The sequence below is a fragment of the Carassius auratus genome, unplaced genomic scaffold, assembly GCF_003368295.1.
Source record: "Carassius auratus strain Wakin unplaced genomic scaffold, ASM336829v1 scaf_tig00216633, whole genome shotgun sequence".
NCBI classification, from domain to species: domain Eukaryota; kingdom Metazoa; phylum Chordata; class Actinopteri; order Cypriniformes; family Cyprinidae; genus Carassius; species Carassius auratus.
The window spans coordinates 39,682-102,035 of NW_020528670.1; the positions used below are offsets into that span (position 1 = coordinate 39,682).

The 62,354-nt window shown below is 38.1% G+C and overlaps 6 protein-coding genes and 1 long non-coding RNA gene across 12 annotated transcripts; 6 read left to right on the forward strand and 1 right to left on the reverse strand.

Moving 5' to 3' along the window:
* Positions 1–2,237: 2,237 nt before the first annotated feature.
* LOC113098745 (zinc-alpha-2-glycoprotein-like) lies at positions 2,238–6,307 on the forward strand. Of its 2 annotated transcripts, none has more exons than XM_026263777.1 (8): positions 2,238–2,403; positions 2,780–3,052; positions 3,154–3,429; positions 3,503–3,778; positions 3,883–4,005; positions 5,109–5,282; positions 5,367–5,434; positions 6,131–6,307. In XM_026263777.1, exons 1-8 carry the CDS (start codon positions 2,325–2,327, stop codon positions 6,290–6,292), a joined length of 1,431 nt encoding a protein of 476 aa, XP_026119562.1. In that variant the 5' UTR covers positions 2,238–2,324; the 3' UTR covers positions 6,293–6,307. The 2 variants fall into 2 exon arrangements, with proteins under 2 accessions (XP_026119562.1, XP_026119563.1); XM_026263778.1 differs by having other exon boundaries at positions 5,109–5,216.
* A 1,261-nt stretch (positions 6,308–7,568) lies between these two features.
* Positions 7,569–16,897, forward strand: LOC113098738 (H-2 class I histocompatibility antigen, Q10 alpha chain-like). The gene is made up of 6 exons (XM_026263767.1): positions 7,569–7,732; positions 15,232–15,504; positions 15,603–15,890; positions 15,964–16,242; positions 16,336–16,398; positions 16,473–16,897. Exons 1-6 carry the CDS (start codon positions 7,651–7,653, stop codon positions 16,562–16,564), a joined length of 1,077 nt encoding a protein of 358 aa, XP_026119552.1. The 5' UTR covers positions 7,569–7,650; the 3' UTR covers positions 16,565–16,897.
* Positions 10,838–14,588, forward strand: LOC113098739 (uncharacterized). Its single transcript, XR_003289193.1, has 4 exons — positions 10,838–11,252; positions 12,349–12,389; positions 12,482–12,596; positions 13,946–14,588. It is a non-coding gene; the product is annotated as an uncharacterized LOC113098739 (long non-coding RNA).
* Positions 16,898–21,086: 4,189 nt separating the features above from the next.
* On the forward strand, positions 21,087–35,982 carry LOC113098740 (ankyrin repeat and fibronectin type-III domain-containing protein 1-like). Of its 4 annotated transcripts, none has more exons than XM_026263770.1 (18): positions 21,087–21,360; positions 22,176–22,338; positions 23,885–24,083; positions 24,781–24,981; positions 25,054–25,167; positions 25,249–25,346; positions 25,429–25,519; positions 27,081–27,176; positions 27,251–27,338; positions 28,300–28,429; positions 28,525–28,647; positions 28,871–29,092; positions 29,674–29,840; positions 29,925–30,090; positions 30,979–31,138; positions 32,016–32,182; positions 32,270–32,447; positions 35,018–35,982. In XM_026263770.1, exons 2-18 carry the CDS (start codon positions 22,189–22,191, stop codon positions 35,416–35,418), a joined length of 2,751 nt encoding a protein of 916 aa, XP_026119555.1. In that variant the 5' UTR covers positions 21,087–21,360; positions 22,176–22,188; the 3' UTR covers positions 35,419–35,982. The 4 variants fall into 4 exon arrangements, with proteins under 4 accessions (XP_026119555.1, XP_026119553.1, XP_026119554.1 ...); XM_026263768.1 differs by having other exon boundaries at positions 21,088–21,360; positions 35,015–35,982; XM_026263769.1 differs by having other exon boundaries at positions 21,088–21,360; positions 22,179–22,338; positions 35,015–35,982.
* A 924-nt stretch (positions 35,983–36,906) lies between these two features.
* On the forward strand, positions 36,907–40,052 carry LOC113098741 (GTPase IMAP family member 4-like). The gene is made up of 3 exons (XM_026263772.1): positions 36,907–36,962; positions 38,263–38,763; positions 39,376–40,052. The coding sequence occupies exons 1-3, from the start codon at positions 36,935–36,937 to the stop codon at positions 39,786–39,788; spliced, it is 942 nt and encodes a 313-aa protein (XP_026119557.1). The 5' UTR covers positions 36,907–36,934; the 3' UTR covers positions 39,789–40,052.
* A 299-nt stretch (positions 40,053–40,351) lies between these two features.
* LOC113098737 (ER lumen protein-retaining receptor 3-like) lies at positions 40,352–56,678 on the reverse strand. Of its 2 annotated transcripts, XM_026263765.1 has the most exons (7): positions 56,605–56,678; positions 51,865–52,021; positions 51,585–51,620; positions 44,342–44,442; positions 42,858–43,016; positions 41,102–41,354; positions 40,352–40,988 (listed from the first exon to the last, which is right to left on the reverse strand). In XM_026263765.1, exons 2-7 carry the CDS (start codon positions 51,899–51,901, stop codon positions 40,945–40,947), a joined length of 630 nt encoding a protein of 209 aa, XP_026119550.1. In that variant the 5' UTR covers positions 51,902–52,021; positions 56,605–56,678; the 3' UTR covers positions 40,352–40,944. The 2 variants fall into 2 exon arrangements, with proteins under 2 accessions (XP_026119550.1, XP_026119549.1); XM_026263764.1 differs by lacking the exons at positions 51,585–51,620; positions 51,865–52,021; positions 56,605–56,678 and adding an exon at positions 44,814–45,198.
* LOC113098736 (ATP-sensitive inward rectifier potassium channel 12-like) lies at positions 49,367–59,543 on the forward strand. Its single transcript, XM_026263763.1, has 3 exons — positions 49,367–50,109; positions 53,054–53,188; positions 58,012–59,543. The coding sequence occupies exons 2-3, from the start codon at positions 53,166–53,168 to the stop codon at positions 59,495–59,497; spliced, it is 1,509 nt and encodes a 502-aa protein (XP_026119548.1). The 5' UTR covers positions 49,367–50,109; positions 53,054–53,165; the 3' UTR covers positions 59,498–59,543.
* Positions 59,544–62,354: the final 2,811 nt, after the last annotated feature.

Below are 62,354 nucleotides of genomic sequence, written 5' to 3' on the forward strand. Positions count from 1 at the left end.
GACTTCTGTGATGGTGTATTTACTCTGAATGAAGCACATCACGGGCGCGCCACCTACTGAAACGTGCGATGACGTCATGACGCAGGTGTGCCAAGCGACAACAATTCAATAAATGTACATAACATTTTTTTAAGCACAAATAAGAATTTAAACACCATTTAGCAATATTAGAAAAATAACGATGTTATAAAAATGATTCAAGGAAAATGTACTATGTTAACATATTCCATATATCACACTAACACAACTTTTTGCCACATAGTTGTTCTTTGTGGAATAATAAGTGTATCCTTATTAAGGGGAAATCTGTGTTTTTGTTTGTTTTCAGGACAGGATGGACCTATGTCTGGTCCATTGTACACATTATGGATGGGGATGGAAATGTCCTTGGTTATGATGATTTTCTGTGAAAAATACAATATTATTTGTACTCAGGAATTATAGGTGTCTTTGTTGAAAGCTGTTCCTGCTGGTTTGATTCAGCTGATTAAAGGTGCATTGTGTTATTCACTACCAAGATTAGGTAATCTAATCATCTCTGGTATTAATTTTACAGATCAGGGCTATAATAATGTGTTCCTGTAGCTCAATTGGTAGAGCATTGCAATAACAAGCGCAAGGGGGTTCGATTCCCCTTGAACACATGATAGGTAAAAATTGATAGCCTAAATGCACTGTAAGTCGCTTTGGATAAAAGTGTCTGCTAAATACATTAATTTAATTTAATTTAACTTAATAATATGGTTTTAAGAACATTTGTAAATACACACATTTTCCCTTCTGAAGTAAATAAGAGACTACTTGTTTTCAGTTTTCATGAAGATGAAGTGGTTTAAATTATAACAAGATTTCTCTCTTATCCACTTCTACCAAAGGCAAAAGAAGTTACAATATTTATAGTTTGAAGTATGTACCACCTGACCATTTTAAAATGGTAAAATATGTCTTTTTCTCGAAATTGTGATGTTGAATTTTTGATTAAAAACATTCAGATTTTTGCCAATTACTTCATTTATAAATCTAGATTTTTTAATAACTCCCCCACTTTATTACTTTTCCAGCTAGATTTAAAGGTCTTCTTCAACTCCCTGAAGCTCATGTTAGCTGATGGTGCATGATGGCTAGCATATGTGTAACTTGTTTTGGTGGCTTGTGTTAAAATAACGTAGTGAATTTACAAAAAGTCAGTACACAGACATAGTTTTGTTTCAGTTTTGCTGTGCTCATGTCTTCTTTGTGTCCCCAGGCATCAAAACAACAAAGCACAACTGTGGTGGCCCAGGCACCTTCAGCAGCAAGTAAATTGTTTTAACTGTGACTTAATGTGCTGTCATAATTGCTTTTGGATTCTGAACAGGTGTAGTGAATTGGAAAAGATATTCAAAGAGACACTATCAAAAGTAGAGAAAGCCTTACATCATCTCTAGGTGCAGTCGCCTACAGTGCAGCCAGCTTCAGAAAGACTGTGGGGCTGGTCACCAGGAAAATGGACAACAGGGAGTGCTTTGAGGTTTTACTGCTCAGGAATGGGTTGGATTGCTTCACAGACGATGGAGGTCTTGAAGAGTAAAGTGTGTCCGTGCACACACATTGTGTTTTTACTGTAACAATTATGGTTACTTGCCGTTCTTGTGTTTTCAGTGTAGTGTAACGTGTTTTTTTGTATTATTAATATTACTCAAAAACAATTAAAACTTAAATTGTGGAAATTATTCTTCATTATTTTATTCTGGTTTACTTGTAAGTTATTTTGCTTAAAATACAAAATTTAACAAAATTCTACTTGAGGTAATTGTTTGCTCGATTAATGAGGAAAGGTCACCCATTCAACAATAACAATAATTAAAACATATTGCGAGATACAAGAAACTTTTAGAATTTGTTTAAAACATAAATAATGTTGATAGAATAAATGTAATACCAAAAAGTGTACCAGTTTTGCTGACTTCACCTTAAACCAGCTCCTTGTAAACACTTTGAGAAGACTGAACAATTAGTCCACAAAGTTATAGTTCGTTAAGCGTTGAACATATTTTGATTATGTTTTATTATAGATCAGTGAATAAACATTGACTGCCTATAAGTAAACTCTCTCTGTGTTAATTCAGTCATGATTCAACCACTTCTGCCCAGATACAGATGATGTCGTCTATCCATTTTCTTATTGGTTAAACCACTGATATATTAGACTTATCTATAAACACAGAAACACCATCCGCCATTTGCAACTGGTTTTCTGCTGCCTTCAGTTTCTGCATTCAGACGTGAAGAAACGATGTAAACACCAGAAAAATTACCATAAATTCACACATGGCTTTTAAACAATGTGGACATGTGTCGCCAAACTCTTTGCTCTACTTTGTGTTTTTCGTCTTTATAGGACTCTGCCTTCAATTCAAGCAGGTAACGTTGAAGGAAACAATTAGAACAGAAACTGAAAGTAACTTTTGAATTTGAACATTTGGCATATGTATAAGAACATAATTGAAATCTTATTACAAATTTATGCTGTATAGTAAACTTGAAAGATATAACTATAACTTCTATAATCGTTTAACTAAATACGAGATTTGTGGATTATATGTAGGTTTTGGTAGCTATGCTGCTGTCATGTTGATCAAAATTCAGGTTTAGTCTCCCAGAGATCAGGACTAGATCCATATGATACGATTCAGTATCTTTGAGTTGCTTAAACTTGAGACTTCAGTCATATATTTTACAGTTTTCTCCATCAGGAATTCAACATTGTATCACGTGTTTCTTTTGCTCTTCATTGCAGAGAAACACTCGCTGTATTACATTTACACAGGTTTGTCCAAACCTGTCGATCTGCCGGGCATCTATGAATTCACTGCTATGGGTCTCCTAGATGACAGACAGATCGACTATTACAATAGTGAAGAACAGAGAAATATTCCCAAACAGACCTGGATGAAGGAGAAAATGCCGGAGGATTACTGGGAAGAAGACAAAGAGTTTACAAAGAGCAAAGAACAGTGGATTAGGTTGAATATCTTCTCTCTGATGAAATGCATGAAACAAAATGAATCAGGTGAGGAGCATTTACAGTTTAATTTGAACCTAAATAAATTCATTGTACTATACTTTCATTATATTTCTTCTTACCAATATTTTGATCCATCTCCATTTCAGATCTTCATGTTCTTCAGTGGAGACACGGTTGTGAAGTTGAGCAGGGATATGAACCAAAACGCATTAATGAGTACTGCTATGATGGAGAGGACTTTCTGTCTTATGATTATCAGGAGTCTCAATGGGTCGCCCCAGTTGACACTAATTTAATATCCAAGTGGAAATGGGAAAATGTGCCGATCTTAAAACAACACACAGCAGACTACCTGAAAATGGAGTGTGAGGTCTGGCTCAAGAGATTCAGAGAATATGCAGATGAGGAGCTCAGAAAAGCTTGTGAGTAAATGTACAGCATTTATATTTGATGTTCATCTGCAGACGATTGATAAACTGATTCCTGTGTTTTCAGCTCTTCCAGATGTTCACATGTTTGCAAGGAAATCCAGGAATGAAACCCAGCTGAAACTCATCTGTATGGCCTCCAGCTTCTACGCCAAAGACATGATGATGACCATTAGGAAATATCGCACACCTCTGCCTGAGATAACATCCACTGAAATCAGACCGAACCCTGATGGGACCTTCCAGATACAGAAGAGTGTGGAGATTAGTGAGGATGAAGAAGCAGAATATGACTGTTTTGTGACCCACAAGAGTATGGAAGAACCAATTATCAAAAAATGGGGTAATCAAAGCAGTTACACACACAGAAACATTACTTGATGAATTAAAAAGCAATTTAAGTTGTGAAAATTTCCATTTTCCCCTTATTTTTGTGGATTTTTACAGATGGAAAATGCCTGGACTGCCCAACAGACACTTTCATAGTTATTATTGGAGCAACGATCGGAGGTTTCCTTCTGCTGGCAATTGTTTTAGTGTTTTACATCAAACACAAGAAATGCCTTAATGGTGAGTAGTCACTAATTAAAGATGATCCACACATTCTTGTTTTTGGTTTTTAATCATAATGGCTTGAGACATTGGGATAGATTTATCTGACTTTACATAGGACAAGCAGTGTAGAGAATGAACCATTTACCCAAATATTTACCCCTAAAAATCTGCTAAAAACTTCCACTAGGAAAAGAATACAACATACAGGTTTGAAATAACATGACAATATTTACGTTTAACATTTAACATGACACTGGAGCAATTACTAATTACTTATTACCTGCAGCAATGATTAATCAACGACATTTTAAGATTATTTTATTTAAAAATATTGAAAATCATAAATGCAATACAATCAAATACAATCAATTATAATATGGTTTTATGGTTCAGAACTTTTGACCAGTTTTAAATTGAAGTGGTGTTTTCTGTGTGAGGTGACAAAGACATGAAGTTTGGTGTCAGTATGTCAAAGCTTTGCAGAGGTACAGCCTCAGATGCCTTTGGCATCATTCCAGTAGATTTATTAAGGCAATAAATGCGTGTCTATTGACATGAAATCCATAACTTTTTGTCAGCGTGGTCTTAAGATGATCTAATTAAAAATCAAACCACCCGTGTAGGTAGACTTAGAAAAAGTAAAATTTTAAAGGACATGGTGCCAAAAACGTGTACTGAGTTTCACCCGTGAATTCGCAAAAAATACAGTATTAAAGGGTTAGTTCACCCAAAAAAGAAAATCTGTCCATGTTTTACTCACCCTCAAGGCATCCTAGGTGTATATGACTTTCTTCTTTCAGACGAATCCAGTCAGAGTTATATTAAAATTGTCTTGACTATCCCAAGCTTTATTATGGCAGTGGGTGAGTGTTTTATTCAACAGCCCAAAAGAAGTCAAATAAAGCACATCCTTCCGTAATAAAACCTGCCTTTGTAGTTTTAACAAGAATTAATCTATATTTAATTTATACAGTGAAGACTATTCAATGATATTTTAAATTGAATTATTTGGTTTTGGTATCTGGACACCTATAAACTTGAAAAAAACTTTAACATTGTTTAATTTGAATCTTCTTATTCTGTTTATTTGTTTGTGCTATGTACATCATTTTAAACAGGGTCCACGGATACAATCTACACCAGGGCCCCGCAAACCCCAGGTACGACCCTGACCCTCAACGAGCAGACCCCAGGTACGACCCTGACCCTCAACCAGCAGACCCCAGGTACGACCCTGACCCTCAACCAGCAGACCCCAGGTACGACCCTGACCCTCAACCAGCAGACCCCAGGTACGACCCTGACCCTCAACAAGCCCCTGGGTGCAACCTTATCTAATTGGTTAATTTTACAAGGCACTCTACTTCCTCCAACAGATCAAGACACTGGTAGTGAAACCCCAGACAGCAGTGACACAAACTCAGTGGAGCTTATTTCCCCTCAGGTAATTATACATTAGATGGAAGTTCAGTGCTGTTTAGACACATTTCTTTCTTTTATTTCCTTGACACTGCAGTTGTCAACTACTTTGAAGACAGGGACAGCTCTGCTTAAGTCAAGCTGATTCCACCATTATAAGTCGAGGACAACAATATGCTTAGTCTTTTGATGGGGTTTTTGAACTAGTAGATAGGAAACCAGCTATATCTAGTTTTTGACAGGAATGAGAACGAGGCTGTCAGGGCTGAAGTACAGTATGTTCAATGGTTTGCTCGGTTGCTTATGATCGGTGTGTTAACAACAAACTACCGATCGTTCAGTCCAAATCTCAGGTGGATAGTTGTGAGTTATGAAAAGCCTTTAATGCATGCCGTTAAAAAGATTGTAAATGTATCCCTCAAAGCATTGTTTTCATTTTTGTTAAGTTTAATATGGTTACTAACCTGAGATGAACTCGATGAGTTGCAAGTCCCATTAAACTCTGTTGGTAATGACAAAACTTGTGACCTTTTGGAAATGCACCTCTGACCAAAGTCTAGTGCCAGGATATGGGTAGTGATTTTGTTAAGGGTCTCTTAATCTACATTAAGGAACACTAGGAATCCACTGATTTCAACTGGGATATTGTAAAACTCACCTGGAAAAAGCAGGTGACTTGTTTTAATATTTAATGACATGATCACTTTTGTCTGTTTTCCAGGGTGAGGCCTCCAGTGATGACAAATCAATAGTTTTTCCTATTCAGGGCCGCTGCTGGCCAAATGGGTGCCCTAAGCAGGATTGTATTGTTTTGCCCACATTCCACAAACATTATGATGGAATGAAAACATCTAATATAGTGGTGAAAATAGAAACTGTTTAATAAATTATATTATTTACAAATTACAATTGTAGCTCTCGACATTTACCTATAACTTAATTATGACGCTATTTTATTTTATAGTCTCAAGCATTCAGAAATCATGCAAAAGGAAATTAAGCAGTTTTACTATGATAAAACCATGGTTTATTTTTTGTAAGGGTTGTGATATGCACATTTTCTGTAGAAGAAATTATAAAGAATGTTTCATCTATAGCAACAAGGTGGCCAAAAATGAAAGATTAAGTTAATATTTGAATGAAATGTTTGGTCAGTAGCCTATACAAGGATTTGATCGTCCTGTAAGTGTAACAGCAGCAATAACATGGCATTTGGCTCCCTTTTCAGGCATTTAATATAGGAAGGAACTTTAATATATAATAATAATATAATAATATATATAATAATAATAATATAACTATACACGTTTACAGTACATGCATTACATACTTATTTAAGGTAAGTTTACACACGTAACAATGCTACAGAAAAAAAATTGCAATGAGAAACCTTCAGGGCTACTGGAAACAGTGGAACATTAATGGCGTGAAGACAAGAACACTTTGCTCGAGCCATTGATGTTTTTACACCAAGTGCTCAAAGAAGAATATTTTTATATGAAGAGTGCTGAAGCTGGTTCATCACTTACTATTACTCCACCTCTGAAGGGCCAGTCTGGACACACTTACGTACAGCGTTTTTAATATGCTAAATCTAAGTGGGATCTATTTATTCTTAAATGTTATTTCTTTACTGTTTTGTTGTTTTTGTATCCATTCATGATTTCTATTTCTGCAACATCAAGGCTAGAACGACTATGACAATGAGTGATCTTAGCCATACTAAAAGTGATAATGGTTAAATTAGCTCAAATGATTAACTCTAAGTGAATAAACAAGTGTTTACAAGTTGCTGGAATCGTCCCAATGGTTTTGCACTTGATTGCTGAAAATACACATTTTGAGAACAAATAAAATGACCCAACTAACAAAACTTACAACTTGGCAGAAGATTTATTCATTAATTTTAATATTATCATTAATAAAAAAAAATTAAACTATTAATTGAACGTTAATTGTTGGTCATATTGCTGGCAACGTCTAACCTACTAAATTTGTGAAAGAACTGTTTAATGTGTAAATATGTAATTATTATTTGAACACTGAATATAAACACTTAGTGTGATTAATGACTCTCCAGTTCCTCCCAGATATACATGAAATCGTCGTATTGTTTTCTCATTGGTTAAAACATCATCCGTGATTTTTTATGTGGTTAGTTTTCTGTTGCTGAGAGTTTTCGCTTTCTGTGATTGAAAAGCTAGGAATCAGTCAGCTTTACACATCTAAAGGCTTTCAGTCATGGGAACGAGTGTGGCGACGAAGATCTTTGCTCTGCTTTGTGTTTGTCTTATCTATGGCACTCCTCCTATTCTTCAAGCAGGTAACGTTCAAGGATTTAAAGTTTGTGCATTCGACAGAGAATAACGTAACTGAAAGTAACGAGATTTAAAACGTCATTAAAACGAAAGTAATTAAGTTTGAGAATAAATGCATGCAAATATATATATATATATATATATATATATATATATATATATATATATATATATATATATATATATATATATTACGTGTCCATTTAATGTTTGAATCTGATTGGCTGACGAACGTTCTGACGTGTGCAAGTATATTCTGAAAAAACCAACGGCGAACGTAGTTTCATTTATTCTGGATATGCAAATATACTCAGCAACTGTGGAAACATGTTGGCTTGTTTATCTCAAATGTGATCTTAAAAGGTTTCAATTTAAATTCCAAAATTGTTCTTTTTGGTTTTTTTGATGGAGAATCAGATGTTTGCCTCATTATAAACTTAATTTTGTACCTCTGTAGATTTTACATACATAAATGTAAATTTTCTAATTGTATACCAATATTTACTGTATTCTTACAAGAGATTAAGCTGTATTTAAAAACTATCTCTGCCTCTGTAAATAAAAAAGCAATTAGGACATATTCAATCTGTAAAAGCTATAAGCTTATAAATGTACTCAATATGTAATTTATTTTGTGTAGTACCCTCTTCTACTTTGTTTATTTATTGACTCTATATTAATCTTTCCAAGCCTTTTTATTTATCCTTTATTTATTTTATTTATTTATTGATTTATTTTTTACTTGTAATTACTTTTTGTTTCATACCTATTTCTGCTGATATAATAATTGTATTATATGTTGATATATTTTTTTGTATTCACGGTTCTGTTATTCATAAAGTTCAATAAAAAAAAAAAAAAAAAAAAAAAAAAAAAACGGCGAACGTAGTTCCAGGCAGTTGACCGCATTACAGTTCCATATCACTTCGCATAGTTAACAGTAGTAACGGTCACGCAGAAAAAGGTGTTAGCCTATATAGTGAAGCGACTTAAAGGCTACACATTACATTTCTCACTAGACAGTGCTCTTTACAGACATTGCAGTAGAAGAGTGTTTAGAGACGCACAGAGGTGAGAGAGAAAGAGAAAGAGAGAGCTTGTGTGAATTAGGCGCTCTCTTTCTCTCTCTCTCGCTTTCTCTTTGTGTGTGTCTCTTTCGCTCTCGCTCTCTTTCTAATAACTACATTATTAACTGCATTAGAATACTATCAACGGCTCAAGCATCCAGTATATATAGGGCTACAGAGAAAACGTTCCAGCCTATATATATATATATATATATATATATATATATATATATATATATATATATATATATATATATATATAACCACATAAACTAACCAGTAAAAGCGTTGCAGATGTTTTTTACGATTAGGAAAGAGTCCAGATACACACACACGCACACAATCAATGCCAACTGTATAAAGCAAAAGCCGGATTGGCATTTTATTTATTTTTTTAGGTCCAAAAAGAGGACATGTCCTGGGAAATAAAGGAAGTAGCGTCTTCACACAGACGAAACTTACTAGAGAAGTGTGACTTATACCTCTGTAAATAAAGACAATTAAAATTATTGTCTTTCACACTTTAATGGCATTTGAATGGAATATACATGCTCGGTTAGAACTGGAATCACGGTCAATATCTGCTGATGTCCCAGACTGCAATAGAGTGTTGGCCCAGATCCGGCCCACATCCGGCTGACATGAAATAAATTCGGGCCGGATCTGGGCCAACACTTCTTGCTGTCTGGGCTGCACTTCGCATGGCACTTAGGCTCAAACAGAACGAATGTCTGAGAGAAAGTGATGAGAGAAACATATAAACTATCCACAGTGGGACTGGAGTTGAAACCGCTGCTCTAGTCTACAGAAATGTAGAGAAGTCTAGTAAATCTACAAATGGAGAAAATGATGTGACGATTGAGCATTAATGATGAACAGCTGCCTTTATCAAGCGGAATCACAGAAGGAAAGAGAAACACAAGAACTACAACTGACTTCAGACACAGAAGAAGATGACATCAGCTGAAATATAGAAGACTTTAAATCTCTCAAGATCTGATTAAACATTTTTACCAGCTTACCATTATTAGGCAGATTGACTTTATTTGTGTCAGACTTCTAGAGAAGTTCTTATTGAGAATTAACAGAGATTTAGCTGTTATATGGTTTTATTTGAAATCACCATCATGGACACCAATGTGTGCTTCTGTTGTGCTCTTGACCCTTGAGTTAATGGTGTTGTATGCTGGATGATTGGATGATGAGTGTTCGTTAAAAACACATTTAGCTTAGCCAGCAAAACCAAAAAAATAAAATAAATAGATAAATAAAACAGATGTGGGCTGGTGATTCTCATTTGAAGTTTAATTTCTGATTTTTACGGCTTTAGTGTGTTTAAGCATCACTGTGAATATCAGCGAACATGAAGGCTTTACAGATCATTTTGTGAACAAAATGTTTTCATGTGAAGTGATGCAAAGACCACAAACATCCAGAATCAGCAATATGGTTCTCTACAATGGTGACAGTCAACAACATCCTTAATGCTGCAATGCATGCTGGGATACATGGGTATGTCTTGTACTGTGCTGATAACCACATTCAGTGCAGCGTTTTGTTGATTCACCGTCGTTGAGACTCATATTGCAGATTCTTGATGTCTGAGCTCTTTGAATTGCTACAGATGAAAACTTTCTGTGCACAGTGATTTTTAAGTTATTTAAATCTGATTTTTATAGTACACTGTAAAAAAAAACTGTAATTTTACGGAATTTTACTGTTTTATTTTACAGTTTTTTCCACGTAATTTTGAAATACAGTTTAAAATTGTAAAATTACAGAAAGAGACTGTAAATTTGCATATCTTATGTAAAATCACATGAAAAACATGTCAATGTGCATAACGTCCCAAAAATATTTTTGAAGATTTATTTCACATAATGCGCTATATTTATATGTAGTATGTGCAGTATGTGTGTGTGTGTGTGTACGTGTGTGTGTGGCATTAATAATATAATGCCATATTTTTTAATAGATTAAAAATATAAATAACAACTGTACAAAAGTTAACGTTCATTATTATTATTATTATTATTATTATTACTATTGATATAATATGTTGTATATGTAGCCTACATTGCGTGTTTGCATAAAAGAGCAGGTTAATCCTTTTTTGAACAGGTTTGTTGAAAAATCCTTCTCGAAAGAATCGTATTTCCAAAGTACTGTCAACTGACCACATCTTCTTCCGCTTGTCAAAATAGTTCTGCTCAGTTTGGTGTTTTATTACGGATTTATTCTCATAGTACCGTTTCATAATTTGATATAATAATATAATAATATGCTGATATTAAAATTAAAAAAAATAAAAAATGTAATATTCGAACTGAAGGAATTCCCGCCCTAGCGCAAGGACACATTCTCCTCCAAGCACGCAGTGGAGCTGCTGGGCGCGCAGAAGGAATAACTCGACCTTCAGTTTCACGGTCAATCTTCAATCTGAGGCGAAAATAAGCAGGTAAAGTTCATGTTTTCTCATTTTGGTCATTACTAAATGCTATTTCTACTATATATGAGTTCTAAAATTTAGAATGTTTACCTTTTTGAATCGTTAAACCAGTAACGTATTTCAAACTTCGGCGCTGACCAGTGCCGTTAGTCGTTAAGTGTGGGTAACGTTAACTTCTAATGTTATTTTGTCCCTGAGGGAAAAACAGGCTTACTTTAAGGAAAGTCGTTAGCTGGTTGTCTACGATACTGTTATTAAATATTATTATCATTTGTGGTTTAAGAACTCATAAATTTAACAGTTAACGTTAGCTCAGTTAATGTTAAGTTCGAATATGTAGATGTTGCCAACTTTACCGAACTTCGACGCATAATGCAGTGTTTTTAATCAGTTTTGATATACATAATAGTAGGCGTCGTCTAAAAGCAAAAAAAAAAAAAAAAAAAATCATATTTTTCGAGGCGAGATTGGATGAAAATTCTGAATTTAGAAACAGACTCATTAGGACCAGCGCTTAAAGTGACGCGCGATTTGAAACGTTATGTTCGTCTGCATTTCTCCCTCTTCAAGCACTGGTTATTACGCTTGTATAATGAAATTCACTTAACTACTTTAATTTGTCTGCATGTTTTACTCTTTTACTTCCAGATATAGTCTTATTGAGGGTCTGAAATATCGTTACAGTCAGTATTTAATCACTTTTTAATAAATTATTTCTGTTGGTTACCCTTTATATCTGTCTATCGGTTAAGCAAATATTTAAAATATTAAAAGTGTTTCAAAAAGCTGGTGAAACCATTGACCAGTTAAAATTGTGAATGAAAAAACAATGTCTGCAGTGTGTCATCTGAGAATTCATATAACCTTGTAATCTTGTAATCTACGCCTAGGGAAAAAAGTTTCACAACTTCTGTTTTAATCACCCTTCTATAATTAAAGACTGTTATAGCTTATAGGGATTATTGATAGACTCACTGATAGGGATGAACAGGTGGCGCAGATAAGGTTCAGAACCATAGATATAAAACATTTATCAATATATTTCTTTGTATTTTTGTAGATTTCCTTAAAATTTCACATTTACATGCTTTTTTTCTCCTTACAGATAAGTTCAGTGAGTGCTAAAACCATGGTCAACATGAAAGGGTGAGTTGCAAAATGCAAAGATGTTCACATATTACACTTGTAATAGTTGTGGTGTTTACGGTTTATGAACTTTATGTTTTCTGTTCACCCAGTCATAGTTAACGACCACATCACCATCTTCTGCAACGCTCTGATGTTTGCTTCATACAACTGCTTGAACATTTCATACCCAGGAAACCAAGGAGAAACGCAAGAGATTGTGCAAAGGTAAAAACACACACTCATACACTCACTCTCACACATATCACACTCACACGTGTGTTCTCACACACACTCACACTTTTTCAACACACACTGAATTACGCATCCTTACATACACTCACTCTAACACACACACTCTCACACACAGTCACACACGCACCCACACACAGTCACACATGCCTACTCACACACACAGACACTCACATACACGCAGTCACACACACACATCCTCACACTCACATACACATTCTCTCACATGCATTCTCACACACACACTCAATGTCACATATGCATCCTCACACTCTCACATATACACACGGTCACACACACATCCTCAAACTGACACACTCTCACATACACACACTCACAAATGCATCTTCACACTCGCACACTCACGTCCACATTTGCACACATGCATCCTCACACACACACACACACACTCACTCTCTCAAATGCATCCTCACACTTACATACTCTCAGATACACACACTCTCAGAAACGTTTCCTCACTCATACACACACTCTCACACGCATCATCACACACACAGTTACACAGTTTCACATACTCTAACAAATGCATCCTTACACTCACACACTCTCACACACGCATCCTCACACACACTCTCACACACATTCTAATACAAACATCCACACACTCTAACATAGACAGTTACACATGCAACCTCACACACATTCTCTCTCTCACACACACACACTCTCACACGCATCTTCACACACAGTTATACACTTTCACATATTCTTACAAATGCATCCTTACACTCACACACTCTCACACACGCATCCTCTCACACACACTTCCTTATACAAACATCCAAACATTCTCACATAGACAGTCACACACACTCTCACACACACTAACATACTCTCACACGCATCCCCACACAACCTTCTAGGGCTGCATAATTAATCACATGCGTTTTTCAGGCGTGTCTCGTCATTAAAGTCGGTCCTGTGATTAGTAGTAAATATCCATCACCTGTTTTCAAATTAAGCAACATTTAATAAACAGAGCTGTAGTTCACTGACAAGCTATGCAGTATCCTGTTCATAATCTAATGCGATTCATCTGCAAATGCATCTGACAACTGCATGTGGTTAATTGTGCAGCCCTACATGCATCCTCACACTCTCATCCTCACACAACACACTCTCTTACATTGTCACAACCTTCTTAGTCTGCCTCACACACAACTACCTCTCACATACTTCTTCACAACATCCACCACAAGCATGCCCTTTACAAGTTCTTATTGTTCTGCTTTTATTTTAAATATATTCACAGCATATGGTACAGTCCATGTTTTATTACTAAATATGTTTTTTTTACTCAACAGATTCCTTTTTAAGATGAACCCCGAGAAGGGATCGAAAGTGGAGAAGACCACATCGAGAAAGAAATCAGCTGTCAGTCCAAAGGTTCTTTCACTGATTAACAAGATTGCGGACTTTGAAAGGATGGAGTAAAACTTGGAGTGTCAGATCTTCCTACATTGCCTAGCAGAAATTCTTGACAGTGTCAAAGACTTAAAATACTTGCTGATTATTTGCTTTCATGGTTGATTTTTTTTTTTTTTAATGCATCATCTGTTGTCAAGATGAATTAATCTGTTCACAGGTGGTTCAGTTTTAAGGACAAATTAATTCTTATTTTTTATTTGTTTACCAATTTGCTATATTGTTGCAGTTTTGAACAATTCTTTTGTGTGTTGTTGCAGTTATTAAATATATATATATATATATATATATATATATATATACTGTTGCAGTTATGAAAAAAAACTGAATTGTATGTGGTTGCAGTTGTGATCTAATTTAAACTTTTGGGCTTATTTTTTTATTGGAATATTGTTGCAGTTTAGCTATAATCTCTATACTGGTATATTGTTGCAGTTTTGTACAAAGAATATTAGTAAATTGCAGTCCTGAACAAACTATTTGTATATTCTTGCAGATTGGTCAATAAATTATTAAAACACATTTTTGCACTTACGGCTGATTATTTGAATTAAAGCAGTGTTCAAACTTTATGATAATTTAATGGTTTTTTTCTTATTAACTTTCCACAATATTTATGTAAAACATCTTATCAAACATTAAAAGCTGAAGAAAATACAGAAAATATGTAAAATTACAGCAAAAAACTGTATTTTTGAATTACGGAAAACTACTGTTACTTAATGTGCACGTTATTTAACGGTAATTTTCCGGCACCCCAGCTGCCGGAATTTTACCGTTTTTTTACGGGATTTTTTTTTACAGTGTACTATTAGATCTGAAGCTGTAAACAATGCTAAAGCAATGCAACATTAATTTAATCAGGAATTGGACTTTAAGTGAAATCAGTGGGTTATCTGTCCACAACTTTCCCTGGTATGCAATTTGGATTATGGATTACATAAAATGAAAATTTAGGATGAATTTTTTTGTTCTGCAAAGGCATTCCATGCGAGGTCAGAGAAATATTTTTTTCTTAGTTCAGAGCAATGGTTTGGGAAATTTCAATCAGGTATAATGTGTTACAAAATTGAGAAAAAAATCTGTCACTGCTTTCTCCTTCACTTTACTTGTCTTTAAACTAGTGAATAGTTTTGCATTCATATTTTATTGCTCTTTATTGCAGAGGAACACTCGCTGTATTACATTTACACAGGTTTGTCCAAACCTGTCGATCTGCCGGGCATCTATGAATTCACTGCTATGGGTCTGCTAGATGACAGACAGATCGACTATTACAATAGTCAAGAACAGAAGAAGATTCCCAAACAGACCTGGATGAAGGAGAAAATGCAGGAGGATTACTGGGAAAAGGGAACCCAGTCAAGAAAGAGCAAAGAGCAGTGGTTTAATGTGAATATCGACATTCTGATGAAACGCATGAGACACAATGAATCAGGTGAGGATCGTTCATGCAGTTTAACCAGCATATACAGATGATCGGACCATTTATATTAGCATCTTCTCACAGCCATTTTGATATTTTGTCTGTTTCAGATCTTCATGTTCTTCAGTGGAGACACGGTTGTGAAGTTGAGAAGCAGGGAGATGAAGTGAAGTTTTCTAAAGGCAGTAGTGAGTACGCCTATGATGGAGAGGACTTTCTGTCTTTTGATGTTGAAGCATCTCAGTGGGTCACCTCAGTTGATGCAGCTCTACCAACCAAGAGGAAGTGGGATAATGTGCCCATCCTAAACCAGTACACCAAAGGATACCTGGAGAAAGAGTGTGTGGACTGGCTCAACAAATTCAGAAACTATGAAGATGAGGAGCTCAAAAAGGGCTGTGAGTAATTTCATTATGTTTGATGCACTGCCGAAGACGGCACTAATTGCTAAACTGATTCCTGTGTTTCCAGCTCCCCCAGAAGTTCATGTTTTTGCAAGGAAATCCACCAAAACCAAATTGAAACTCATCTGTACGGCCACCGGATTCTACCCCAGAGACGGGATGATGACCATTAGGAAATATCGCACACCTCTGCCCGAAAATGAGGTTGAATCCACAGGAATCAGACCAAACCATGATGGATCCTACCAGATGAGGAGGAGTGTGGAAATCAACAAGGATGAAGAAGCAGAATATGATTGTTTTGTGTCCCACAAGAGTATGAAAGAACCAGTTATCATCGCATGGGGTAGGCAAACTGAAAGCATTAATTCAATTGTGATGTGCATCATAATGCTTAGATATTAATCAGAATCTAAACATTATTAATGTGGTTTTCCAGGACAACAGGAGACAACTACTGAATCATTGACTGCCAGTGTCGCTTCCACTGAAGAACCTGCTGGTATGATTCGTATATTGCTCTGTCACCAAGCAAACTTGAGATATGAGTTTAATGTTTCACTGTTTCTCCAACAGGACGAGAGAATGCTGGCGAAGCACCAAACAGCACTGCGACCATGTTCATATTCTCTCTCTCGCTCATATTTCATTTCATCTGGATATTTTGAAGCGCTTTCTTAATGCACTCACCTTACAGCATCATCAGCAAATTGTTCATTTATTTTCTAATGTGTTTTAATTCATTTAAACTGCAAAGAGCAATAAAAAAAGATTTAATTTTTTTACAGGAATTCAATGACAGCTTAAACAGACAATAACTAATCATGCAAGACAAACTGAGTGCTATTATTTCTTCCCACTGTCAGAATACAATCAAGTTGAATAACTAATGTCTGCTACTCCTTAATTATTTAAATGATTGAATTACTTACTATATCTGTAAACATGTTAAGAACATGCAAATAAAACCATGATCTAACAAACTCTATTTTTGTGGAATAATTTTTCATTGTAAATATATGATTGATTAATGTCCTTATGAACAATTAATAGTTTATCAACATATCAACATCATTATTCAATGGCTGTGTGAAGTGGCTGGATATTGTCAGGAACTGGGACACACAGTCGTATACATTGATCCAGAGCATCCCAAACATGTCCAGTGAGTCTGCTGGCCATGCAAGAACTGGGATGTTTTCAGCTTCCAGGAACTGGAAATATCTGAGAAGAAACACAATGAGCTGTATTAGCAACTAGGGGTTGGAAGGGGGGGGGGGGGGATATTATGCAAGTTATGACAAAACAAAACAGAATCGAATAAAATGTAAAACAAACTGACAGAAACAGACACAGAAAGAGGAGAGAGCAGGCCTATGGATATATCATGGTTTAAAGAGTAGAGGGCGCTGTTGAGTCAAACCAACATGATATGGCTGAAAGAGAAGAGATGGGCCAAACACTTAATAGTCCTTCTGTAAACAGGACAGGGTTTCCTTTAATAGGCCTAATGGTGAATGAAGGTTTCTCAGGTGAGAACAAGTGGTCCCTCATCCCTTTAGCTGAGCTCTCAAACAGAGACGAGCTTCAGCACAACTGGACACCACAACTGATGGTGGTTCAACGACCAGCTGTCAAGGCCATCATTGGATTTCAAAATGGCTGGATCCATCGTACAAGGAACCCTGAACAGAGTATTTGACTTTCTGTGTCAGTGGCATGGATGAGTCCTCTCCCGGTGTCTGAACCCCGGACATTATCAGGAAGGCTATTCCAGAGTTTGGGAGCCAAATATGAAAAAGCTCTACCTCCTTTAGTGGACTTTGCTATCCTAGGAACTACCAAAAGTAACATTGGAAATATGATTTTCAATAGACAAGTTGCTGACTAATATAACACCCAGATTTCTGACTGTAGAGGAAGTAACAGTACATCCGTCTAGTTACAAACCGTAGTCTACTAGATTCTGTGTACTGTTTTTTGGTCCAATAAGTAACATTTCTGTCTTATCAGAATTTAATAGAAAATTATTGGTCATCCAATCTTGCAATGCAAGCGATAGAAAGTTGCAGGAACAAAAACTTTATTGAAGAAATTGGGATAGATTAAAGGGGGGGTGAAATGCTCGTTTTCACTCAATATCCTGTTAATCTTGAGTACCTATAGAGTAGTACTGCATCCTTCATAACTCCAAAAAGTCTTTAGTTTTATTATATTCATAAGAGAAAGATAGTCTGTACCGATTTTTCCCGGAAAAACATGAGCGGTTGGAGGCGTGACGTGTGGGCGGAGCTAAAGAATCACGAGCGCCAGTAGGCTTTTGTGTTGAGAGCGTTTGGAAACTGTGACATTACCGTGAGGACAAAACCAACCAAAACAAACCATGGCTTACAGTCAGATTCAGCCGTTTATTTATGATCCAGAATCAGATCCAGAGGCTGAAATTTAACAAGAGCAGCATCAGAAACGACGTCTCTATGTGGTATGTACTGAAACTGTATATATTTGCTTAGCGGTTTTGGAAAATGACTAAGTTCCACTTTGTCGTCTTTTTTTTTTTTTAAGCTGTACATGTGGAAAGTGCAGTTTGATGACAACATCGCATGTTGTTTACTTGATGTGCTTACGCGCTGATAGCTAAGTTAACAACACAGAGATATTTGAAGCAGTTTTACTCACCGCCTGCGGTTCCAACACACGATCGTGACCCTTTTTCGTTTGGGACTGCATTATCCTTAAGAAATAAATGATACGCAAATGCGTCGTCAAACTGGGCCTTGTTTGTAAAACAAGCATCTTCGAAATGCAGGGAACAAACACAAACACTTGCACAACTCCGTTGATGCTCTGTAAAAATAAACTCCATCCACTGGTCCCTTAATGCTGTTTCTCTTTTGGTAATCTGTGCAGGGTTGTCTTGCCCTGACAACCAAAAACACACTTCTTTTGTGACATTTTGTTGTGCTCTCAGTGCTCTGCTATACGGGAGCGCGCGCTCTTCCGGCAGAAGTGCGTCAGGACCCATATAAGGAAATTCTGCTCCATCTAACGTCACACAGAGCCATACTCGAAAAAAACTTTCCGAAACTTGTGACAAACCGGAAGAGGTATTTTTGGAACAGAAATACTCCTTCAAACGTACAACTTAATTTTTGAATGTTTGTACATGTTTAGCATGGGAATCCAACTCTTTAACAGTTTAAAAAACTCAGTATGAATGAAATAGCATTTCACCCCCCCTTTAATATAATATGTAACACCACTGAAGAATTCACTCATAAAAGAATTGGATCAAAAAGAAAGAAAGTAGTCCCAGTGGACAAACGTGTTTAGTCAAGCAATTAACACTAGGAGTAACATCATCGGAAAAATATATATTTTATACTGAAAAAATATTAAGAGTAATAATACGTTCAAAACTCAATGCAGAATTTGTAAATCAGTTGCAGAAGAAACACATTAGTATGGGGCACAGTAAGGGAACTGGGAGGAATACAATGGAGAAAGAACAGCAGTGCCCAGTTAGAAAGCAGAAATGCTAGCTCAAGTGCGTAAGAAAAAAGTGTGAAGGATAACAGACAGACAAACAAGAAACCATTTCATACAAGTCATACTGACTGCAGTACATTAAGACAAAACTGGGATTATAAGTGATCTAATTAAGCGGTTTGTTGACCAGTCCTGCCAAGGAAGTATCCTGGACATTGAGAAACTCCTTCAGTGTGCAAGATCTCTGTGCGTGACGACTTTTTCAGATGACGAATACGAAGAAACACTTGTGAACATTTCGGACTCAGTGTGCAATGGCCTTTATAATCTTATCAAATGGATTACATTAATGACTGTGACATGTAGCCATCATGCATTATCTGCGAGAGAAACAAGTGACATTCTGACATGCTTTCTGTGAGTATCAGACGGTTTAGTTTAGTGTGGTTTAGCAGCGGCGGTCACTGTTTTATCTCCATAGCAACTACAGCTAAGACGCGCGTGGCCGCTAACTCGGCTCAGCAGTAAAACCACTTCCTGTTCATGTTTTAACAAGTCATTTCTCATCATGAGTGTTGATGTGGCTTCATAAATAGGCCTAGATGTGTCCGGCCTGCGGGACTGTTGTTCCAATTCCTGTTTCTACCGCAGGTCACAGGTTGTTTTATTAATTATTTCATTATTCACGCTCCTGTGCAGATGAAGTGAAGTAAGAAACAGTTTCAGCAGAAACAATGCAGCTGGAGGAGTGTGTGGGCACTGGAATCTCTGCGGGTTTGACTGTGCGTGGGAGACAAAGTTTATTGTCATTTTTAGCTTGTGTGGTGAGAGATGAGATGAGACGACCTGTCTGCAGAAGCCACAGTGAACGTTTAACACTGTCATGGTGACAAACACTTGAGACGAGACACAAAACACTTCCTCAGAGGACAGCTTTAACAATAGAGATCAGGCTCTCAAACTTTCTCCCACTAGTCTAGATGTACAGTTTAACCAGTAACCTCTACTCTCTGTAAAGCAGTTTGAACACAATATTCACTGTTTATTTTGTCTCATTTAAACTAGGCAGACGGTCCAAACACACTGCGCACATTATTTTGCTGTAAACTGGTTACCAATCAAATTTAGAACTGTTTTTAAAACTTTAACCTTAGCTTTTGAATCCCTACATAATCAAGCCCCATCAAATCTCCCAAAAGCAATCTCCATTCACAAACCAAACAGGTCCCTATAGGATCCAATCATCTTGGATTGGGCACTGAATTGATCAAGCCTTCACTGTTGCTGATCTATGGAACAAATTACCAATTTATGCTAGAACTGCATCCTCTTTACCATTTTATAAGTAGCCTATCTGTTTCAAAACATCTATTTTCAGTAGCTTTTATAAATGTATCTTGTGCTTTCTTATATTGTGTTTTCCTATTTGTCTAATTTTAGTTGTACAAGCACTGCTCAACTGGGAGTTGTGTTTAAAGTGATTTAAAGAAAGAAAGAAAGAAAAAGAAAGTACAGACAGTAAATTATTCCGCCTGGGCGGCTGCGAGATCCCACGCCACCTTCATGTAAATGACAACATGCAAAAAACACGTCACGTCTGAGCAGATCTGTGTGGAATAATGAGCGCTTTATTGAGCTGAGCTTTTTTTGTAATTAACCAAATGAACCGAATTAATTTAATCCTAACTATAAAAGTCTTTTAGTAGCCTATAGCCATAATCGCACGTCCTAGTTGCGTGTGCAAGATAGAGTAAACACATCCTTCGCGTGCGCGCGCGCGCTGAGAGACACGGAGTGAGCTCGCGCACATCCTCTCCATCCGCGTCATTAATATCGTCCGTCTTAATGACGGGAATAGATGCGTTTCGACAAAATTAGACTGTGATTTATAACACCAAGTTTTAATTGATGATATTCTGCGCGACTGGAGGGAACTTCGGAGGAGATTGACGGAGAATAACCCGAATCATCCACGGTAAAACTCTTCATCTCTCATTCCGATGTATGATACCTGATCCAAAACTCTGATAAATAATATCATCTGATAGATAAATAAACCCATAGTTGTGTTTTCCAACTATGTGGTTAGTCGGTTAATTTGTAGGCTTTGGTAGGTAAAATTTTCGTTGTTTATGTGAATAACCGCGATAGGACGGAATAAACCATATCAAACTTTGATCGATGTTCAGATAAAGCTTTATTCTGTCGAGGAAGCCACAAACACTGTAGTTTAGATGTAGTTAGATGTTATAATGTTCTCATGTGAACAACATCGTTTATAAAGCGCGTCAACGGAACGTTTGGCTTCACAATGTTTCACATGTAAGAGGAGAAAACGGGAATAAACCGTTAAGATGACTCTCACACAAACTCGTTGTAAAGATGATGATGTGTGTGTTTGAGTGTGTGATGCTGGTGTCAGGACACCGGTCCTGTTCTTCAGTTTGGTGTGTTTGTGTGAGATGTGATGAGGAAATATGTTCAACTCACGGCGATATAAAGCAGGAAGCGTGTGAATGAAAGAGGAAGATGAGAATCATCGAGATGTTTGCAGAAATGATCAGATACACGTTTAATCAGATACTCGTGAGAAAGTGCAGCAGATCCCCTGTGAACAACTGCTTCCCAATGCGCGAACTATCCTCCATCTGCCCGGAATAGTGTTGATGTTTTTAATATCACATATCATTTAGGATGGATAGTATGCACAGTGAGACGCGGGCTGTGTGTTTGTGTGATCACCTGATGATGATGATGATGATGATGATGAAGGATCCTATGTTCTGTCAGTAGTTATGTCGTGATGGCTCCGCCCCAAAGGAGGCGTTCCCTCGGCCCTGTCTCACCCAAGCGCATCTATAGGAGCCTGTCACTCAAACTGAAGGGCGGGGCTTCCCCCAGTGAGGCGGAGCCGTCTGATTGGAGGAGGCGGCTGAGCAGAGGACCAGCCGAGGTAAAGATACACACACACACACACACACACACACACACACACACACACACACACACACACAGACACATGCACACACATTATATATATATGTATATACATATACCAAACAGTCAGAAGAACACAGACTGTAGGAGAGCAGGTTTGACCAAACGGTGGTCTGCGTTTGCGAGTTAGACTCCTAAAAACAGCTTTGCTCATGTGGTGTGCACAACCACGGATGATTTCATTTCCCGCTCAGGTTGAGCCAGATATATGCGATATACAGCATCGTCATTGATAATATGGTAAGTGTTGCTGTAATGATGGCCGTAGCCAGGCTTTCAATATTAGTGACGTCCAGGGGGTTTCTATAATAGAATTGTGCTATAATAATAATAACCCCTAGAAATACAACTAATTATATACACTAACACCTGAGAAGAGACATGTAGATGAAATGTAGAAATTTAGTTGTTTTTGGAGGGATGCTATTTTTTAGATCATATCCTAATTATTGCATTAAAGTTTGTTAATAATTTAATCAGTTGTTTATTATTCATGCAACCATACATATTGCTGTTATAATTTTAATTTATAATCATTATAAAGCTGATCATTTTCCTTACCAAATGTCATGGACTTTTTTGATCGGAGTGACTATTAACAGGAACTTCACACCAAACGTGTTATTTTCGTTGGAAATATTAGTGTTATTTTCGTCCTAACTGTTGGTTTCAGTGGTGCAGAAGGTCAAACGTGTGTCTCACATCTTTTGATGTGATTGACTCGGGTTCGAATCTGCCTTTTGGCGAACTTTTTTCTCCCATTTCAAATTTCAAATCACATCAGAAAAGCACAACTTTACACTCAATAAGTTATTATTGCATACTGTTTTATAATGTACTCCTGAGGTGCAGATAATAGCCACTATTTGTAATACGTATTATAAATAGCAGAAAATCCTGTTATTTAAACACAGTATAAATAGAATCTATTGCTGTTTCTACTTAGTGTAAATAGCTGCTGCCTTTTTTGATTTAGATTTGAGAGTTTGATTTGACTCTCTGAAGACTGGTTCACTTCAGCAGCGTCTCATTTCACACCACGGACGAGAATCATTCTGAATTATACATGCAGACATTCATATGAGGTGTTTAGCAGCAAATCAGTCAATCAGAGAACAAATGTTATTTTCAAACATGAAAGATTGACCTCATAGCTGGCTAGCGGCCTGATAGTAATACTCTGATGTTATCAAGTCATCTATCACCAAACCACACACACTGATTTATTAGTCTGTTAAATCTCTAAACTTCTAAACTCTAGACAGCAAATATGCTTCTATATGCTTTTTAAATGTATATAATTTAATGTAGTCCTAGTTAACTTCATCTGTATCACACAAAGAGTACCGTTTTTCTGCAGATGCATGAACACATTTAATAATCATTTTATACAGGTTCAGCAAAGCTGAATATATAAATATATATATATAGAGAGAGAGAGAGAGAGAGAGTGTCCTGCTGTCTACATGACCGTGTGTGTGTGTGTGTGTGTGTGTGTTCAGTACTCGTGTCTGTGGGATGCTCTGGAGAATGAAGACACCCTTGCGGTCCAGCATCTGTTATCCAGAGAGCGAGTTACAGAAGCACAGGTGAACAGCGTCAGTGAACTGGGCCTGGTGCCGCTGGACGTGGCCGCTCTTACCCATAATGCACCACTGCTGCAGGTGCTGGTGAAGGCCGGAGGCAAACACAACCCCACCTGTGAGTGACACACACACACACACACACACAGGATAAACGTGATGCAGAATAAACCCACTGCTCTAAACTTACTTTGAATCATCAGTGACCAATGCTTTCAATATAAAACTGTGAGTTAGAAGCAGACTGTCCTTGTAAAGCTTGAACTGTTTTTTCTACTTTATAGAAACAAAATTTGAGCACAGACACATTATAGGTTCAAGAAATCATCGTTTAAATGTTGTGGATTGAAATGTTACATTTAACATACTATAATTATTTTATAAATCATGATTACTCATACATTGTTAGATATGAAAAAAAAATGTGAAAGAAACCAGAAAGGATTATTGTTAAATTATTAAATAAATTGTTATAAAAAAATCTAATAAACTATAATTAATAATGATTACTATTAAATTTTAATTGTTTTAAATCAATTGATTAGACATGTTTTCTGACTATTAAAATAAAATTTAATGTAATTTGAGTAAATAATTATAGGACATTTTTGTTTTTAATTGTAATAAGTCAAACTGTTAAAGTTTTATGAGTTTAGTCGATTAGATATTTGGATTATTAAAATCAACCAAGAATTCAGGAAACACCAATCATGGGATTTGTGAGAAAATCAAATGTAAAAAAGAAGAGAATTACATCAGATTTCATCCTTCAGTGGGTTGATGACGTATAAATGCCTCTCGCCGTCCTGCCGCAGTGAGCTCGACCTCTGATTGGTCGCTGAAGCTGGAGGAGCTGGTGTCATTGGCCGAGCAGAAGCAGGAGGAGTGGAGGGCGGAGCTTCTGCTGAGAGTGAAGGCGGAGCTTCAGTCACAGACAGACGTGCAGAAGAACGTAGATTTGTGGACGCGACGTTGGGAACTGTACCGTCGCATGAGGGACAGATTCCAGACGACCGGTACGAACACACACACACACACACACAGATGTCATGTGACTCATCACACAGGTCTCTCTCTCTCTCTCTTAGCTCCGCCCGGGCCGCCCGCCGGAGCCGTCCTGCTGGTGATGAGTAACAGCTGTGTGTGTGTGCGAGTCTCTGAACCCACCGGTCAGACACACGGCCTCATCACTCGATACAGAGGTGAGATGTCTTCATACGACCGCAGTCATGTGACTGATGATGTCAGCACTCACCCCTGTGTGTGTGTGTGTGTGTGTGCAGTTGAGTGGAGCTCTTCGTCCTGTTTTCATCCTCTGAGTGGCACTGGATTCATCACAGACACCAGGAGCCCAGAGTTCAGCATCACAGGACTCCAGACTGTAAGACACAAACAAACTCAGCACTGTCTGATGTACAGATGGGATGTTTCTGACTCGTGTGTGTGTGTGTGTGTGTGTGTAGGATGTGCAGTATTACGTGCGGGTCAGTGCGTATAACGTCAGAGGTTGGGGTCCGTTTGTGAGCAGCAGCCCCCCGTGTGTCGCCCCGTCCAGTGAGTAACGAGAACCATCTCTGTGCTAATAACGTATAATCATCAGTGTATTAATCAATCCAGACCAGTTTCACTACCGCTCAAAAGATTAGGGTCTGCATGGTTTCAAATAATTCTGTTATTCAACAAGGACACATTAGACTGGTCAAAAGTGAGGAAATACATTTAGAACAAAAGGGGTTCAAATAAATGCTGTTCTGTTGAACTTTCTATTCATCTGTGAATCCAGACAAATAAAATGTAAAAAACTTGAGCGGTGTGTTTCTAGAGTCGTTTCATACATGAGACACTGAGGAGACACAAGCACAACAGTCAAACATAGTCAGGTTTACACAGAAAAAAAACAGAGGAAAAGCAGGACAATCGAATGAAAACCTGTAACGAACTACTGTTACTTCATGTTTGCATCATGCTGAAAGCTAATGTGCATTGTTTTTACACAACATTTCTAGTTAATAAGAATCTTGAATTTGAATTACCTTGACTTTTGAGATTTTTCTTGTATTATTTCTGAACACATAATATGTAGAAGACAGGTTTGTACAATATGTAGTTCCATTCATGCATCTTTTCTGTGAAGATATTTAACAAGTGCTTTGTGTAACGTTTACATCACGATTATAGCTTCATGTGTGGTGTGCTTGAATAGAGTTTTCTAGGAAAGACAAAGGTTTAGGTTTAGGAAAGACAAAGTTACTTGAATCATCTTGTAGTTACATTTTCAAGTTGACTAATCAAAAATAGTGAAAAAAAAAAAATGAGAATCAGTCATACGTTTAAAAAAACTATTTTTTTTCCCATTTGCATTTGCATTTTGGGTTTCTTGACACTATATTCTGAGCACCGTATTACATAATTTGAGGATCTTTGCAGAAATAACGAATCTGCAGACATGTATGAGCGCAGAAGAAGGCAGTAAAGTGAGCGTATATGAGCGTGCACACTGTGCCATCAGCTCAGTTCACAGTGTGGTTTCTGGGTCACCACAGAGCACGCAATCAAGAGACATATTACACACTGCCCCAATGAAAGCCCAGTCTTAAACACTTTTACAGTACCAGGCTTTTTATATTCCCTTAGTAAGTCATGCCATCAGGCTGCTCCGTGTCATGGCATCTCCTGCGTCACAGAGGAGGTGTTCAGTCCAGTCCACATCTCTGTTCATTCATGCTCATCCATGCTTCCATTGATCATAGTAAGATGGCAGGGATACACAAAGGAAGAAGGTTATATAAAACTAGACACTAATGCGTAAACATGCAAAACATTCCTATGTGCATGTGAATAGTTTCTCGAAGGCACTAAAAAAGTTTCTTTTATGCATGTAAAAGTCTGTAGTTATTTATTTATTTATTAATTAAATTAGTGACTTATGTCACTCAGAGAAACTCTATGAAAAAAACCTGCAAAAAAATACACAGAAGTCATTTACAGATGACGACTATATACCAAATATAAAGCTGAAAATAATGCTCTGTTAACAATTTATGCTCAATATGGTCCTGATTCTAATCTGATTCTGTGTGTGTGTGTGTGTGTGTGTGTGTGTGTGTGTGTTTAGGCTGGAGCTCATGCTGCGGTGTGACGGTGAGACGCAGGAATCCAGCCGCAGCCGTCAGGAGAATCTCACTGCAGATCAGAGAGCCCACACTCAGCGGTACACACACACACACACACACACACACACACAGAGAGCACTGAATGATGCTGATCCTCAGGTGTGTGTTTCAGAAAGCAGGAGCTCAGTGAAGAGAGTGTGTGTGTCTCGAGGTCTGAAGCAGCTCTTTCACTCCAGCAGGTTCGTTCGGCTCTTACAGAGGTGAGACACATCTTCATCACTTCAGATCGGAGCAGTGCTTCTCAAGCTCACCACTCCAAACACATTCATTCAGTTTGATCCTTGAGGAACCAGACTCTCACTGCACTGGGAGAACATATCAAACAAAGCCTCTTTTTTAGAAAGTGTATTGGTATACTTTATCAATATTTGTATCTGTTTTGTTTGTTTTATATTTGATTCTTTTTTATTTATTTTTTACTTAAAGTTTTATTATTGTTGTGTTTATATGGCTTTTATTACTATTTAGAATTGGCTTTTATTCTCCCCTTTTTTATTTCAGTTTTGGTTAATGTATTTGTATTCTTGTTGTGTTTTTATAATTTGTAGCAGTTTTTTTTTAAATGTCTATATAGGTTTATTAATATTTTGAGCTAGTGTTTCCCCCTTTTCTTTTTTATTAGTTTTTATAAGGTTTATTATAAGGTTTATTAGTTTTATAAGGTTTTTATGACAATTTGATTTGTTTTACATTTTTAAAATTGAATATATATATATATATATATATATATATATATATTTATTTATTTATTTATTTATTGCCCCCCCCCCCATTTACATTTTAATCTTAGTTAATGTTTTAGTATTTTTATTGTATTTTGTTATTTTTTTTAATTTTTTTCAGTTCCCATAAGTTTAGTTATTTTAGTACTTAAACTAGTTTTAGTTTATAATAATAACCCCGATATATAGTTAGTTTCATATGTATTTTTTATTTTTATATACTGCTCATCATTTATTGGTTAAAATAAGCAGAAAACCTAAAATACTGTGTGTGGTTTAGTGATGTCATGGCTGCAGCAGATGCACTATAAATGTGTGTGTGTGTGTGTGTCTGTGTCTGTGTGTGCGTGTGTGTGTGTGTGTGTGTGTGTGTCTGTGTGGTGTCTGTGTGTCTGTGTCTGTGTGTGTGTGTGTGTGTGTGTGTGTGTGTCTCTCTCAGGGGTGTGTACCTGGCGAGTGTGTTCTCTCAGAAGGACAGTGTTCTGGTGACGGCTGACGATCAGCTCCCTCTGGTGGAGATCCAGAGCTGCTCCAGGTCCGTCACGCAGGACTTCCTGTGGTTCTGTAAGGTCAGGGGTCGATCTCAGCTCAGCAGTGTTTCTCCGTGGTCCTCCTCTGTGTGTGTCCTGACGTCTCTCTCTCTCTCTCTCTCTCTCTCTCTCAGCTGTCGTGTGCGTGGACACAGGTGCCGCGGCTGCTGCAGGTGCTGTCCTCTTCATCGCTCTCCTCGTCTTCATCACTGCTGCAGAACAGACTCAGTTTCCTGCGGGCCGTCGCACAGCTGCAGGTAACAGACTCCTCTATATACTGGACTAGCTTCCAGAACTATTCACAATGCTTTTTTTGTCATACCTTTAGTCATTTAATTAAATATTAATTTTAATTTTAAAGAGATTTAACTCCTTTTGTTTCAGCTACTGATATCCCTAATCTAAATCTGGATTATTGTACAGTAGTGAGTGTACAGTATGTCAGTGGTTGTAGTTCCTGATAGTGCTGTGGGTCCGCAGGCATCGGTGGGGTGTGTGGATCTGGGTCAGGTGTATTTCGAGCCGCTGAAGGACCGGCAGGGGAACGTGCTGCTGGTGACCCTCAGAGAGGTCACGACCCCGCTGACCCCGTCTGACCCCGCGCTGCACTGGCTTCCTGTCAGCAGCCTGGAGAGAAACCAGAGCGAGACGCCATTACTGCCCGAACCCTCGGCCGTAGAGCTGCTGACACACAGACTCAAGGTGATCCACACACACACACACACACACCAGCACTGATGATGACACACACACACACACACCAGCACTGATGATGACACACACACACACACACCAGCACTGATGATGACACACACACACACACACACACACACACACACACACACCAGCACTGATGATGACACACAGCTGTCAGAAGAACACTGAAGAAGAGTCAGACTCTGTCACTGATCAAGAGATTAAACACAGATTACTCTTAAAGAGACGGTTCACCTAAACTGAGCTTTGTGTCATCATTTACTGTTCGGGGTCCTTTATTTCTTCTGAGGATCACAAATAAAGATGTTTTGAAGAGGGCTGTTAACCAAACAACACTGACTTTCAAAACTGACTGAGACATTTCTCTACATATGCTCTTCTATTACATGATGACAGAAGGATCAGTTTTGGGTGATCTCTCTAGAATAATCTGTAACTGAAATAAATAATGTTTTCATGGCATAACTGTTTCTCGTAGCATGTTTTTGTAAACTGTGCACCAGACGATCGATGAATGGGTTGTTCTCTCGTGTGTGTGTGTGTGTGTGTGTGTGTGTGTGTGTCAGGAGATGCTGGCGTATCACAGGAGGAGTCAGCAGAGGGCTCAGCCCGGTCTGTATGTGGGCATCCTGAAGCTCTGCAGCTCTGTGGATCAGCTCCGCATCCTGGTCCCGCAGAGATTACCCAACATGCCCTGCCACTGCCGCGTCAGGAACCGGCCACACGTGTCACGGTCAGACTGGAGATCACCTGACCTGATCCATTCACACACACTGACTGATTCACACTGACTCTGTGTGTGTGTGTGTGTGTGCAGGGAGGAGTGGGCGTGGCTACAGAAGCATGCGGTGGGCGGGGCCTGTGCCAGTCAGGAGGGCGGGGATGACGCTGTGATTGACAGCTCAGGTGTGGAGGACTTCGTGAAGGCGCTGAGATCTGCAGTGACTCAACTGCTGACCAAACTCAATGTCCCTCTGGAGCGGGTAACAGCACCATTCATTCAGCACACACACACACACACACACACACACAAAGCTCTGCAATATCTACAAACTCCAATGAGGCTTTACTTCACATTATCATGAAATGCAGCTAAACTGATTAAATACTTCTTCTTCTTTGTAACGTTTCATTTTTAATGCTTTCAGTTATTGAATTATAAAAGTGTTTATTTTAATTAAAACATTTTATGATAATTAGCTGTAAATCTTATGATTTGCTCAGATTAATAATCTTTCCCTGCAAGCGTTTCTAAGTTGCCAGTCACCGCCAGCGGTTTTGCTGATTTTCACTCAGATTTACTGGCCCCCAGAATATTTTCTTATATGAATATCTGAATATGCAATACACACATACAATACATAAATAAAGATCAGACCCTCTACTTTCTAGCTTCAAGAATAATTTTTTTTAAATCAACACAAGATACTGTAGTTTTCATAAAAAAAGCTACATTTTGAAAGAAAAAGCTGAGAGGATGAAAAAAAAAAATACTACATTTGGATCATATTCAGTGATATTATCAAAGCATACACTTTGAACAGCGCCCCCTGGAGTATAACAGAGAGAACGCAGAAACACAGAAGACTCTGTTTGGCAGGGAAAGAGTTCATGATACACTTTATTTTATATAAATTATTTAAAAGTAGCATCTCAAAGCGCTTTACATAAATATGAAAATCTAACTATTAAATTAACTTAGCTTTTTCTTTGAAAGATGATACTTTGTCCTAAGGACAGCCCACTAATCTTTAACACGGGACACAATGTACTGATGATTGTGCAACCATCATTGAAGATTCAGAAGCTTCACTAATGAATGTGTGTGTGTGTGCGTGCGTGCATGTGTGTGTGTGTGTGTGTGCGCGCAGGCGAGTGAGTACCGTGTCTACACGCAGGAGCTGCTGCAGGTTGGGGATCAGGTGTGTGTGATTCTCCTGCTGCCGCCCTGTGAGGAGTTCAGATCCCGTCAGCGTCCAGCTGAAGGAGCCCAGCACACCCTCACCGTCCCCATGCACTACTTTGAGCTCGGTCAGTGCCTGAGCAGCTACACACACACTCACACATGCACGCACACACTGAAAAGTGTGTTCATCCCATAGGCGTAATGGTTTTTATTCTGTACAAACTGTATATTCTATGGCCCTACACCAACCCTACTCCTAACCCTAACCCTCACAGGAATTGTTCATCAAGAAACTTCGTTCTGTGTAATTTATTAGCTTGTTTACCCGTGGGGACCTCAGTTTAGGTTCCCACCATGACACGAGTCCCCATGAGTCTGTGTGTATTCAGGTTTACTGTGTTTTGCGTACTATAAAGCGCACCTTGTATATGGATCAAGGTTTGTTGACATTCCCTTTAGCACAGCTCCATCTAGTGGATGCATAACACAAACCCAGACAAACATTTGACTGCATCTTCTATTATATGTGCCTTATAATCCGGTGCGCCTTATAGTGCGGAAAATACGGTAAGTCCCCACCAGAATAGAAAAACAAGTACACACATCACACACACACATGCACACACACACACACACACATATACACTGTTTTTAGTTTCAGTTTAAAAACTAATTCTGTAATTAATATAATATACAAGTGACACAAAAGATTTTATGACTATTATTGGTCATTTACTAGAGACATGAGCAGTAGAGCAATGCATATTACTAATCAGAAAATTAGTCTTGATATATTTATGGTAGAACATCATGGAACATGATCTTTCTTAATGATTTTTGGCATAAAATACAAATGTATAATTTGACCTATACAGTGTATTGTTGTCTATGACTGGGCACTTGTATAATTTGATATAGCTCACATGTATCTAGTTTACAGGGTTTAACTGCAGCAATTGACAGTGTTTTTCCGTACGGTCATGTGTGTGTGTGTGTGTGCAGTGCACCTGTGGGCGTACGAGCGGGATCTGCTGTCTCAGTACTGTCAGCTGTGGCTCAGACTGGAGCTGGACGTGCGTCTTTCCCAGCAGGCTTTGAGAGAAGCGCTGGACACTGAAGAGCTGCAGGAGGCCACGGAGAGACTGGCACACGTAACACAGCTGGCACAGGTGTGTGTGTTCACCTGCTCTCTCTCTCACACACACACACACACACACACACACTCACAATCTCTCATATCTCTGTGTGTCCTCCAGAGTCTGTCTGCTCTGTGGAGAGAGAGCCGCTGGCTGATGGACGTCATTCAGACGCTGCGCTCCAAACACTCCGAGGGGGCGGTGCCTCTGGGGCGGGTCATGACATCACGGCCAATCAGATCAGCCACTTGTGAGGACACGCCCCCTGCTTTACATACTGTAGAACAGATGCACACAGGTGAGAGAGATGAAGAGGAGTTGTTTTGTATGGAGCCAAAAGAGTATCGATAAAGATAAATACACACACTACATTCACATATGCACACATACGATTCATACATGCACACACATAATTCATAAATACACACACAGGATACACAAATGCGCACAAAATTCACAAATGCACACACAGAATTTAAAAAGCACAGAAGATTCACAAATGCATACAAAATTCAGAAATGCACACACAATTCAGAAATGCAAACAACATTTACAAATGCACTCAAGATTCACAAATGCACAGGAAAGATTCAGAAATGTATTTCTGATGCAAACACACATATATCTTGATTTACAAACTGCTTGCGGTCTGTGAACTTCACTGCATTTGTGTGTGAATTTTGAGACTCCCTTGACTTGGCTCGACACACAAATGCCTTTTTTTAAACAGGGAATGATCAGCAACCAATCAGATATCTCCCTTGTTTGAGCCAATCACAAGAATGCACCCCACGTGGGGGATTGTTCACTTATAAGCCAATCAGTGAACGACTCACTTTCCTCAATCAGCGAACGACTCACTTACCTCACGCAGCCGGCGACTCACTTTGCGCAGCCGGAGAGTCACTTTCCACTCGCAGCGAACGACTCACTTTCCTCATCGAACGATTCACTTTCCTCACGAGTCACGCAGCGAACGACTCACTTTCCTCACGAGTCACACAGCGAGCGAATCACTTTCCTCAGCGAACGATTCACTTTCCTCACCCAGCGAAGTTGAGCGAACGATTCCCTTTCCTCATGCAGCCGGCGACTCACTTTGCGCAGCTGGAGAGTCACTTTCCTCTCTCAGCGGACCACTGACTCTCTCTTTATGTAGGGACCGAATATTATAATTAAAGTGACTTCTATATTGCATCCAAAAGAATATTTTGATATATTTAAAATATTAAAAAAGGTGAAAAAAAATTTGTTTTACTTTCATTAAAATATTTCAATAAAATGAAATAATTGCCTATTGCAAATTTGTGAATCCATGGTTAACTTTTTTTCTGCAGTCACAGTCTGGGCTATATGTATTGAGACATTTTTAAATTTATATTTTGTAAAAAATAATAAAAAATAAACCTGAATTGTAATCTAAACATCTGTATTTCCATACAATTTCATAAATAAGTAGGCTATAATATGTTGCACCATAGGCATATCGCAGCTGTGTGAACACGTTCATGTGATTGGCTTATAAGTAAACAACCACGTGTAGTGCGTTCTTGTGATTGGCTAAAAGAAGGGAGACATCTGATTGGTTGCAGATCATTCCGTTTAAAAAAAAGGCATTTGTGTGTCGAGCCAAGTCAGGGGAGTCTCAAAATTCAAACACAAATGCAGTGAAGTTCACAGACTGCAAGCAGTTTGTAAATCAAGATATATGTGTGTTTGCATCAGAAATACATTTCTGAATCTTGTTCTGTGCATTTCTGAATCTTGTCCTGTGCATTTGTGAATCTTGAGTGCATTTGTAAATGTTGTTTGCATTTCTGAATTGTGTGTGTATTTCTGAATTTTGTGTGCATTTCTGAATTTTGTATGCATTTGTGAATCTTCTGTGCTTTTTAAATTCTGTGTGTGCATTTGTAAATTTTGTGCACATTTGTGTATCCTGTGTGTGTATTTATGAATCATGTGTGTGCATGTTTGAATCCTGTGTGTGCATATGTGAATGTAGTGTGTACATTTATCTTTATTGAGGCTCTTTTGGCTCCATAGTTTTGCTCCATTAATAATTGAACACGTCATAAGTGTTTTATATTGTGTTTTTATTTTAAAACATTTCATTTTGTTTTGATATTTTTAGGATTTACTTTATTATTTTGGATATATATTATTATTTATATGTATATGTATTAAATATATTATTTGTATCATTATTTTTTCTTATAAAAGTTCTTTATTTTGACTTTTAATGACTTGATTTACATTTTTTATATGTCGATTTCTTGATTTAGTCCCTTTTTAATAGTGTTTTTATTTTTTACAAATTATTAATTTTAATGTAGTTTTTAAAGTTTTTGTTCATTTTTAGTGTTTTATTTTTATTTATTTGACTTAAATCTCTTAATATTTTTTCTTTTTTAGTAAGTGTTTTTTTATTGTTTTTATATTACAATATTTTATTTACTTAATTTTACATTTAAATGATTTCATTAATTTGAATATATTATTTTTGTTTTTATTTATAAATGTTATTTTAAGTTCAAAGTTGTATTTTGATTTATTTTATTATTATAACGTAGGTGCTTTTCATTGTTTTACTGTTTTAAAGAACTATTTTAATTTGACATTATTAGGATTTTATTAAAAAAACTTTTATTTCATTATTAATAAGTTATTGCTATTTTATCAAATCATTTTTTAACCCTATAATTCACGATGTGTCTTATAAGTTCACATTTATTGCATATAACAGCATCACTAATAAATCCCAAGAGCTTCTTCCACAGCAAAGACACAAAATGAGTTTCAATCACAGGAAACGTGATTTCATTAAATAATGAAGATCCCCAGCTTTACCTGTTGTTTCTGCAGCAGAGGTCATGGGGTCAGAGGTCAGCGCTCCTGTGGAGGTCACAGACGGGGTCACGTGTCCGGAGACGCCCCCCTCACACTACACCGATGAGCCCCGTTCCCATGGAAGCAGCAGCCGTCGCCGTGGAAGCAGCATCCGACAGATGCACTCGTGTCCCGAGCTCAGTGACCCGGCCGCCTCACATCCCATAATGCCCTCGGACGGAGGTCAGGAGCTGCTGACGGAGATGATGGACCTGTTCCAGAGCCTGGATCTGCTGGGAGGCAGTCTGACAGACCTGCAGGAGCTGGACTGGAGCGACCCCGAGCCCGACCTGCAGAACCAGGAGCAGGAAGACAGCGGCGTGACCCGCAGGGGGCATCCCGTCAGGAGTCTGGTGGAGTGGGTCAAGTCCACCGTCTGAACACAGTCTGGACCAGTGATCATCATCTGATTCAGAATAGTAGTTCAGAGCACGTAACACAATGCCAGGCTTTACTCCTGGTGTCCATTCAGAACCACTGAGCCAGCGTCTTATCAATCAGTATTAGTATTTTTAACGAGACATTTGTGTAGTTAAAAGGATGAGTAGTCTCAAACAACCAAATCAAATGAATAATACATATTTTAAAACGCAAGTTATACGGACACTTCATATTTTACTGTATTGCATTTAATATATAACAGTCTAAAGAAAGTATTAGCATTGGGTTTGTAAAAGCTGTTTGTTTGCGTGATTTGGCGTGTGTTTTTGTCGCCTGAAACACAGTTTTGTCCAGCAGGTGTCCCCAGCGCGTGCTGTTTCGAGCGATTCGAACAAGTGAATCGTTTTAGGAACCGATTCAATTGATTCGAAGCTTGAAAAAGGTTTATTTGTCTGGACCAAAGCTCACCTGTCATCTCAGAAATAACAGAAGATTATTAGAATATATTATGAAGTATATTCAATAATGATTTGTTATAAAATAGTACATTTTAAACAATTTTATTTAAAATATATTGTAACTTTTTTTAGTAAATGTTTTATTGAAGTTATTTATTTAGCTAGTTTTTATGTTTGTTGTTTTTTATTCATGAATTTTTAGTGGTTTGTTTTGCTTTTATGATTTGATTCATTTTGAATACGGCTTTTATTTTAATTATGTATATTTGTAAAAAAAAATTCAAAATGTAAAATGTATTTACTTGAATTGTACTTGAAATGTACATTAATATTACATTTAAAATATTTTAGAAACATTTAAATAATAATAATATAAACAACTAAATTAATTATTTATATTTAATTATGCCATCAAATTTGTGTTGTCTGTTGTTATGCTTGTTATATATATATATATATATATATATATATATATATATATATATATATATATATATATATATATATATATATATATATATATATATTCCATTTTAAAATAAAAAATAGAATAAAAACAAACCAAATCATTTCTGCAATAGAATCATTTATCTGAAAATAAATATATATATATAATTATTTGTGCAGAAATGATTTTTATTTTTTTACAGGTTTATAGAAACCCTGCAGCATTATTCGACTGTAGGCTGTGTACTGTACAAATCAATTGTAAATATAAAGATCTATTTTGTATCTTGTGTTTTGTTAAAAGAATAAATATACTTGTTTTAAAGTTTTTTCTCTGTGATTATTACCTCATGTTTACCAGAAATTAGTTTTAGATAATAATGACCAGAACACATAAGAAACCAAATGCACTTATAGGCCTATTTTCTGAAGTATATATGATTTATAATTTATATTTTTAATTATATTTTATATTTTTATTATATATCCACACAGACCTGTTCTAAGTGTATCTCCTCCTGTAAACTCGTCTGATGGTTTGAGCTGGTTCTGTGCTGTCTGGACTGTTTCTGGGTGTTTGTCTCTTTAAGTGTCAGTCGTGTGTGTGAATATGGCGGAGGACAGCGAGTCTTCAGCTGGTGAGTGGAAATAAAAGCGCAGTATATATGTGTACACGGTCATGATCAAATAACTGATGGACGGAGTTTATCGCGCGGGGTCACGTGATCCCGCGTCTTCATCACACCTCACCTTACAAACATTACTGCAGGACAGTTAAAGGGACACGGGTTTATTATGATGAAAATCATTTTCATGTCACACAGTATTGTTTTATCCTGTAAAGAATGACCATACGTGTCTTATTGAGAACTGTTTGCTCCTGCTTCTGTTTTTGTCAATTTATCTGAACATTTCCACTCGGATTCTTGTGATAGAAACATCTAGAAATTAAAGGGATCCGCGAAAATCATTTTGTTTTGCATTCCTGTTTATTCATTTACTCTATAGCATTGTCATTTTGTCTTTTTACTTGAATTATTTAGGAGTTAATATGAGATTATTTTCTCCCATTAATATGCTGCAGGTCTCCAGATAAAAACTAAAGCTGATTTGATAAAGGCTAGCTGCAATCAGTTTGCCATGTAAAATAAAACCTATTATGCTTAAAAATCTATTTCTAATAGATATGTAGCTAATGAGTTTATCTAAAAAAAAATTTGTATTCTTATTTCTGTATTTAAGTTTTATTTTATTGCATTTAGTTTTTTTATTTATTTGTATTTATTTCAGTATTTTACTCTGAATGGCTACATTTCCTAGTAGTTTTTATTGCAGGGCCACGAATATCATTTAACTGCAAGATTAATTTTATTGCATTCCTGTTTTAGTCTTTTTTGTTTGTTTGCTTGTTTATTGTTCCATTAGTTTTATTGAGTCCTGTATAATGTCCTTTATAATGTTTTATATATATATATATATATATATATATATATATATATTAAAAAGCTACTATTATGATATTTATATTAATTCAGAGTAGAACTGTCAAATGATTAATCACGATTAATCGCATTAAAAAAATTTGTTTGCATAATATCTGTGTGCTCTGTATATTTATTATGTATATATAGGCCAATTTTATTACACATATACAGTATATATTTTGAAATTGTTTACATGTATTTACGTGTAGCCTATATATTTATACTATTCATATAAATTATATTATATAAAAATATATTTAATATGGTAATAACAACATATTTTTTCTTAAATATATACATGCATGTGTGTGTATTTATACATAAGCCTATACAAAATAAATATACACACTGCACACTCATGTACACAATTTTTTAAAATATATTTTTGTAACGTAATTAATCGCGATTAATCGTTGGCTGGGACTTTAATATAATCCGGTGTTTGTTGTCTCAGGCGGGTCGGCTGAGGTCCGGATGGTTCTTTTGGGTCAGACGGGCTCAGGCCGGAGTTCATCTGGAAACACGATTCTGGGTCGCTCCGCCTTCTGGTCGGATGTGTCGCCCCTGTCGGTCACCAGCCGGTGTCAGCGTTCAGGGGGCGTGGTGGATGGGCGGAGCCTGCGGTTGATTGACACCCCAGGGTTCTTCCACACCTGTCTGAGCCCGGATGAGGTGCGCGCGGAGCTGAGCCGGTGCGTGGAGCTGAGCGCGCCCGGACCGCACGTGTTCCTGCTGGTGCTGCGCGCCGGACGCGTGACGCGCGAGAGCAGCGCCGCTCTGGACTGGGTCAGCGCCGCGTTCGGACCGCAAGCACTCCGCTTCACCACGGTCCTGATCACGAGCGGCGACGCGCTCCGAGACAAACCCGCCGACGTCTTCCTGAAGGAGAGCGAGGAATTATGGGAGTTTGTGTGCAGCTGCGCAGGCGGATATCACGTGTTTGACAACACTAAAGGTACACAGCTCAGCTAAACAGCTCAGATTTACATTTTAGTCTGGGACTAGGCTTAAGCCTTGTCTGTGACACCGGAGGATAAACTAATATTGAGAAGGAGCATTGCGAAATAGATTTAAACTCAGAAATGTGAAATTTACACTCACATTATATAAAGAGAACTGTGAGATGTAACCTCAGAAGAATCATGAGATATTTATGGAAAGCTGCAAGACATGAAGTCAAAATTGTGAGATATAAACTCAGAATTGTGATTAACAGAATTGTAACATAATAAGAAAAGATTTTGAGATATTAATGCAGAATTGTGAAATATTATCTAGAGATGCACGATAGATATCGGCTGATATTTAATGCGCATCTTGTCAGTAATGTCAATTCTGTAATCAGCAGTAAATCTCTAGTCTATGATCTCTACATGTGCGTGATTTCAGAATTGCAAGACAAAATAGCAATATAAATTAAAAGTTGTAAGATATGAATAGAACTGAAATATATTCAAAATTGTGTGACAATCTCAGAGTTGCAAGATATTTTCAGAGTTGTGAGAATCTGTCTGAAACGGTGTGTGTTGTGAAGAGCACTGCTAATATAAGTGTGACTTGACTAAAGGTGCCGAGGAGAGGTCGCAGGTCACCGAGCTGCTGGAGAAGACGGATCTGCTGATGGAGCGTAACGCAGGAGCACATTACACCGCTGACATGCTGCTGCAGGCTGACTCTGCTGTACGCCACACGCAGCAGAGGATTCTGGGAGACGATCAGGAGGAGGATGAAGAGGCCAGGAAGAGGACAGAGGGTCTGTTCTGGTACGAGCTGCTGACGGCTATGGGCCGCGGTGCGGTGGAGGCGTCCGGCGTGATGGAGAAGGGGAAGGGCAAGGGGAAGAAGGTCAAAGCTGTGCAGAGGGTGGCGGCCATCGCCTCCACACCGCTGTCAATCACAAGCGCTGCTAAAGTGATGGGCGGAGCCATGAGAGAGGGAACCAAAGTACTGTACAAACACAAGAAGATGCTCCTGCACTAACACACACACTTCAGAGACCTTAAGAAATACGATATGAATAAGCAGACAAAAATATGCAGCATCATCATCAACACTTCCTCTAGATGTGATCAAATGTTTGCACTACAAGATAATGCATGAATCTCCCCAACAAAACACATAATAAAATAATCTCACAAAATATCCAAGACATCTGCACCAAAATCAAGAAAATGGGGCCTATTTTAAGACCATTAATATTTTTTTTGTGTGTGTGATATATGTAATAAAGCTCTTTCAAAACATACTGATATGCATATTTAAAAAAAAAAAACAATTTCAATGTATTTTAATTAAAAGTATTTGTTATATATAAATATATACATACACTCAAAATGTAGCTATAATACATGTACATATTTAGATGTTCTTAATTTCATTTATTTTGTTTTGTAGACAAGAAAATGCAAAACAAAAAAAAAAGACTGCTTTATAAACTTAATTTATGACTGCTTGATTGTTAACGTCTGTTTAATGATCACGAATGTCTGATTCACTTGATGAATGAATAACGATTGATGAAATAAAGAGGCATGACCCAGAGATGGACTGAAGTGTGTTTCTGCGCTCATTCGCTCTCATGAACACAAGAAACTCTTTATTGGCGTGCTTTATAAAAACCAGGGCAGATAAACTGTCCATCTTCATTTAAAAAAATCATGTCTTTGCCAGACATCTGTTAACTGTTATTCTCAGAGTGAAATGTGGTTTATACAAAACATTCATGATCTTCTCGGGTATATTGGCACAAAAAACACTTAAAGATCCAAATCAAACGTCCCTTTACAGAATGAAAACAATTCATAGTTGGTCATAAATGATGTACTACAGAGAAAATAAAACAAGAATAAGAAGGAAATAAGAGTAAACGAGGAAAGCAAATTATAAACGACAGAATGTAGAGTGTTTCTCACACACACACACACACACATAAACAGACATGTCCTCAACACACTGTCTTCATGAACAGAAACACATTAAGGCATCAGAGACGAGACACGTCCAGCAGATGTGATCACTGTAAGGCACAATTACACCAGCCACACGTGCAGCTCAAGAACAGGAGCTACAGCGGCGGCCGGTGATGATGTCACAACTGGGTGTGGCCTAATGCAGGGGCGGGGCCTGATCCAACAACTCACACCGGCATGGGCAAAGTCATCTTTCCACTTCCTCTCAGCACTGCAGACAGATAGAAAGATAGAAAAAACACACACACAAAACGTTGAGCTTATATCTATTTTCATGAAATGATTATATGGTTTATTGATCAAAGTTGTGAGGTGTCTGCTGACCTCTGGTGAAGTACAGATAGAAGAAATCGCAGTAGAAGATGGTCTGCACGACGCCGGACACCACGGCGATCTGGTCGAAGAATCCCTCCTCGTGATAGCGCCACACCCAGTTAGCGAGGTACAGCGTGCGGTACAGGCCCAGGAAGAACAGGTAGTGTGTGGTGATGGACTCGGCCTCGCCTGTCTTCGTGATCATGAAGAGCTGCGGCAGGATGGCCACCGACTCCAGGTAGATGGAGAACGTCCACAGTATCTACACAAACACAGAGATCGGTCACGACAATCGTTCATCGTACAGCGCTCATCATCTGAGAAAACAAAATCTTTCGAAATATAAGAGGACATTTTACTGTAAAAATATCCTGTACGTTTCAGAACTCAAAACTTTGTTGTTAGTCTAAAACTGCTTATATTAAAGTCAGTCTGCCAAAACAAAAGCGTTTGGAGCGTTCTACTCTATGATGCAATAGTGTGGATAAGCACCACCTCCACAGAAGATGATCAACACCTGCCTGTTTAGCCCCGCCCACTGATTCTACTTGACTGCCTGTTTAGCCCCGCCCACCGATTCTACATCACTGCCTGTTTAGCCCCGCCCACCAATTCTACATCACTGCCTGTTTAGCCCCGCCCACCCATTCTACATCACTGCCTGTTTAGCCCCACCCACTTATTCTACATCACTGCCTGTTTAGCCCCACCCACTTATTCTACATCACTGCCTGTTTAGCCCGTCCACCAATTCTACATCACTGCTTGTTTAGCCCCGCCCATTGATTCTACATCAATGCTTGTTTAGCCCCGCCCACTGATTCTACATCACTGCCATTTTAGCCCCGCCCACCTATTTAACAAAACTGGCTGTTTAACCCTGCCCGATGATTCTACATCACTGCCTGTTTAGCCCCGCCCACCAATTTACCATCACTGCTTGTTTAGCCCTGCCCGCTGATTCCACATCACTGCCTGTTTAGCCCGTCCACCAATTCTACATCACTGCTTGTTTAGCCCCGCCCACTGATTCTACATCACTGCTTGTTTAGCCCCGCCCACTGATTCTACATCACTGCCATTTTAGCCCCGCCCACCTATTTAACATAACTGGCTGTTTAACCCTGCCTGATGATTCTACATCACTGCCTGTTTAGCCCCGCCCACCAATTTACCATCACTGCTTGTTTAGCCCTGCCCGCTGATTCCACATCACTGCCTGTTTAGCCCCGCCCACTGATTCTACATCACTGCCTGTGTAGCCCCGCCCACTGATTCTACATCACTGCCTGTTTACCTCTGGCCATTGGTTCTACAGATGATTGGATTCAATAGACGATGCTGAATGACTTTATTGGATCTGATATTTATCTCACAAAAAGTTGGCGTAACTTTTTATTGCATGCTCACTATTGCTCAGTCTGTTAAACAGATTATCTGGTATCTACTGAGTATTAATGTTTTTTTTTACCTAAATCACATGTATCTTTAAGAAATGTAGGATGTTAGACATACACAACTATTAGCCAATCTTAACTGTGGCCATTTACTTGAGTCTACGATCCGGCTCGACTGTACAAACATAGCGTTCTGATGAGGGGGGCCAAAAATCAGAAAAGAAAATAGCCTATTACTTTTAAATTATGATTTGTTTTTAAAATATTAAAATATTAAAACATTATAACCTCAGAGAACAGTACAAAACAAAGAACAGAGGCAGCTGATGACCCTCTAACATGTAAAGCGCTGGGTGTTGAGCTCTGACCTCCAGCGGTGTGAAGGAGTAGTTCTCCAGGAACGACAGACCGGCCACCGGCACCAGCAGGAACTCCACACGAAACGAGTCGCTCTCAGAGTCGTACGATTTCCTGAAGCGGAAGTAGATGAGGCTGACGGTGGCGTACGCCAGGACCAGAAACACCACCTGAGGGACAGACAGATCCCATCACACATCGGTCCAGGGTCCAGCCCCACCAAGACATTCACCCAAAACATGCAACTCTATATAAACTGAATAAATGATCAACTGTAATGCCTTCAGCATTCTGAAACAAACATTTGTAGGACTTTCTCGACTCTAAACCATAAAATGCATAGGATTAAATAAAAATTAATTGCAAGCTATGGCAGGCACGTAAAATGATATGAAGTGGGGCATTCATGCCACCTGAGCTCAACAGCGCCACACACATTACAATGTAAATCTGTGGTCAAAAGAGGAACTGCATCACGCTCTAATTGAGAGCCATTTGGACAGGTCTCAGACAGATTTTGTGAAATGCATTGACATTAGATCTGTCAAATGTGTGTGTGTGCATGCTTTCAGACATTAGAATATAAAGACTTTAAGCTTTCTTGAGTTAGTTATATACTACGGCTGTGAACCAGAATCTGCCCCTCCTTAATATATGGTCAGGAGTCGCTACTGCATCTGTCAGAGTGACCTTTCCTGGGATTCAAACCCACAACCTGCTGTTGCAAGCGTCCTGTTCTACCAGTTGAGCTGCAGGAACATAGCTTGAGTGGTCTGGCAGCTTCAGGAAACTAGATTTGGGTTTGTTGTGCACATCATTTCCAACAGCTTTACCATGTGTTTTGCATGAGTTTAAATAAATGATAAATTATGTCATTTGGTGAACTTTAATAACAATTCAGTGCAATCATTTGCTGAGCAGTCACAACAGTTTCAAGATCAGCTGTGTGTGTATGTAGCACCTCTGCCACAAAAAACATAATTATGACAAAGCATTACAAAAATAAAAATAAATACAAAAATACAATACATACAAAATGCATACAAAATTTAAATGGATGAAAAGTTATTATTATGAAATCAAACAAAATTTGAGACACCAAGCCATAATTTTGTCATTGTTTTTGTCATAATTATGGCTTTATCTTAATGTAAATGCTTAATCTCATAATCATCCTCCTAATGTCAATTTTCTTTTAAAGAGAAATTAGTTATATTTTTTACTTTTTTCATAATTATGACTTATCTCATAGTTTTGACTGCCACTGTCTAATTATGACTTCAACTCAATTTCTACTTTTTAAAGTCATTATTTTGACTTAATGGCAAAAAAATTACTTTGCATCTCATAATTATGACTTGGTATCTTGTTACTTTTACTTTGTAACAATTCTGATGTTTTATCACTTTTAAACCCCATCAATAATAATAGATAGGAGTGTCAATTTGGACGTTTTTATCTTTTTTTCCCCTTATGTGTTGAAAGTGGTCAGTACCTTCATCACGGTGTTGTAGATGGAGATGAAGGCTGTGAACAGATCCAGGTATCTGGTGGTGAAGACCAGCGCAAACAGCAGCTGAGACTTCCCAGAAATACCTGAAACGCATCAACACACACTCAGTTATGAACAGAGCAGGACACAACAGGATCTTGAGCTCCTCAAGGATCCTGGAGAACATTCAAGGCATGTTAGGTGTCTCACACAATCAGCTGCCACGTAAACACGACACAACTCAACTTCTGCACGCGCTTGAGAGAACTGAATCCGACAGTCTCGTATTTAAAGCGGTTTTTATGTGTGAACGAGTCCTAAAGTGGATCCGCTCCGGTTCTGCTCCACACTCACGGTCCCAGATCCGGATTAATCACCAATAACACTCGATAATAAGCTCAGCTATGTGAAAATCACACAAGTCTGTTGTTTTTTTTATTAATTCTGCTATGCATATAGGATATTGTGCGTGTACCTGCGCATGATTTGGATCTCCAGATCTTCAGGAACAGAATAATGATGGCGACCAGATGACAAACATCTCCAGACAGTCGGAAGATATTCATGATATCGATCGGTGATCAGCGCTGGATATAAAGAGTTCTGCAGCTGTTCTCAGAACAGATGTTCGCTCCAAACAAAACAAAACACAACAAAAACTCTTTCTTTCTGCTGCTCAGCGCGTGCTCGTCATCCGGGTGCTCGCGTAAGCCTCTTAATGATTTATTACATATGCGCGACAGAATCCGAGATAGTCTAATTTACTGCAAACTCTCTGGTGGTCTGTGCTGGACTGTGCGCTCGCGCCTCTGATGGGTGACGTGGCTGACGGTCCGCGAGACCAGGATCCGGGTTTCCATGCCGCGTCACAGCCTCTGCAGCGCACGCCTTTAAAGGGGAAACGCGTCAGCTTAAAAAAAGCGACGACTACGTGCTCTGTCTCTGCACTCAAAACCGCTCATTTAATGTCAGAATATTGATATTGAGATGTTACGTAGCATAGTTAGTGAATTACACAGCTCCACCGGAATTGCTCTATATAATAAGCCCTTCTGCTGTTTTTGCTACATATACATAGCACCCCACCCCCCACACACACACACTAACACACAAACGTTTGTTTTTGTGAAAAGTGTGTTCATCCCATATGTGTAATGTTTTTTTTACTGTACAAACTGTATATTCTATCGCCCTGGGGACATGGGTTATGTCCTCATAAGTCACCCTCTCCCTGTAATACCTGTGTCATACCCATGTCATTATACAGAGTTGTGTCCTGATATGACTCAAAAACAAGAACACACACACATATATGTGTTTAATAGAGCACTGTAAATTCATGTGAAGCAGCAGATTTCACTGTATATCACAGCAAATGAAGTTTTATTTTATTTATTTTTTTACCTTTATTCAACCAGGAAAGTCCCATTGAGGTTAAAAACCTCTTTTTCAAGGGAGTCCTGGCCAAGAGGCAGCAAAAACACATGCAGTCAACTACATTTATAAAAGTTATACAATACAAATAATTAAAAACATTTACAATTTAAACAGGTCATTTCAGGTTCTCTCAATCTGGACTTAAAAACATTTAAGGAAGGTTCAGATAATTTCAAGTCTTTTTGCTAAATGTTTTGTAGTGACATATGATTTACTCATCGCTCAAAACTGATACCTTGATGTTAACACCTGAATTATTCCCATTAAAAAACTTGATAAAAATTTCCTATAAGAAATCTGACTGGAATGGTTCCAAGTTATGATAGAAATTCTAATTAGAACAATAATCTTATTGATTTCTATCATAACAGAGGCAATCATTCTCTGGTTTGTTTGTAGATGCTGTTGTCTCAGTAGGTGATTTCCAGCTCGTCGTTCTGTGATTTCAGATGGAGAACTGCTGTGACACAGAGCACACAGATCCACAGCTTTGGCTACATTCAAATCACACTTTATAAATCTCTCTCGCTCACTGAGGTTGTACATTTGCATTGTCAAGCCATTGCAGTTCAATGTGATAAATGCAAAACATGGCATGTAAAGTATATTCACAAAAGCTCAGATGGATAGGCAAAATATAGCAATACTGAAGAATTAATAGCAACACTGGAGAATTAATTAAAAAGCGCAACAGTAAATTTGAATAATAAGCGATACAGAAGTATTCATACTCTGTGAGTGTGTGTATCAGTATTTCCTCTAGAGGACAGTAAAGCTCCCTCAAACACTGACGACAGATTAAAACCACACAAAACATTCTTTACATTACATAAAACACTAAAACAGAAGAGGATCACATATAGCCTAAACTATTTAACAACGAATGACTGATTTATGGTTCATATAAAAACTAAAAACATTGTAAATCTTTAAGGATAATAAAGGTATAATTCTCAAGAGCTTCAATTCAATGCTTGTTGTTGAGATAAAGGGTAAATTCTTATGGTTTGCACTACAAATACATTTATAAACACTACAAACCATCACATTTTAAACATTAAAAAAGAGTTTCCTGTTGTGCATCTTGGGACAAATTCCAATAGTATTTCGTGGTTTTATGGCCACCAATAGAAGACAACCAATCACCAGTAGAGACCAACATGCCCCATTACAGTTTCCATTATAGTGCAATTTCTCATTATAACAGGTAAAGCCATTACAAATTCTGTGGTTTATATTGTTTTTGCTTCAGCAGGATGGGCAGTATTTCATATTTAGCAAAGCAATGTTCATGATTTCTTAGTGTTTGTCACAGAATTGGGTTCTTTTTCAACGATTCAGGTCTGTTTAAATGAGCTGGATGAGTGTTGCGTGTAAACTCAGTGTGACAGAGGAGCAGTCAACCATTCGCGATCAAATTAGGAAGTTAGCAAAGCTTTTTTTTCTTACATAACTGTGAAACGGTGTGCAAAACGGCAGAAAACGAGAGTTTCCACACGAATGCGTGAAGAGCCAGAGAGAGCATGTTCTTGATTCAGACAAACTGAGAGTCAATGGGAGAGAAAAACCTGGAAAACTGAGAGACGGAGAGAGACAATGGTGTCCATCAGAGGTCGTGGGAATTTATCAGGACACCCAGAGGCGATTACAGGCTATTAATACACACACACACACACACACACACACACACACACACACACACACACGTCTGGCCTCTAACAATCACTCTCTTCTCTTGTGCTGTGTCACCGTCTTTCTCACGGTAATTTAAAACATGTTTGAGAAGCAGATGTGATCTGAGGGTTTTCTTCATATAGAAACAAACAGAGCTTATGACTGAATGATTGACAGATGCAAAAATGATTAAAGATGCAACATTAGCCTATAACTGTCACACCTTTCCTTTCAGCTTGGGTTTTCTCTCTCATATCTGAGTGAAACTGCATCTGGTTTATATCTGAGCCCTGCGTCCTTCACCCACTGACCTCCTGCTAATGCCATCGACCCTGTGTGTGTGGTATTGAGGTTTTGGGTCGTGTCCCGTTTGAGTCAGAGAGGATCACCTGTCTGTCTGAGCGTCTCTTCTGCTTAGTAGGGGTTGCTAATAGGCCTACAGCATATCAAAACATATGAACAGTTTATTCATTCATTTACTAATCTTTGAGTTTATGATGTGAATCTGTCTGTTGGATTTTTTTATTATTCTTCATAGTTTCCTAAGCTATCGAACTGACTGCATTTGGACTGCAAAGATTCGCCGAATATATCCCAGCAGGTATATTGCCATAGGCTATATATACACATTTATTCACACACACACACACACACACACACACTATAGGCCTATTGCCAAAATGAACAGGTTTGACTATAATAATTTCCATGAGTACAAATCTTAATGTTATACAAATTATATTCAATAGAATAGTGTGCTTCCAATTGTAAAGCAACAGTTTGGACACAACCTTTTTCTATTCTAGCATGACAAGGCCTCATAAGGCAAGGTTCAAAAAGTATAGAATATAATTATATGCTTTAACATTAAGATTTGTACTCATGGAAATTACTAAAGTAATCTAACCTGTTCAAGAGAAGGGGGTGTTCCAACACTTTTGACTAGTCTACAGTAGCTTTATATATAGAGAGAGAGAGAGAGAATTAAAGTAGCTTATACTGTGAATTGTGCAATAAAACAACAAAGCATTATTTGTTCTTTCTTCCTGATAAATAGGCCTCTTTCCATCATAATGTCCTAACAGGATCCTGCCTCACTCCTCCTCTCGTCTCAGCTCGTCTCTCTCTCGGTGTTTTCTCCCACACACACTCCTACTGTCACTCCACGGCTGTCATATGTTCAGATCTCTCCCACCTCCTCATGCAGGCCTCCACCGCCGAAAATACAAGAGCTCGTGCAACAACGCCGCGTCTCCATAGAAACCATTCAGTGGCTGCTTTTAAAATCTCTGAAAGGAAATAATCAGGACAGAAACACGGATCGATCAGAGGTCATAAAACCAGCGTTCACGGACGTTCACGGTCGAAGTTGAACTTTTCAAACAGTGTTTGTGTAAATGCTCAGAATGTCTGATTTCCGTAGAGGTTTAGTCTCCTCAAGATTTTAAAAATAAGTTGTATATTGTGGCTCAGTGGTAGAGCATTGGGTTAGCAGCACAAGGTTGTGGGTTCGATTCCCAGGGAACACATGTTAGGTAAATAATGTTAAACTGAATGCACTGTAAGTTGCTTTGGATAAAAGTGTCTGCTAAATGTATAAAAATAATTATATATATATATATATATATATATATATATATATATATATATATATATATATATATACATATATGCAATGATGGTTCCATAAAGAACCTTTAACATCCGTGGAATCTTTTCATTGCAGAAATGGTTCTTTATGGTGAATAAGGTTCTGAAAATAAATTCTAAAATTCTAACGGTCATTTTAAGAACTTTTCACTGAATGCAGCTTTTGAAACCTAAAATATTCTTCTATTGTATTGCTGTAAAAAAAAAAAAAAAAAAAAAAAAAAAAAAAACAGTATTTTTTTTTTTTTTTTTGTAAAGTGTGTTGTGGTTTAGATAAAGCAGAATCCATCGTCTGAGTAAAATTCAATGTTCAGAGAGTTCTGAACACCCAGAGCATGAACATGTTACCCAGAGGAGACAGAAAGAGATGCGGGAGAACATTTGGGTCTGGACACTAAAATACTTTGACAAGAGGAGGAAGAGAGATACATTCCCTCCAACAATGGCAGAAAATCTGTGACGCTGAGGAAAATGAAAAAGATTAAAAGTCTGTTACACCACAGAGAGAAAAAAAACTGAGAAGAAAGATAATTCCGTCGAGACCACTCATCAATGTCGTGAACACACGAGCGCATCATGTCTGGACTCATTTGGACTGAATTTCACTTGGCATCAATCTGAAGTGAGTATAATCGCAGTGACAGGTTCACATCTTTCACCTCCTCCTCCTCCGTTATCCGCTGGTCACCCACATGAGCGCGAGACCGCGAGGATGAGGAGGAGAGCGCGCGCGCGCTCGGAGATTACCGCGAGTGAAGTCAAAGCGGAGAGACCGGGGGGATTAACCTGCGAAAACTACAAGAAAACATGAATTACAAAAACCACGCGGCTGGTGATGTGATAAAGACGAGTGTGTTCGGAGAATAAGGGAAAAAAAAAGAGGGAGAGAAAGAAAACAGCACGAGCGAACAGAGTGCGCGTTTAGCGCCCAAACACCAAGTGACCAAGAGGAGAACACAGATTTACCGGAAAAAAAAAACGTTTACAGATTTGATATTTGCTTTTATAAGGTGAGCAATTCTTCATTTCTTTATGTGTGTAGTAAGTTTTTTTTCTGATTCATATGTCTGAATAGCTGTTCAAGTTTTATTCCTAGTTTATTTCCATACTGCATTTGAGGAATTATTATACTGGCATTTGTATGATGATGTCACTGCATATATGTAAAATATGACCTATACTATATAGCCATAATCTGCATAATTTACAATACATGCTGAAATGAAAAATATTGTAATTATTAGTTGTAGACCTATTATTATAATAAGGAGTCTTGTAGAAAACCAAATTATTCTTATAAATTATAGCCCATTTGATGTCCATTTAAAATTTCTTAAATTAAGTAGGCTATCATTTATATAACTTTAATGTATATATGCATATTCAAAGCACTGACGTAGCCTACATATCAAATCGATTGTGGATGGGCAGATGAGGGGAGGATAAATGCGGCTGAAACAGAGAAAATAAATTTGGTTGTTGTAATGAAAAGAGATTATTCTCTGTTTGAGATAACGCACTGTACGCGCGCCGCATCTGGAGCTTTACCGGATTTACCGCGCGCGGAAACCTACCTGCGCGTCACGTTTTATGTCACAGTCTCAATCCCGCAGATTTGAGGCGAACATCTGCTGCATGATGAAACCACTGCGGTCAGTGCGAAGTAAATATAAGTTTTCTGATGAGTTTACACTCAGTTAACAGAACACTTTAGTAAAAAACCGACAAAGCTGTTTAAACTGCAAGCGCGGGAAACTGGAGTTCTGTGGCGCGGTTTGTTTTTTGGCACGGGGGGCTTGTCTCGGCCAGTTTCCAGTGGAAAGCGCTTAATGTGCTGGAGAATCTGCCGCGTGACTTCACTTGATTCCCCTGATCAATAAGAGCTTAATGCACTTAATGCACTGACAAAAAACAAAATGTTTCCACACTTGTAGAAATGTACAACGGTTTAACTATAGTTGTAGTTTGGACACACTTAATACCCTACCATTTACATAGGCTACCATGCCAGGAAAATACTGCGTTATATAAATATGGTAGTTATTCAGACCATGGTAGGCTACATCAAAGTATGACAGTCGTTTGTTATATAGCCTAATCAATTAGCAAGCACAGTACTTTTCTGCAAATTAAGAGAGTGTACAAATTTGGTTAAAACTGTCAAAATTGGGCGCAAAAAGTATACAGACGTAGCCAAAGCACACAATGACAGTGTACCAATCTACAGTAGCCAGAAAAAAAGCATCTGAATACTCTAATCACACATACTTCATGAGTAGCCTATAAGAAACATGTACAAACTAAATATATATTCAGAAGGATGTTGGTTTGAAATGATAAAGCAGTAGATGTTTAAGCTAACAAAGGTGTTGTCTAAGTTTGTCAATGGTGGATTCTGTTAATGGGTGTTAATGTGTGGAACTACAAACAATGGATTGTGGCACCAACAAGGTCATGATTCCAGATTAACTGATTAAATGCATACCTTGAAAGCACTGCAAGTCACGTTGGATACAAGTGTCTGCCAAGTGAAGAAATGTAAACATCAACAAAACATCAACTGTTACTGAAGACAAAGATCCTGCAGCCACTGAGATACAGACACTTGATCTAATGAATGATGTCAGATATGAGGAAATGTGAGAGAAAATTCTAATTTCTTCAAATTCTTCTGACATATTCTTACAGACGCACATTAAGAGCTTCAGCATTTATCTAAAGAATAATAAATATATCAGATTAAATCAGATCAAGTCTGAACTCACCTTCTGTCAGTGTGTGTGTGTGTGTGTGTGTGTGCATGCTGTTGTCATATTAATCCCACACACACACACACACACACACACACGGACAGACGGACGGACGTCTCAGATTACAGCACAGGATCCTCAGGGCTCATTTCTCTGGATCTGCTCCATATCACTGTTAAAAATGAGAGATGAAGAGATTATTCAGATATCATTGGATTAGGAATTAAGAAAGAAACTTCTACAAACACACACACATACAATCAGGGATTAAATGTGTGTGTTCATGTTGTGTAACAAAGGTTAAGTCCATTTTCATTGTAAAGAGCAGTTATTGAGTCAGATGCGTCTGTACTGTTGACGTCTGCATCTTCAACAATCCCACTCTCTCCTCAAACTATTTAATATGTCATTTAAACTGACTGTTATCACAAGACACTAATCTTTTAAAACAGTAGCTTAGAGGAGGTGTGTGTGTGTGTGTGTGATTGATGTCTGTAATGAGACCATGATCACGAAACACAGAAAACTGCCCTTCAGACATATCAGATCACTTCACTGTCATTTACAGTGTCATGGAATGACAGTAAATGCAATATAAAACACACACACACACATACACACAAACCAAAAAAAAAATGGTTTGTGAAATAGTAAAGTACACAAAAAATGGAAGAGTCTAACATTTTTTTGAGCCATGATATCTTTACTCAACTTGTTTAACCAACAAACTACACTTAAATTTTGGCATACACATTTTTTAAGTAAAAAAAAAAATCACACAAATTAACTGTTGACCTTGGATCCAATTAATCAGAGATTTCAGTTCAAATCAACACCTTATATATAGCACATGCTAAATTTTAGCATGTACATTTAAAATGTTAATTATTTGTATTTATTTTTCTACAACAAATGCCACATATTCTGTTAAAATGCTCTTTGGAGCCATTGTATAACTAACAAATGTTATAAACATTTGGATCTAAAATATAATTCTAAATATAGAGCTGAATATTTAGAGAACATGCAAATCAGTGACGGTTGTTAGCCTACATCTTAGTGTGTGATGGCTATTTTAACAACTGCTTTGACCCAGATCACAGCATCCAAACCAGAACACAAATATAGTTTGTGTCCACATCACATCAGCCTAAGCTTTCAGCATCACACCATGGCTGATGCGTCTCTGTTTCTCTGTCTGCAGAGTGTGAAATACATTAGATCCAGGTGTGTCAGGATGCCGATACCCAATCTTTCCGGGTAAACGGGAGAACACTGTCCACACACATGCACACACGCTGAAGATCAAATACAGAATGGGAACCAACAGAGGAAACAGGTAAGATCAGAATGTGTGGGAGCATTCAAGTTTATACATTTACATTTAGCAGACGTTTTTATCCAAAAACGACTTACAAATGGATAATTTTTTTTATAAATGTGTTAGTTTATATACGTATATAAGAAAACAAGCAGTTAGTAAATAAAGTGAAGGTCTACAATGGGAAAGTTAAGTCTGTAATATATAAGGGTGCAGAGCCAGTGGTGGTTTTGTATGTAAACATTAATTCCTTGAATTTTATGCGAGCAGCTATTGGTAGCCAGTGTAAATTGATCAACATAGGGGTGACGCACGCTCTTTTTGATTTGTTAAAAATTAATCTTACATTCTGGATTAATTGTAAAGATTTGTTAGAACTGGCTGGAAGACTTGCCTAGAGAGCATTGCAATAGTCCAGCCTGGACAGAACAAGAGCTTGAACAAGGAGTTGTGCAGCATGATCCGAAAGAAAGGGCTTGATCTTCTTGTTGTTGAATAAAGCAAATCTGCAGGAAAAGACAGATTTAGCAATGTGGTCTGAGAAAGTCAGCTGATCATCAATCTTAACTCCAAGGCTTCTAGCTGTTTTTGAAGGAGTTATGGTTGAAGTGCCTAACTTGATGGTGAAATTGTGATGAAATGAAAGCAGGTTCTGTCTTGGGGAGGTTGAGTTGAAGGTGATGGTCCTTCATCCAGCAAGAAATATCTGTTAGACAAGCTGAGATGCGAATAGCTACCGTCGGATCGTCAGGATGGAATGAGAGGAAGAGTTGAGTGTCATCAGCACAGCAGTGGTATGAAAAGCTATTTTTCTGAATGACAGAACCCAATGATGCCATGTAGACAGAGAAGAGAAGTGGTCCAAGAACTGAGCCCTGAGGGACCCCAGTAGTTAGATGTTGTGACTTGAACACCTCTCCAAGAGGCCTTGAAATACCTATCTGAGAGATAAAGCACGGGACACACCAAGCCAACGATCGGCTATTTGCCATCGTTAGACAGACGGCAAGCGATGATTGAGCTAGTTTGTTTGGAGTGTACCACTTATTGGCTCAGTTTGTGTCGGGAACGTTGCCGAGAATGAGAGCTCTGATTGGATATTCAGTTTAGTGAACAAGTCAGTGCCGAGAATTAAAGCAAAAATGATAAACAAGAATGTGAATGAAAGCGTTACAGACAGAAGGCTGTTTAAATGTTATGTGATATTTCCCAATCACTCTAATACAAAAATATTTACATAACATTACTGATATTCAAAACTGTAAGCTCACGCTGCTTTGTTTAATAGCTGCTGATATGAAAAGCTTGTTGATCACAAGCCATGTGTTAGTTTGCCGTCTGTTATAGTCTTTTTGGTCCGACGCAAGGCAACAACCCTGTCGGCTTTCATCGTCCCTAGTTCTTTAAAGTGGCTTGGTGTGTCCCGGGCATTTAGATTGAAACCACTGGAATGTGGTTCATTAAATCCCCTTTGCCAATAGGGTTGGCAGGATGACCTGGTGGTTAACTTTGTCAAAAGTTGTGGACAGATCCAGCAAGATAAGTTTTGAAGATTTGGAATCTGCTCTTGCCAGTCTTAGGGCTTCAACAATTAAGAGCAAGGCTGTCTCGGTTGAATGTCCACTTCTGAAACCAGACTGGTTGTTGTCGAGGAGGTTCTGTGTGAGAAAGTGTTCATTGAATCGCAATGTTCGCAATGAAAGGAAAGAAGGGAAACTTGTCTGTTCTTAATTAGTGGGGTTATACGAGCCTAAATGCTGAGAAAAAAACATCAGTGTGAAGGGATGTGTTGATGATGTGAGTGGGTGCAGGTACAACTGCAGGAGAAATGGCTTGAAGAAGATGAGATGGAATTGGATCAAGCGGACAAGTAGTAGGATGATAAGAAAAGATTAGTTTGGAGACTTCTGCCTCAGAGAGTGAAGAGAAGAATGTGAACGAGTGTTTGCTGGTAAGATTCGTTCAACTCTACCTGACACAGGTACCCAGGCAATTTCAGTAAGACTGATGTTCCAAACTGAACCCAAGGAAGGCTACTAGCTCAGATGTTGTAACTAGCAAGGTGCTCTAGGCTTGTGCTTATCAACTTGCTGCCGTTTCACCAACATCTTTATTGTCCCACCATGCCTCAAATCAGCCACAATCATACCAGTCCCAAAAAAATCCTAATACAGACAGACCTGTTGCTCTCACTCCAATTGTTATGAAGTTCTTTGAGCGACTGGTACTGAGGCATATTAAAACTAGCCTCCCACCTGTCTTCAACCCAAATCAATTTGCCTACAAATATATCCATGCAGGATGCAATCGTCACAGATCTACATATATCACTGGATCACGTAGAACACAGAGGGATGTTTTGCATGCTTTTCATAGACCACAACAGGTTTTTAACACCATAGCACCAGATATACTGATCAGGAAACAGCTTCATCTGGGACTTTCCTCAAACATCTCTTCCTGGACTATAGACTTTCTGACAAATCATCAAGCCTGGCTCCCATCTCTCTTCCACTCAACACTGGCTCCCCACAAGGCTGCATGATGAGCCCATTATTATATTATTCACAGTGTGTGTGTGTTCACTGCAGTGTGTGTGCACTTCGGATCGGTTAAATGCAGAGCACAAAAAATATGTCAGCATACTTGGCTGTATGTCACTTCACTTTCAACTCTTTGTTTGACCTTTTGGCTTTTAGTTCAATCAAAGCACGGACTTCCAGATTTATGAACAGTTTTTATCCCAAGGCCATCCATAGTCTTAATAAACACACATAATGTCTAATTTGGCTATAGTCCATTATATGCACCATTCCATTTATGCATTTATTAATTTAAGTATTTGTGCAATATACACCACAAGCATTGTTTGTGTATGTTAGTGTGCATGGTATGTTGTGTTGGAAGATCATATGAAATCTTGTATCATAAACACAATGACAATAAAGAAAATTCAAAGATGTGTTTGACAGTTGGTGTTGAAATTGTGCCCTGATGGTTTTAATTTTATTAGTGAAGAACGTGGTAACGTCGTCAGCTGTTAAGAGTTAATGCAGGAGGAAGAGGAGGAAAATGTTTTATACAAGAGTCAGACGAATTGTAAATTTTTTTGTGATAGTATGTCCTTTTAGCAGGGGAGACATTGGCAGCGAAAGAAGAGAGAAGTTTATAGGTCAAAATATGGCACAAAATATGCATATTTTACCGGTACTCAATTTGAATTATTTATAATATTACAAAATTTATTTGGATGAATCAGTAAATGTGATGTAATTTGTGTCTCGTTTTTGAGAGATTTAAACTATGCTGTTTAAAAAGTTTCCTTTTTCCAAGGCAATTTATCCTGGACACAAGTAACGTCTAAAGAGAGAAACATGACAAATATTAAATTAAAAAAACACACACAAAAAAAACAAAAAACAAAGAGGTTTTACCCATCAGCAAGAGCTCTGTAAACATCTGATGTGTGTTTACTGAAGTCTTTGGTTCTTCACTAAACACCACACACCTGAGGAGTAAAGAAATCATTCTATTAATCACAGAGACAATATCATTGTCATTTACTTGCTTTCTAATTTGGAACACAGATGATGATATTTTGAGTGTTTTCTTTTTGTCCATACAATGAAAATCAATGGGTTCCCATGTTGTTTGTTAACAGTAAGTATTGAAAATACTGTTTCTTGTGAAGTTTCACTGACTCAGACACATTTACTGTCACTCATGTGCTCCACCAAACCTCAGCTAATTATTGAGAGCCAGTAACACTGGCATACGGTTTATTTATTTGCTTATTAGTTTGTGTGTGCGCGAGTAAGAGAGAGAGAGAGCGCTCAAGTTATAATCCCTAAACCTTCACTGACCGCAATCCTGATATGGCTAAATGACTGGCCTTCCCTCATAATCCCAGATGAGGGGCAGGTAACACACACCTGAGGCTCTCATACCCTCACACACAAACATCTGAAGAGAGGGACAGGGAAACTATGGAGAAACAGTCCTGCTCCCACCGACAGAAGCTTCAGTAAAGGTTTGGGAGGTTCATCACGAGGATCGGTCGGTGTCTTTCTGCAGAGAGACGCATTAGTGACTCATGGTTTATCTGGAGTGAGTGTGTGTCCTTTAGAGCGGTCACCGGAAAGAACAAATGCTCCAATCAGATTACAGCGCTTCACCTGTCCTCCCACAGCTCCCAAAAACTCACATTTACCACATTTAGTTATTTATATGGTGCTTTATACAATACAGACAGTTTCGAAGCAGCTTCACAGAAATAAAAAGCAAGTACCAGTGTAGAAAAATGAATAATTTATGAAACAAATAATAATTCTTCTGAAAAGCAGCTCGACAGAAAACTGTCATTATACAGATCAATTAATTTCAAAGCTCATTCAATTCAGTTTGATTATTAGCCATCTATAACCATTCAAAACAATTTATTAAAATTTAATTGATAAGTACCTGAATACCTGAAATTGAATAAAATAAAATAACAGAATAAAAGAACTTGACAATTTGAGAATTAAAATAAAAACTATAGAAAATGTAGAAATATATTAAATATAGAATTAAAAAGATAAAAATAACTATTGGTTTGAAAAACATACAACTACAACTGAAATGAACAAAATATTTAAAAATCAAAACAAAAGCATGAGAAACTAATAAAAATTAAACTAAAAATGAAGTATATAAAAGCCAATGCACAATATTAAATAGAAAAATAAATTCAAAAGATAACTAACTATAATTATTCAATTCAGGTTAAAAAAAAGAAATTAATAAAATCTGTCTGTGAAGATCTGTTTTCTGAGCACAAACTCTTGTGTTGTCCGTCTCAGGTACAGCATCGTGTCTCCTGATGAGGAGGGTCTGAAGATCTCCACCCTCGGCCTCCACAACGGCCACGGCTCCAGACGGCTTCACTCCCCCGATGGAGAGGCGGGCCCGAGCACCGCATCAACGGTGATGAGGACCGGCTACAACGGGAAGATCTCCACGTCCGGCCGCGGCCAGCTGCGGAGCCGCTTCGTCAAGAAGAACGGCCAGTGCAACGTGGTCTTCGCCAACATGGACGACAAGCCGTGGCGATACCTGGCGGACATCTTCACGACGTGTGTGGACATCCGCTGGCGCTACCTGCTGATGATCTTCTGCTCCACCTTCTTGTTCTCCTGGCTCGTGTTTGGCTTGATCTTCTACAGCGTGTCTCTAGTGCACGGGGACTTCGATAAAGATCACGGGAGCAGCAGAAAGCCGTGGAAACCGTGTTTGCTGCACGTCGAGGGTTTCATCGGCGCGTTCCTGTTCTCAATCGAGACCCAAACCACGATTGGTTACGGCTGGCGCTGCGTGACCGAAGAGTGTCCCGTAGCGATCGTTACGGTCGTAGTGCAATCGATCGTTGGATGCATCATTGACTCTTTCATGATTGGCACCATTATGGCCAAAATGGCGCGTCCGAAGAAGCGAAACCAAACCTTGTTGTTTTCGCACAACGCGGTGATTGCGTTGCGCGACGGGAAGCTGTGTTTAATGTGGCGGGTCGGGAACCTTCGGCGAAGCCACATTGTTGAAGCCCACGTTCGAGCGCAGCTCATCCGACCCTACGTGACGGCGGAGGGCGAGTTCATCCCGCTGGAGAATATGGATTTGAACGTGGGCTACGACGAAGGTACAGACCGCCTCTTCCTAGTGTCGCCGCTAGTAATCGTACACGAAATCGACGAGGATTCGCCGCTTTGGGGGATGAGTCGGGCGGATCTCGAATCGGATGATTTCGAGATTGTAGTGATCCTGGAGGGAATGGTGGAGGCGACAGCAATGACCACGCAAGCACGTAGCTCCTACCTTTCCCGTGAGATCCTATGGGGTCACCGCTTCGAGCCAGTCATCTTCGAGGACGGCGATCGCTACCAGGTCGATTACGCGCATTTCCACAAAACCTACGAGGTTCACTCCACACCCGCCTGCAGTGCTAAGGAGCTGAGTGAACTGACCGGGCGCCGTTCATCCGGGTCGTCCCGATCCGTGACGCCAGACAGCCGCAGCCGGGCGCAGACGCTCCTCCCGCCGCACTCGCCCAGCGCCTTCTGCTACGAGAACGAGGTGGCGCTCTGCTGCAGAGAGGACGAGGAGGAGCAGCCGTGCAACCCGATGACTGTCGCTCCCACAGACTTCCAGAAAATGTTCCAGGATTCAGCCACCATGACCTCCGGAAACAACATGCTCTGCGTATTGGACATGGACAATCAGATCGAGTTTGACATCATGCAGACTGCCAAACCACTCGACCCCATGACTTATAAGAGCGAATCTGAGATATGACGTTCATGTGGGTACATGCATTTATTTAAAAACATTTATTTATATAAAAATTGATCGCTACATAAATATGTAAATTATACAAATGATTATACTGAGGTTATAGAATGAATTTATATAAGTATAATATAATGTAATGTTTTTAAATTATTTAGATGTATAACATAAATATTTAATAATTTACTTGTAGAAATTTATATTCATAAATATTTAAATTTATAAAAATACATGCTATTTATAATGTATTAAATATACACTGATATATTTATACAAGCAAATTATTTATAATAGAGTATTATTTATATAAATGTAATTCTTCTGAATAATTTATTTGCATTAGTAAAAACTACTTTACTAGTAATACATTAGTATAAAAATGTATTTAAATAATGCATTTTATGTAACTGAATACATTTATAAAACATACATTTATTCATATGTACATATTATAAATATAAATCAATTATAAATAAAATAATTGTTCACAATAATTATACTTAATACATTTGTATATAAATAATACATGCATTTAAATAAATGTCAATTTACTTAAATTTAATCTTTATGAATAAACACATTATTTATTATTTATATACAAATAAATGGCCTTGCCTGCAGTGTTTTTGTACTTTGCTCATCGCAGTCTTCCCAGAGGAGGAAGTGGGTGTGTTTGGCCTCAAGGAACATGTGACCCTAAAGGTTATGACCTCATGTCATGGTCATCGATGAGGCTTCCAGCAAGAGATTACACGCATCCTCAGTGGAGCTAATGACAGAGAATAAGACTAATGCCAAGAAGACTGAAACAAGTGAAGCACAAATAACGTCACCAAAGGAGTCGAGCTCAGGACGGACTGATGTTTCTCTCTGTTCATGTGTACAGTTACTGTAAATACGACATTAACCTGTCAGATTCTGTTCATGTCTTCAGACTAAATGGATCCATGTGCTTCAACACAAAACACTTAAAGAGTTCACCAGGTCACAACAGTGCAATAAACTGACTGGTGTGTGTGTGTGTGTGTGTGTGTAGATTAAACCACCAGAACTACCTTTAATAGTCTCTAGATTATAACTGTGAGTTCAACTAAAAGAACTTGAATGCAAAAGCAACATTAGTTTGTCATATTCTATCATTTACAGTTCTATTTGAGTAGATTTTCAGTTGTTTGAATGTTTGAAGGGATGGAAAGATGGAAGCTGTGAATACTGTCTGAAATTAATTTCCATCCTGGTGTAAGAATCTGAATCGTTCATTAAATATTTTTATGAATTTATGTTTAAAGCAATGACAGCGTTCTAGAGTTAAACATGTAAAGTTTTTCATGATTAGCGAAATCATGATTTATTATTAAAAAAATACGCATCTGAAAACAATGGAAGTCCATTTCTGCTACAGAATAAAAAAGCAACCATGACTTTCTTTGAATTCCAACTGTTCTTCCCAGAATTCCGAATTTAAATCTCGTAATTCAGTCTTTTGTTCTCGTGAGGCTTTTAGAGTATATCTCTAAATTCTAAATCTGTCACAATTCAAATGTAATATTTTTTTAGAATTTTGGTGATTCTCACTGAATTGTGATGTCACAATGATTTATTTTTTCATTCTGCGCTGGAAAGAGGCTTCCATAGGATAATGCAATCTTAATCTAACCAGCTAATTGTGGGTCTTTTCTTGTTTTATCTGACGTGCTAAGCGTGTTGCACATCATTATAATGTTGTCGTATGGTATTGTTTTGTGTTGGACTCGTCCAGCGTTTAAAAGGGAATGAGGTTTAATGCAGTTGTGTGATACGTTGATGTGTGTTTGTGGAAAAAGCACTTTCACTCTTGAATTGTACTGTGAATCCTGGACAGATGGACACGGTGATATAAGCTGATGTAGTGGAGTCCTAAACGCTCCAGTCTTTAATGTATAAACTAGAGATCGATAGCAATGATCATTTGTGGTTCCCCCAGACTTCCTCCGATCGTGCTCGTCTCAGGATGGTTCTGGGCGAACCTGCGTGTGTAAATATAAAGCTGCTGCATGATGGAATCTGTTCTCAGCTGGGTTTTACGCGTCTTCCCGTTTGACAATCTTCCAGATGATGTTCTGATGGAGAATCTTTACTTGAAAAAGTCAAAACTCCTGAAATGCACTTTATTGTCGTGTTGCACCTTCTAATGTGATACTGAAATAAATCTTTCTACTGCACCATGTCTGGATGTCTAAGCTCATATTAAACACACGAGCAGTGACGTAAATCACAGACTCGCGCTACATGACCTCGCTCAAACATGACTCCTGAAACAGACTGCTGGGAAAATGACCGAATGGGCCTACAACTGCACAGCTGTTCACTGCATTTAGAAGTTATGTACAAAAGACTGAACAATACAGATTTAGCCAGAACATCACACACATCTGAGGAAAGAATGAGAGATCAATGCAATTCTCTCATCTCACCGGAGGATGGAGCAATACACTAACATTTTACACAGAAAACACACACACACAACAGACACACTGCGCCCTCTGCTGCTTTCTACACATCACATCCACAAAAAATAAAAAAAACATTCCAGATTGTAAAACCAACAAAATAAACTGATAAAAATATATTCACACATTTTTTACTTTTACAGAAAATAAAGAATTATTTTAGTACCTTTGAGGTTTACATTAATACATTTGAGCAGGGTTTAAATGTTTACAGGAAGAAACAATATATATGACCACATTTTAAAATATATTAGCCCATTTTCAAAGTTTAGAGCAAGTGAAGCGAACATGTGAAAGAGTTTTTAAATGATGTAGGAAACAGTTAGGTAGACTACTTCCGGAAGAAAAACTCCTCATACATTTTCCGTTTACGA

Coding starts and splice junctions, on each gene's coding strand:
- LOC113098745 (XM_026263777.1), top strand. CDS start 2,325: ATGTGGACATGTGTCGCCAAACTCTTTGCTCTACTTTGTGTTTTTCGT. Junction 4,006..5,108: donor ACACAAGAAATGCCTTAATG/GTGAGTAGTCAC, acceptor CATTTTAAACAG/GGTCCACGGATACAATCTAC. Junction 5,283..5,366: donor CCTCAACCAGCAGACCCCAG/GTACGACCCTGA, acceptor TTCCTCCAACAG/ATCAAGACACTGGTAGTGAA.
- LOC113098738 (XM_026263767.1), top strand. CDS start 7,651: ATGGGAACGAGTGTGGCGACGAAGATCTTTGCTCTGCTTTGTGTTTGT. Junction 7,733..15,231: donor TCCTCCTATTCTTCAAGCAG/GTAACGTTCAAG, acceptor TCTTTATTGCAG/AGGAACACTCGCTGTATTAC. Junction 15,505..15,602: donor CATGAGACACAATGAATCAG/GTGAGGATCGTT, acceptor TGTCTGTTTCAG/ATCTTCATGTTCTTCAGTGG.
- LOC113098740 (XM_026263768.1), top strand. CDS start 22,189: ATGGCTCCGCCCCAAAGGAGGCGTTCCCTCGGCCCTGTCTCACCCAAG. Junction 24,084..24,780: donor AGGCAAACACAACCCCACCT/GTGAGTGACACA, acceptor GTCCTGCCGCAG/TGAGCTCGACCTCTGATTGG. Junction 28,648..28,870: donor GGGCCGTCGCACAGCTGCAG/GTAACAGACTCC, acceptor GTGGGTCCGCAG/GCATCGGTGGGGTGTGTGGA.
- LOC113098741 (XM_026263772.1), top strand. CDS start 36,935: ATGGCGGAGGACAGCGAGTCTTCAGCTG. Junction 36,963..38,262: donor GGACAGCGAGTCTTCAGCTG/GTGAGTGGAAAT, acceptor TTGTTGTCTCAG/GCGGGTCGGCTGAGGTCCGG. Junction 38,764..39,375: donor CGTGTTTGACAACACTAAAG/GTACACAGCTCA, acceptor ACTTGACTAAAG/GTGCCGAGGAGAGGTCGCAG.
- LOC113098737 (XM_026263764.1), bottom strand. CDS start 44,904: ATGAATATCTTCCGACTGTCTGGAGATGTTTGTCATCTGGTCGCCATC. Junction 44,443..44,813: donor GAGATCCAAATCATGCGCAG/GTACACGCACAA, acceptor GATGCGTTTCAG/GTATTTCTGGGAAGTCTCAG. Junction 40,989..41,101: donor CTATCTGTACTTCACCAGAG/GTCAGCAGACAC, acceptor ATCTGTCTGCAG/TGCTGAGAGGAAGTGGAAAG.
- LOC113098736 (XM_026263763.1), top strand. CDS start 53,166: ATGGGAACCAACAGAGGAAACAG. Junction 53,189..58,011: donor GGAACCAACAGAGGAAACAG/GTAAGATCAGAA, acceptor TGTCCGTCTCAG/GTACAGCATCGTGTCTCCTG.